The sequence below is a fragment of the Sarcophilus harrisii genome, chromosome 1 (assembly GCF_902635505.1).
Source record: "Sarcophilus harrisii chromosome 1, mSarHar1.11, whole genome shotgun sequence".
In the NCBI taxonomy this organism is placed as follows: domain Eukaryota; kingdom Metazoa; phylum Chordata; class Mammalia; order Dasyuromorphia; family Dasyuridae; genus Sarcophilus; species Sarcophilus harrisii.
This window is the reverse complement of record NC_045426.1, coordinates 691,276,138-691,338,757: the sequence shown is the minus strand read 5'-3', so window position 1 is coordinate 691,338,757 and position 62,620 is coordinate 691,276,138. Positions and strand designations below refer to the sequence as shown.

Genomic DNA, 62,620 nt, shown 5'->3' with positions numbered 1-62,620 from the left:
CTCAAAATTTCTAAGTTCAAGAATTCCAATTAGTCTTAACCTCTCTAATAGCTGGGATTACCTATGTGTACCAACATACCCAACATATCACCATTTTTTTAGTTTGCAGATGCTGTTTAGCATCCCTTCTCTAAAGGTCAGTTTCCTCATTTGCAAAATAAGTAACTTGGATGAGATGATTTCTACAATCTTTTAGTGCTAAATATATCCTCAGTTGAACTTAATTTGTAATCCTATGAGAACACAAAATGATGAGAAATGAATTTCATGTCTTCTGAGAACCATAAAATCACAGATTTACAAGGGTTCTCGGGAATCATCTAGACCATCCCATTACTGAGCAGGATAACTTCTACAAAATAGCCAATGAATGATCATCATGTCTTTGTATGAAGATGTCCAGTAAAGACTTTCAGACTTCCAGCCCACTAGATCTCCAAGCAATGCTTTCTGTTTTGAAACAGCTTTGTTAGAAAATGTTTCTTTAACTTTAACTCCATCTCTCTATAATGTACAATCTTTGATAGCTTTACCTATGGGTGCTTTCCAAGAAAGATAAATTGTGATCACTGTAACCTCACAAGATATGTTGAGACTTATGGTATAGATTTTTTTCTTAAGAAATATACTTTAAAACCAAATCATATTGGTTCTTATTTATTGGTCAAAAATAGGTCCTAGCCCAAGTCATTGTTTAAACCCTGATGATTCAGAGTAAATGTAAATAATAATTCTTTCTGTTTCAGCCAGAAACTCTTAGTCTTCTCCTGCTAAATTAATTTTTAAGCTAGGTAAAAAGGACCAATTTTGCATCTTATGTAGCCTCAATCACTAACAGAGCTTTGTTTCCATCAAACTGAGATCTGGACCTAAGCTGAAAAAGGCCACGGTCTCCTACTATACTCAAGAGTCATCGCTGATCATCCTAATCTATATCTTGCCACTGGACTCAGATGGTTCTGGAGGAGAAAGTGGTGACATTGCACAACCTTCACTGACTTAAATCCAATTCACTTGAATGTCATGACATCATCTTCCAAATGTCATGGTCTTCTTTGAAAATGAAGGACAAACAACAGCCTTCATCTCTTGATTACCAAAGTATTACAAAAGCTCAACTTTAAAGGAATAACAAGCACAAAATCAAAGATTTAGAGCTGGAAAAAACTGTAGAAGCTACAAAATCATAGTTTTTCAGATTTGAAAGGGATCTCAGTAGTTATCTGTTCCAAACTCTTCCTAAACAAAAATCCTATCTCCAACTACTGTCATCTTGCCTCTGTCCAAAGACCTACAATGATAAAAAAAAAAAGTGTCTTATGAAGTTTCAATTATTCAAATAGTTTTCCTTATATTGAACCATCCCTGCATTCCTGGTACAAATTCCATTTGGTCATAGTGTGTTATCCTGATGATAAATTGCTGTAATCTTTGCTAATATTTTGTTAAAGTTTTTGCATTAGTATTCATTAGGGATTTTGGTCTATAATTTTCTTTCTCTGTTTTGGCTCTTCCCAGTTTAGATATCAACACCATATTTGTGTCGTACAAGAAATTTGGCATGAGTGCTTCTTTGACTCTTTTCCTAAATAGTTTATTTAGTATTGAAATTAATTGTTCTTTAAATATTTAGTAGAATCCACTTGTAAATCCATTTAATTCTGGAGTTTTTTCCTTGTGAAGTTCATTGATATCTTTTTTTCTAAAATCAGTTTAAGTATTTTATTTCTTCTTCTGTTAATCTGGGTAATTTCTGTAAATATTCAACCATTTCGATTAGATTATCAGATTTGTTGGCATACAGTTGGACAAAATAGCTCCTAATTATTGTTTTAATATTTTCTTCATTGATGTTGGTAATTTGGTTTTCTTTTCTTTTTCTAATCAAATTAACCAAAGGTTTATCTATTTTGTTATTTTTTTCATAAAACCAACCCTTAGTTTTATTTCTTAATTCATCATTTTCTTACATTCAATTTCATTAATCTCTTTTGATTTTCTAATTTGGTATTTAATTGGGAATTTTAAATTTGTTCTTTTTCTACCTTTTTTAATTGTATGCCAAATTCATTGAGCTCTTCTTTATTTTATTCATATAAGCTTTTAAAAATCTAAACTTTCTCCTAAGAACTGCTTCAGTTGCGTCCCACAAGTTTTGATATGTTGTCTCATTATTCCCATTCTTTTGGATGAAATTGATTGTATGATTTGTAATTTGACCCACTGATTATTTAGAATTAGACTATTTAATTGCTAATTAATTAATTTAAAAGTTTTTTTCCCTTGGCCCTTGATTGCATATAATTTTTATTGCATCATGATCTGAAAAGGATGCATTTACTATTTCTGCCTTTTCTGCATTTGATTGTAAGATTTTTATGCCCTAATACATGGTTAATTTTTGTGTAGGTCCCATGTACCACTGAGAAAAAGGTATATTCCTTTTTATCCTTATTCAGTTTTCTCTAGGGGTCTATCCGATTTAGGTTTTTTTTTTTTTTTTTTTTTTTTTTTTTTTAAAGATTCTATTAGCCTCCTTCACTTCTTTCTTGTTTATTTTGTGATCAGATTTATCTAATTCTGAAAGGAGGAGGTTGACGTCCCCCACTAGTACAGTTTTGTTGTATTTTTTATTTTTTGTTGTATTTTTTCCTGTAAATGACTAACTTCTTCTCTAAGAATATGATGCTGTACAAATTAAGTGCATATGTTTAATATTGATATTACTTCATCATCTATGCTACCTTTTAACAAAATGTAGCTTCCGTCCTTATATCTTTAAATTAAATTTCTTTTTGCTTTTGCTTCATCTGAGATCAGAATTGCTAGCCCAATTTTTTCCCCTTCAGCTGAAACATGATACTTTCTGTGTATTTCTGTTTCAAATGTGTTTCTTGTAAACAACATATTGTAGGATTCTGTCTTTTTAGTCCAATCTGCTATCTGTTTCCATTTCATCATATTCATATTCACAGTTACAATTACCAGCTGTGTATTTTTCTTCATACTATTTTCTCCCCTATACATACTTATAGTATGTAAGAACAATTGCTAACAAAAGCAGTTCCTCTTCTACCCCAAAACTGAACCAGGGATACACTCTCTTTTGGTGCACCCAACGTTGATGGGGAAAGTAGACTTAAAGTAAATAGAGAGCTATGAATGTAGAGAACACTTGTGGCAAAGGGGTAAATAATAGCTTCTAGTTACTAGGAGTCTTTTTCTTACTTTGTAGATACCTTATGAAGTTCCTCTTAGATGTAGCTCATTTGGACTCAGGAGCAGATACCTTTATAGAATCCATGGCCAAGCCTTCTCTTCCTTCTCCCTACCTTAAGGATAATTCCCTATCCGGGATCCATCACCAATGAATCACTTAACTGATTGCCCAAAAGTTGTCTGATTCCCTCAGAAACTATTTCCTGGGCGGCATCATCTGTCTTTAGCCAATGTAAAAAATATTTGTCTTTCTCAAATTGATTAAGAACTCTTTATGGTTTTGATTGATTGATTCAATCACACTTTCTGAGCCTCATGTGATTAACTGGGATCGGGATATCACCTCTCTCATAGAACAGAAAGATAGCATACTGATTGTTTAGTTGGTGGAGAAATTCAAATAGAAACAGGGACCACTAACCAAGAAATAAAAATCATTGTGGCTACATGTGATTTAGAAAATCACATATTATCATTATTTGTATTTTATTGTATTTGTATTTATTTTGCTAATTATTTTTACAATTACATTTTAATCTAGAATGGACTACATTCAGGAATGTTGCAGGCAGCCTGAGGGCACTGTTTGATAACTCTGATCTAGTACATAGCTCTATGCCTGATTTACTCTATGATCCTGTGCAAGTTCTTTCCAGTCTCTGGAACTCAGTTTCCTCATCTGTAAAATGGAAGGGTTGGATTCAATAAATTATGAGCTTCTTCCCAGCTCTGAATGAATCTTCCTATAATTTAAGTTCCCTTTAGCATGAAATCCCATTTTCTCTACCAATCTCTAGATTCTAATGCTGTGACTTCATTCACACTCAAATATGCCCCTTTGTTGAGAAGAACACCATAATAGGCTGACATAAGGTCTCTGTTCTCTACCTTTTTGTATTTGTTCTTCCTAACTTTAGCTGAAAGAGACTGGAGGTAACTGTGACCTTTCCATTTTTGAAAGGTTAGAAAGGTGAGCCATCAGAATCTGGCAGCTAATATCCATGCCAGGATTTGATGGAAGTCAAACACATGGTAATATTCTGTTACATTCATGTACCATGCTTAGCAATTCTCCAGTTGGATGAGCATCTACTTTGTTTTCAGTTCCATGCTACCACCAAAAACACTGCTGTGAATATTTTGAGAAAATTATAGAACCTTTATTTTTGGCTTTGACCTTCTGCATCTCTGGAACAAAGGGATGTCATCTTCAAAATACAACTTTAGAAACTTCTCAAAGTTTCAGCTATTACCACAAGTATAGGAATATTGAAGATGAAAGGGACCCAACTGTGATCTTCTGAGTCCTGAAGATGAACTGTGGTGAGAGAGCGACAAGAGGTCCAGAAAGAGGGGTCCATGCAGAGTTTAACAGCAGTGAACCCCCCCCCCCCCAATAAGGAGTAATTTGTGGACTTTTCTGTAGCCACTCCAGGTCAGTTTCCTCATCTGAAAATAGTCATAATAATAGGACCTAATTTCCAGAATCATCATGAAGATTGAATGAGAGAACATGTAAAATGTTTCAGAAACCTTAAAGCTTTAACAAATATTTGTCTTACAAGAACTGGAAGGGATCATTGGTGTCATCTAGTTTGAACGGTGAACATGACTCTAATCCTATCATTTTGGAAATATTACTTTAGGTGACCTTAACTTCTCTGTATCTTTTTCAACATCTGTACAATGAAGAATGTTGGGTTTCATTCCCCTCAAATCTATGACTTTATGGCATCAGAATTGTAAAAAGACACAGACAGGTGAAGGGATATGATTCAGTCATGCAGGTGATCAGTGCAGGTGACAATGTTGGGATTTGAACTCAAGTTCCTTAAATACAAAATGGAATACTCTTCTCACTGTATCACATTTCCCCTAGTCCTGAAAGAGGAGACTCACAAGGATAGACTTTCTACTTAGCAGAAACCTTCCTCTGATGCTGTATAACCCATTACCTACCTCAGTCTCCCTATCTGCCTGTTGGGACTAACAAAACCATCTCACTCAAGCTTAAGAGTTCTTAATATTTTTTGTTTCATGGACTCCTTTGGTGAAATTTACTGACCCCTTCCCAGAATAATGTTTTTGGATATATAAAATAAAATACATAGATCTACAATGGAGATGATATGAAAATGTAGTTATCAAAATGTTAAAAAAAAAAAAACAACAACTCATAAATTCCAAGTTCAGAATCTCTACCCCAGAGGGTTATTTGAAAGTCAATCGAGGTATAAAATGTATTTAATATCTAAAGAATCTGTGAATTCCAAGAATTGATCTTGATGATGATGGCAAACTGGACCCAGCAGCCACTGGGCTGAGAGTTTGGACTCCAGATCTGTACTAGGTGTCAAACAGCTGGCTGCAGGGATGGATAGACTCTAATCCCCTTTGTCCTATTGGAGACCCAAAAAGATGGTCAGAAAGGCCAGTCCCACAGAACTACATAAAACCCAAGTGGGAGTTAAGTCAGCCTCTTGAGTGACCAGGAGTAATTAGCGGCAGTCTCCACAGAGAGTAAAACTCAAATGTCAAACAATACTAGGGCCATTAAAACCATCTTCTTTTATTGCTGCTTCCTGGGTCACCAGTGAATGGATAGTCAACCTTCCCTGTGGCTACAGACCTGGGAACTTTCAGGATATTGTGTGAAAGGCACTGATGAAGGGCAAGGGGCTGTTGTGGCCTAGAGTAAGTGCCTCTGGCCTCAATTTACTCACCTGTAAAAGGAAAGGGGGTTTAGATCAGAGGCGGCAAACTTATTACCCATGCAGTCAGAAAAAACCCGAGATTGGAAAACGTTTAACAAAATGAATAAAAATACAAAGCAACATAGATAATGTTAACTTGTAGTTTTCTAAGTAGATATTTAGCTTTCTATTTGAGTTTGAAACTACTGGGCTTGATGATCTCTACTTTCTATGATAAACCTGGTCAAATCTCTAAAACTCAATTTCTTCATGTAAATGAAGAGATTGGATTAAATGATCACTAAGGTCCCTTTTAGATCTAAGCTCAATGATCTCTGACATAGTGACTTAGAGTCAATAGCTATGGGTTCAATTTAATTCAATAAACACTAACTGTCTATCACAAAATATATTCAGAAGAATTGCCCATATTTAATCAATATTGGATTACTTGCTATTTAGGGGAGAGGGAAGAAAGGAAGGGAAGGAGAAAATTTTGGAAAACAAGGTTTTGTAAGGGTGAATGTTGAAAACTATCTTTGCATGCATTTGAAAAAATTTAAAAAAACTTTTATAAAAAAATAAATAAATGTCTACCACATATGAAGCAAAGTGCTAGGAATGCAATGACTTTTTAAAAAGGCCCTGCCTTTAAGAAGTTTTCATTCTCCTGAGAGTAGCATGTACACAGATAAGTAGACACAGTACGTAAATGTAACCGCTACTTATGACTTGTGTGACTTTGAACAAATCACCTCTCTAGATACCCTCTTCACTTCCCAATTTCCTCACTTGTTGCTTGAGAATGTACGACTAGAAGACTTCCAGGGTTTCTTCTTACTTTAAATCTTATGCTCCCTATAGGCAAATATAAGCATTTTGAACATTTAGAAATTTGTGTTTTAAAGCTACCAAGATAGTAGGGCTACTTGTCAAATGATAAGCCGCAGAACCACTTTCCTGAAGTTTTCTACTGATGACTAGCAGTGCTGTTCCAGTGGGTCTAATTTCGAAGAGTATAGGTTTTTTTTTTAATTGTCAATGTTGAATTGGACTTTTGAACATGAAATATCAAGGCTAGAAGATATCTTTGAGCTTCCCTATCCCATCGTTAAACAGGGGCCATAGGATTTCTTCAAGACTAAATGTACCTGGAGATGGAGATATAAAAACAGGAAAAGTAGATTCAGTGTCAGTAAGAAGAGATCTCAGAATATTATTTGGATTCTTAGAATACAAAGGATCAAAACCTAGGGAGTTCTTAGAACAGATAATATCAGGGCTAGAAGAGGCTTTATTGATTCAATTTCATCATTTTGTAGATAAGACTAAGGAATCAGGGTTTAAAATGGGAAGAGGCATTAAGACTCATCATAATCTAGTCTCACTTTACAGATGAGGAAACTGAGGCCCACCCAAATAGATTAAATTATTTCCCCCCAGTCACACTGGGAATAACTAACAGATTCAGCATATAAATCCAGGTTCTAACTCTAATTAACTTACCCAAAGTCACCTAGATAGAGGGGTCTTTAGATGGATCAAGACTCACGCATCAATGAGATTTATTAAGTGACTACTGCATGCCAGGCCTTGTTCCAGGAGTAACAATGTTTACCCTCAAGGCCAAAGGGAAAGGAAAACAATATTGTTCTTCAGAAATAACAAAAGTAAAACAATCCTTTCCTTCAAGGACATTCTAGCAGAAGCTCTGTATGTCCTAGACCCTTTAGACAGTCTGGTGATATCTGTCTACCCCTTCTCAAAATAATGGTTTAAAATGCAAATAATAAAATGTATGGTGTTACAAAATAAATCAATTATCTTGAAAAGATTTTTAGAAATTTTTTTAAAAAACAGATAAGCCTATGCTCTAATGTCAGTAATACTGACAGAAGGAAGAAGACCTGGATCCTGATCTGATCTTTAGTTATAATCTCTTATATGTATGTGTGACCTTGAGCAAGTGACATAACATTTCTGACCCTTGGTTTCCTCCTCTGTACAATGAGGAGGAATAGACAAGATGGCCCCCAATATCCCTTTAAGCTCTGACATTCAGTGACCCACAATCACAGCATAAGAATTGGAAAGGGCATCAAAGGCTTTCCAGTCTTACCTGCTCATTCTGATAAGACCCAGAAGTCCAGAGAGAAATATATACACATATATGCATGTGTATGAATGTGTAGATGAAAAGATCAATCAAGCGATATATAGCTAGGTCAATCAATAGAAGGATCAATAGATACATAGTCATATTGTACTTTTAAAAGAAGATTTGTTAATTACTTGGATCCATGAACTTTGTTTATATTTCAGTCATTATTTCAATAAATCTGATATCTTTTGTAGTACCATGCATTTTATTTTATATATTTAAGAACATTATTCTGAGAAGAGGTCCAAAAGTATCACCAGACTCCCTAAAGGGCCCGGGACATTCATAGCAAAGGGTTAGAACTCCTGCTGGACTAGAAGCATTCTCAATATGATCAGAGGTGAAACAAGGATGCCTATTATTATCACTATTATTCAATATTGTACTAGAAATATTAGCTTTAGCAATAAGAGAAGAAAAAATAATTGAAAGAATTAGAGTAGGCAATGAGGAAACAAAACTATTACTTTGCTTATAGTATGATGGTATATTTAGAGAATCCTAGAGAATTGACTAAAAACTACTTGAAACAATTAACAACTTTATTAGTCACAGAATATAAAACAAACCACATAAATCATCAGTATTTCTGTTACCAACAAAGCCCAGCAGCAAGAGATAGAAAGAGAAATCTTTTTAACTGTAGACAATATAAAATATTTGGGAGTCCACCTTTCAAGACAAACACCAGAATTATATGAACACAATGACAATGCTTTTCACACAAATAAAATCAGATCCAAACTATCAGAAAAATATCAATAGCTCATGAGTAGGCTTGCTAATAAAATAAAAATTACAATTCTACCTAAATTTACTTATTCTGTGTCATACCAATCAAACTGCCAAAAAATTACTTTTTAAAATTAGACAAAAATGATAAAATTTATTTGAAAGAAAAAAGGTCAAGAATATCAAGAGAATTAATGAAAAATGCAAAAGAAGTTGGTCTAGCCATACCAAATCTAAATCTGTATTATAAAGCAGCTGTCATCAAAACCATTTGGTCCTGGCTAAGAAACAGGGTGGTGAATCAGTGGATTAGGTTAGGTACACAAGACACAATAGTCAATGACAACAGTAAACTTCTATTTGGTGAACCCAAAGACTACAGCTTCTGGGATATGAACTCAGTATTTAACAAAAATTGCTGGGGGAAATAGAAAATTGTATGGCAGAAACTAAGCACAGACCAACATGTCACACCATATACCAAGATAAGGTCAAAATGGGTTCATGATTTAGACATAATGAGTGATACTATAAGCAAATTAAAAGAATGAGAATAATACAGAAGTGATTGCAAGGGATAATGTTGTAAAAAAAAAATTACCCAGGCATGGATTCTGTCAATAAAAAGTTACTATAATAAAAAAAAAAGAATGAGAATAATCTACCTGTCAGAGCTTTGAAGAAGGGAAAAATTTATGACTAAAGAACAACTAGAGGATATTATGCAATGAATAATTTTGATTACATTAAATTTGAAAGTTTGTACACAAACAGAAAGGCAGACAAGATTAGAAGGGGAACAAAAATCTGGGAATTTTTTTTATAGTTAGTGTTTTTAATAAAGGCCTCATTTCTAAAATAAATAGAAAACTGAGTCAAATTTATGGGAATATAAATCATAATCCAATTGATAAATGGTCAAAATATATGAACAGACAATTTTCAAATAAAGTAAAAACATTTATACTCATATGAAAAAATGTTCTAAAATCACTGTTGATTAGAAAAATGCAAATTATGACAATTTTGAGATATCTCCTTATACCTATTAGATTGACTAATAGAATGTTGGAGGAGATGTGGGACAATTGGGACACTGCAGTATTGTTGGTGGAGTTGTGAAATGATTCAACCATTCTGGAGAGCAATTTGTAACTATTCCCAAAGGGATATAACACTGTGCATACTCTTTGATCCAGCTGTCTTACTAATGGGTTTGTATCCCAAAGTGATCATAAAATAGCAGAAAGGATCCATATATGCAAAAATGTTTGTAGCAGATCTTTTTGTGGTAGCAAAGGATTTGGAAACTGAATGAATTCCATTAATCAGGGAATGACTGAATAAGTTATGGTATGTGAATGTAATGGATTATTGTTGTATTAGAAGAAATGATGGGCAGGCTGATTTCAGAAAAGCCTGGAAAGCCTTACCTGAACTGATGCTATGTGAAGAGAACACTGTACACAGTAACAATAAGGTTATGTGATGATCAACTATGATGGAATTGACTCTTCTCAGCAGTGCAGTGGCCCGAGACAATCTCAATAGTCTTGGAAAAGAAAATGCCATCCACATGCAGAGAGAAGCCTATGGATAAAAGCATAGTATTTTTACCTTTTTTGCTTGATTTTTCTTTTTTCATGGTTTTTTCCCCTTTTGGTCTGATTTATCTTGCACAATGTGACAAAAATGGAAATATGTTTAAAGGAATTGCACATATTTAACATATCAGATTGCTTGATGTCTTGGGGAGGAGGGAGATAAAGGAGGGAGGGAGAAAATATTTGGAACTCAAAATCTTATGAAAATGAATGTTGAAAATTATCTTTGCTATTGAGATATTTTAAAAATTGAGATATTTAAAAAAAAAGAATGTCCTGGAGAGAAAAGATTGTTTCACTATCCCCATTATTGAGCACAGTAAACAGCAGGTACATAATAAATTCCTGTTGAATAATAGGTTGATTTGATCAAAATTGTTCAGACAGACCTAATTAATAGCTTAGGATTTGAACCCAGGTCCAATGAGTCTCTTTTCACTAAACTGTTCTGACTCCTCTCTACTTGGTGATAGAGGTCCAATGTCTTTTGAGCTGTCCAAAACAGGAATGGGCTACCTCTACAAGTTTTAGGTATTCCTTTAGAAGTCTTCAAACAGGGGTTGGATAACCATGTTTAGTATGTTATAGTGAATATTTCTTTTTAGATATGGGTTGGAGTGGCAATTGAGGTCCCTTCCAACTCTCAAGTTCTGTGATTCTGTGAATCCCACCAAGATGGGGGTAAGTCTTCCCAGTCTGATCTGAGACGTTAAATTTACCCCTTTGTATACTATGGCCAGGATTTCAAGCTTACTTTCTCCAAAATGTTTTTTTGAATTAAATTGAATTTTTTTCAAAATCCCCACCCTCAGTTCTGGGTACTGTCTTATACATTATTTGTGATCAGAAATGTCCTTGCCCATGTGTGCCAAGTATCTCTTCCAAAGTAAGGTGACCAGCCTTGGGCTTCTATTTCCACAGATACCCAGTCACCTGCACAGAGCCCTGTGATAGTCCAAGCCTGTTGCTATGGGAGTGATGTCACAGACAGACAACAAATCACTGGCCTTTTCACCTCTGCCCTATGGCTTTTTCCATCCAAAAAAGAACCCCACTCCTCTGCACAGGAGAGCAAGATGAGCCCCACTGATGGGGTCAAGGTAGGTAAAGTGCTGTCAGGTGTCCTTGGAATCCTTGAGGATGCAATTTTGGCCTCTCCTGCTGCTGCCAAAGGGGAGGTGAGGAAATATCGCAGATGGTAGGTGCCTGGCAGAAGGCGGTTGCTACATATCTTCAACTTGCCTGGATACTCTTATGTAGAGTTGGCAGGTTTCCTTGTATACTGAGTAGGAGCAGAGAGCTAACCTTGTCACTAATCTGCCTAGCTGGAGACCCTACTGTTCTACCCACCCTTTTTTCCCCTTTCCCCCATCTTTTATTTCTATTGATTTCTCCATTCTTCCTTCCTTGCTTCAAGTCCCTTGAAGTTTTGCTTCCATTTTCCCGATTTGAGTTTCTTTGTGAGCCAGACTGCCTATGGGGGTAGGAGTTGAGGAACTGATGAGGGAGAGATGAAGCACAAAGTATTTTTAGGCCACATGGAGAGTCCTCAAGGCCAAGGGTTTCAACTTGAAGCTTTCCTTTGAAGGACAGAAGAGTCAGCCAGAATCAATTTGCAAATTGAAAGCTCAGAGAATTGTAGAATTTCAGAAAAAAGAGGGAAACTTAGAAGTCATCTCAAGTCTGGCCTCATTTGACACACAAGAGGAAACTGAGGCCCAGAAAGAGGGAAAGACTTGCCTAAGATTAAACAGCAGATCAGGCCTAGAGGCCAAACCTTATCTTCCCCACTTCCCTCTTTGTCTCTGTTTCTCTTTTTCTGACTCTGTCCCATATCTCTGTCTATGTATCTATTTCTTTCTGTGTCTTCAGTCTCTGTCTCTCTGGCTCTGTCTGTCTCTTCCTGTCTCTGTCTTTCTCTGTCTCTCTGTCTCTTCCTTTGTTTCTCTCTCTTTACCTCCCTCTCTCCACTCCCTTTCTCTCTCTCTTTCTCTCTCTCTTCCTCTGTCCTTTTCTCTTTGTTTCTGAAAACATTTAGTAATTTCTTTTTAGTCAGTCAGCAAGCATTTTGTTAAAGCATTTACCATGTCTCAAGCTCTGTGCTAAACTCTAGGGAAATAGCAAAAGGTGAAAAACACAATCCCTTCACTCTATTATAAGTAGGAAGTCAATATGTAAACAACAATGTATGTAAAATGTACATAATTTTTAAATTTAACTATATATGCATGTATACATACATACATACAGAAAGGTTGTATATCCATGCTTTAATGATAGCCTTCTTAGAGAGGAAAGGAGAAGGGGGTAAGGATAAAGTAAAGTGCCCAACAGAGAACAAAGGGAATCAAAGAAAAGATGGGCAGCTCTGAACACAATGTAGTATTTATTGTATAGGCTTACTTGAAATGGAAATTTATTGCTTTATATTTTTAATCCTCTCTTATATTCTGCTGTATATATGACAATAGGTTTTCCTATTTTGTATTTAAGTACAAAAATAGTAAAAAAAATTTACATCATTTCTAGAAATACCAATTCCAGAATTGAACAAAAAATGTCTGATCTGACCCCCATGCACATTTGGACCTAATCAGCCCTTATTTCACTTCCAAGGGGAGAATTGTTCATTTCATTACCTGTTTTTAACTGTCATTACTGACTCTTCAATTATGCAGGCAAGAAACCAGGTCTCCACACTCTTATTGTCATAGGTGATAGGAATATATAAGATGATAGCTGGAGGGAATCTCAGTAGACTGTTAGTTCTAGCCTCTCATTTTACAAATGAGGAAATTAAGGCCAGGATTATAATTTTTCTGAGGTCACCTAACTAGGAAGTATCAGAAGTAAGATTTGAATTCAGATCCAAAATTCTTTCTGTTGTAAGGTTCCTTATTCAGTTCAACTCACTCACTGCCTAAAACTGGCCTGGTACTGTCCTAGGTGCTGAAGCTACAGAGAGATTGACAAAATGAAACAAAATTACAAGAAGAAAGAAAATGCTAGATAATTGTAATGACTAGACTATGGAGAAGAAATGAGAAAATGCTCCTGTCTGTCTTCTTTGAAGAGGTGGTGAATTATATGTGTGGGGCACTGAATATATGATCAGACTCATTTGATGAGTTGGTTATTTTTTTCCTGAATGCTCATGAGTGGGGAGAGAGGAAAGAGACATTCAGAAATTAAGGTAAAAACAAAATCTACAAGTTAAAACATTTTTAATATTAAGGCTAGAAAATACCTCTCTGTCCTTATAACAAAACCTTCCTGCTTGCATTGAAAGAGTCAGTAGGTGAAATAGGCAAATGCTAAAAAGCATACATGTCTCTCTTAAACAATAATGATATTAATAACATTTATATAGAATTTTAACATTTGGCAAAGCATTTTACAAAGTGCTTATTTTGATATCACAATAAACTCTGTGGGGTAGGTGCTGCTATTATCCCTATTTTCCAGATGAGGAGACCAAGGGGACTTGTCCAGGTTCATACCACTAATAAATGTCCTATGTTTGATTTAATTGAAGGCCTTCTGACTCCAAGTCCAGCCTCATAGCCTGCCTAGCTGCCACTAAGCTAAGAAAACTAAGAAAAACCTAATAGTCTGCATGGGTTAAAATTGTCATTCTAAATTTGTATTCCAGCAGGCATTCATCCACACGCCTTGCCAAGGGGGCTCAGCACTTAGCAGAAAATAAACTAACTTGGAGGTAAGAGAAAACTGTTTTTTGAATCCCACCCTTGAGACTTACTAGCTGTGTGACCACAGGCAAGTCACATAACCTCTCTGAGACCTAGTTTCTTCATCTGTAATACAGAGATAATACCTATGATACTTACTTCACATTGAGGGTTTTGCTGGGAAATGGGACTCAAATAAGATAATTCATATCTTTAAGCACTTTGTGAACCAGAACAAAATGGGCTACATAAATGCCAGTTGTTGTTGTGATTATGATAAGAATATGCTCAAACCCAGAGAGAGGAAGAGCTCTGGTCCTAGAGGCCCAAGGGGATCACTGATGTTGAACATCAAGACACTTGATTCTACTCTTTAGAGAAAATTAGTTCTCAAATTTAAGCAGTTATCACATCTGAAGGGGAAGCCTTTGAATACTTACAGTGCTACCTTTCAAAGCAAAGTATCAGAGGAACTTTAAAACATCCCAAATGGGGCAGGACAACTTCCCAGGAGAGGACTATTTAAAACCCTAGGGCTCTTAGTTGTCAGAAAGGTAGGGAGCATGGTGAGTGGATAGTGGAACTTGGGGTTAGGAAGAGGTAAACCTAAACATCCTGCCTCAGACATTTACGAACTGTGGGATCCTGATCTAATCTTTGGACCTCTCAGAAAGTTAATTCCCTTTTCTGTAAAATGAAGATAATAACATCTACCTAAAAGGGTTTTTGTGAAAATCAAAAGAGCTAACACATGTAAAGCACTTTGTAAGCCATTAATCACCATATAAATGCTAATTATTTGTTATTATTATTACTATTATTCCAAGACTTTCAGTGCTCTTTTAGTACCCTTCTGTAGTAGGTCTACATTCCCTGTAGAAGATAACAATAGTCCCTTTTATAGAAACTGGAATTTCATCTGGAAAAATAGTAAAAGGGACTGAAGAAGGGGATTCATTAGTACAAGGATGTCCAAGTGACAAAACTACAAGAGCAGGTAGATGTCTTCTCTGCAACTTTTGATGTTAGACATTTATCAGGTACTGAGAAATTGAGTTTTCTAGGGTCACATAGATAATAATTATGTAGGGTTAGATTTGAACTCAGATCTTCTTGATTCCGGCTCAGGGTTCTTTCCACTGTGCAATCTAGCTACCATTGTGACTTGTTCTCTAAGGGTCACTGCTAATAAATTTTAAGCATATTATGTTGTGGTAATGTATACATGTCTATATGGATTGTATCAACATGTAGCTCATGAGAAAGTCTGGATAGAAATGCCCTACACCCTGGACTAAGTCTGAGGAGAGAATGAGAACCAGCATGGTACCTGGGAGTATCTGGCAAGCCTTAGAGCAAAGCAAGGCTGGGTGGTTACCATCTTTTCTCTAGCTTCTCAGTAGAATACCAGACTAGAAATAAGTCCTGTCTTATCCTATTTCTGGTCTAGATTGAAACAAAAAATATGGTTCCCAAATCACTCTTAAAGGGATAGAGTTACCCCCTTAAAGGGTTACCCTCACAGGCTCAATTTCTCCTCATCAAGTTCTAGTTAACCAACAAATGATCACAGGTAACAAATAGTAAGTCATTTAATCCTAGCAAATAGCAAAAAGAAATCAGGAAATTAGACTAAAATTAACCAGAAGATACATAGGGTGAATGAGCTTTTTTGATGAGAATGAGGAGAAATTTCAGCTCATCCAAGAGAGAGACTAAAATCTCATGCAAAGACAAATTCCCCATAGTTTCTAGGGAGGGAAGCTGGAAATCAGTTGACAAATCAGTCTCTCCTGTACATCTGCTGCTTTCAGCTTCTTTCTTTTTCTGTGCGTCTCTATCACTATTTGTCTCTATCTTTGTTTCTCTGTGTTTGTGTCACACTCTGTCCCTGTTCCTCTGTCTATATCTCTGTCTCTGTCTACCTATCTGTGTGACTCTTTCTGCTTCTCGCTTTCCTTCTTCCTCGGTCTCACTCTCTTGCTCTTTCTGTATCTCTATGTCTTGAGTCAACACCCAAGAGAATCTGGGAACATATTTAGGACCATTCCAAAATAATTGTTTTTTCAAAGCTTTTACAACAATTCCAACTCTCACACAGGAATGTAATGCTGAGCCAGGATTCTTTTCACCAGTTAGGAGGATGTTAAGCAAAGTATACTAGACTTGATTGAAAACCCAGGTTGTATAAGTTTCTGAGGTAATATATGACACCCCGTGTGGCCTGGTGGGATCAGGGGATTCTAAATGATGGATCTTAAAGCTAAAATGGTATTGTGTGTATTAGCACTGAGATAAGCACTGAGGAAGTGGATATTCAAAAACCTCTAGAATTTGGTGCCTCCCATTTCTACAATCTTATTTCATATTGCTAGATCTTCAAAGTTCTCTATTCTCTATCCAAAGCAGGTGACCCCACTGTTCTTGTATTCTTTGCCTTTCCTTATGTTGTTTGGTACCTCTTTGTGGAATGTCCTTATTTGTTTTATTCCTATGCACTCTTTTTTTCCAATCAATAACATTTTATTTTCCAAACGCATGTAAAGATAATTTTCCACATTCATCTTTGTAAGACTTTGTGTTCTAATTTTTCCCTCCCTCACTTATCTTTCCTCTTTCCAAGACATCAAGTAATCTGATATAAGTTAAACATGTATATATTTCCATATTTGCCATGTTGTATAAGAAAAATCAGACCAAACAAGAAAAAAACACAAGAAAAAGCAAGCAAACAAACAAAAATGTGAAAATACTATGCTTTAATGCACATTCTGTTTCCATAATTGTCTCTGTGGATGTGGATAGAACTTTTCATCCCAAATCTTTTGGAATTGTCTTAGATCACCACACTGCAGAGAAGAGTCAAATTCATCACAGTTGATCAGACCAAAAGAGAAAAAGATCACAAGAAAGAAAAAGCAAGAAAACAAACAAAAGGTGAAAAGACTATGTTTCAATCCACATCGAGTCTCCATAATTTTCTCTGTGGATGTGGATGGCATTTTCCATCCCAAGTCTATTGGAACTATCTTACATCACTACATTGCTGAGAAGCCAAGTCCATCACAGTTCATCATCACATAATCTTCTTGTTACTTTATGCAATGTTCTGGTTCTGCTCACTTTACTCAGCTTCAGTTCATGTAAGTCCAGGTTTTTCTTAAATCAGCCTGCTCATCATTTCTTCTAAATAATGTTCCATTCCATTCATATACCATAACTTATTCAGCCATTCCCCAATTGATGGGGCATCCATTCAATTTCCAGTTTCTTGACACTACAAAAAGAACTACTACAAACACTTTTGCATGTGTGGATCTTTTTTCCTCTTTTATAATCTTTTTGGGGTACAAACCCAGTAGTGACATTGCTCAGTCAAAAGCTATACACAGTTTTATAGCTCTTTGGGCATATCCAGAATGGTTGGATCATTTCACAACTCTACCAACAATAAATTATCTAGCCACTCATTAAAACCCAATTCAAATTGCACCTCCTTTAAGAGACCTTCTATAACTCTTCACTCACTAATAACACTCTCCCTAGATCTCACATAATGTTTTGTTGTATCACTCTCAAATGTGCTTCTCATTTAATATTATGTACTATTTTAATGGAAGTTGCTATTGTTCCCCCTACTATATTGCAGGGTACATGATTTATCTAAAGGTTGCATTTCACCTAATACTTTGCACTGCTAACTATAAGCACTGAATAAAGTTTGTGATCACATAAAGAGGTCATTTGGCATCAGCCTCAACTCAAAAATGTACTTTGTTAACTTCCATTGATGGTTCATCAAAACAATGAGAAAAAAAATTTATTAAAGAATACATTTAATTGAATTCACAATGAGAAAAAGACCAAAAACAATCTTCCCCAACATCATGCACATGAAGCACTTTCTCCTATTGATTCACTTACTTCTGCTGGAGAACAATGAGAGAGGGCACATATGTAGGGAACACATGTGACCAGGGCATATGCACAGAGTTGAAAATCAAGAGGGGAGGAAGAGTATCCATAATCAGTTATGTTTAGATCTTTGTTTTAGTTAGAATCCCTTTCTGCCTCTACTTCAACTCCTGGGCAGAACTGCTACTATTACCTGCCACAGGGTCCTGCACTGGGCTACTTTTTCTACTATTGCACTGCCATCTGCTGGTACTTTATCACTCCGATGCTTTTTGCCACAATGTGGTCTTTAGTTGTTGTGTTGCCTGTTTTTCTGTATGGGAAAGGCCTATCAGCTCTTTTAGCTCATAGTCCCAGGAGCTATCCTAGCTCTCTTGTAATTCAGCTCTAAATTATAACCAGCTAGGGAAGTCATCAGGCATTAATTCTATCTTTTGAACCTCATCAAATCTGCCTGAGTTACTGCTATGTGAACTCACTTGATAATTTATATTTATTTTATTAGCATGCAAAAATTCCTTTCAATTCATTTCCATTTTCATCACAACTATCCTGATTCATGCACATAATTCCATAAAAACAAAGCTAAAATGACATTGATTGGTGCTGATGACCATTGACCTACTTCCCTCCCAATAATAAAATTCCTGCCCTCCATACATGACCTCTTAAGGTCCCTTCCAGGCTTAAAGTCTGTGAATTCTAGCTTTGGATAATGATCATATTGATTAATATTATAAAAAGCTACTGGAACATATGTGGTAAAGAGGTAGTAGCACAGTTAGCTGGCCAATTCTGTCTGACTTTATATAGAACAATTGAATTAGGGGCAAGATTAAATCAGATGATTTCAAAGTGTTAAAAGAATGCTGGATTTAGAATCAGGAGAGGTGAGTATAAATCCTGCCTCTGATAATTTATTAGCTGGATAACCATGGGCCAGTTACTTAATATCTGTCAGACTCAGTTTCTTTCCCAAATAGAATCTTTTAAAAATAGAGTCCTTCTCTAAAATAGAATTTTTCTAAAATAGAAAACAATAATAGAATTGTTTTAAGAATCAATTGGGACAATTCTCAGATGAAGAAATTGAAACTATTTCTAGTCATATGAAAAGATGCTCCAAGTCATTGTTAATCAGAGAAATGCAAATTAAGACAACTCTAAGATACCAATACACACCTGTCAGATTGGCTAAAATGACAGGAAAAAATAATGATGATTGTTGGAGGGGATGCAGGAAAACTGGGACATTGATGCATTATTGGTGGAGTTGTGAACGAATCCAACCATTTTGGAGAGTAGTTTGGAACTATGCTCAAAAAGTTATCAAACTGTGCATACCCTTTGATCCAGCAGTGTTACTACTGGGATTATATCCCAAAGAGATTATAAAGAAGGGAAAGGGACCTGTATGTGCACGAATGTTTGTGGCAGCCCTTTTTGTAGTGGCTAAAAACTGGAAACTGAATGGATGTCCATCAGTTGGAGAATGGCTGAATAAATTGTGGGTATATGAATATTATGGAATATTACTGTTCTGTAAGAAATGACCAACAGGATGATTTCAGAAAGGCCTGGAGAGACTTACACGAACTGATGCTGAGTGAAATGAGCAGGACCAGGAGATCATTATATACTTCAACAACAATACTATATGATGACCAGTTCTGATGGACCAGGCCATCCTCAGCAACGAGATCAACCAAATCATTTCTAATGGAGCAGTAATGAACTGAACTAGCTATGCCCAGAAAAAGAACTCTGGGAGATGACTAAAAACCATTACATTGAATTCCCAATCCCTATATTTATGCACACCTGCATTTTTGATTTCCTTCACAAGCTAATTGTACAATATTTCAGAGTCTGATTCTTTTTGTACAGCAAAATAACGTTTTGGTCATGTATACTTATTGTGTATCTAATTTATATTTTAATATATTACATCTACTGGTCATCCTGCCATCTAGGGGAGGGGGTGGGGGGGTAAGAGGTGAAAAATTGGAACAAGAGGTTTGGCAATTGTTAATGCTGTAAAGTTACCCATGTATATATCATGTAAATAAAAGGCTATTAAATTTAAAAAAAAGAGAGAATAACATAAAAAAAAAGAATCAATTGGAATCATTTTGAAGATCAAGTTTAAAAAAAGGAAGGGGAAGGAAATAAGCATGGGGCAAGGTACTGGACTAAGTGCTTTACAAATATTTTCATTATCCCCACATCCTTATGAGTTATGTGCTATTCTGATTCCCATTTTTATAGTTGAGGAAACTGAGGTAGCAGAGGTTAAAAGACTTTTCTAGAGTTCTACACATTGCATTTTCAAACCTTAAAGCATCATATAATTGAGATCTACCACTTTTATTATTATATTAACCTTATATTGTTATTACTCTGACCTCTGCTTTATGTGACACTGATTAATTCATCTATGCCCAAGCTTCAATTTCAGGTGGAGAAACCTAGCAGCCAAATTATAAGATTATGGGCTTTGGAACTGAAATGGACTTTAAAAAGCATCTGGTCCAATCATTTTACAGATGGGGAAACTGAAGCCCAAAGAGGGGTGATAAGGGACACTTTAAATGTTGAGTGTGAGCATGGGTTACCCTCCATCAACATAAATGTCAATTCTTCCATGCCTCGCTATATGACTTTAAGTTTCTATAAGCCAAAATAAAAAATCATCCCTCCTCTGTCTCAACCCTCTCTCATTTTAACATGGCTGGTCTTCAAGTGACAGAGACAAAATCTTTCATCAGGCCTGAACTCCGAACCTTTGCAGCTTGGCCAGATTAGCAGGAGCTTCCATTTGGCTGACATCTCCTCTGAGATCTCTGGCTTCCCCACAACAGAGTTCTATGGAGGACAAAGAAAATGCCCACCCCGACAGCCCTGGCACTCCTTAACCTCCATCAGCCAATCCAAAAGAGGTAACAGGGTGAGATTGCCAAGCCTAGCCCTTTTGTTCCCTTCCACTTAAAACCAGCCCCCGCTCTCTGAAAGGATAGCCCCTGGACCCTGGGCATCTTCCAGTAAGGGCTGGGGGCCAAGAGGTAACTGTTGGTAAGGAGAGAGAGTGTGTCAGGAGCGAAAGGCCGTGTCAAATCAATCATATTTAAACAAAAGCCTCTCCAGCCCAAGGGCCCTTTTAAAAGCTGCTTATTTAATTAAAAGTCCCATTTTCCATATTTATGGCCCTTATTCAGTTAAATATTAACCGCCAGGGCCAGGGCTGGTTTGTTCTTTGAAGAGAGGCGTGTTGGGAGGTTCATTTCTACTGCCTGGATTTATCAGATAGTGAGCTTGGAGACAGACGATCAATGAGGAACTCACTCTCTACAAACAGGCTAACATTGTGGGTGGGGATGAGTTGGGGGATGGGGAGGGCAGGAAATGCTTTGACTGTGTGATTTTCCCTGAGCTGCCTGATCTTGCAGCCGTGTCCCCCACCCTCAGCCCCACCACTCCATAACCCAAATGAATTCAAGACAATTGAGTCTGACTCTCATATCTGTTATACATTATAAATGTAGGCAAATTCATTCACCCCAGTGAGCCTCAGTTTTCTCAGCTATAAAATGGGAACAATAGTACTTAGAATCATCAGTTTAGGGATGAAAGGGAATTTACAGATTGTCTCTTATTTTGCAGATGAAGAGACAGGCCCAGAAAAGTCACACAGGTGTCACAAGCATAGTTAGATTTGGACCAAGGGCTAATCCAATGCCTTTTTAACGTATCCCATTGCCCTTTAAAACTTGTTTGAGCCAATTTTGAGTAGCCAATGGAGAGTTTTGGTCTTGGATCAGAAATAATAATAATGGTGATGATGATGATGATGATGATGATGATGATAATGATGACCACGGTGGTGGTTTATTTATTTATGTGCTTATGAAACACTTTACAAAGACACCCTCATAATAAAACTGTGAGATAGATGTTACTAGTAACCCTTTAATATAAGTGGAGAACTAAAGATTAAAGAGGTTGGGTGACTTGACTATGATCACAGGCAGAATCCAGGTCTTTCTGATTCAAGATCTGACATTCTATTCACCATGCCAGATATCTCTACTGCTTCTGATGTAAAACCAGGAAAACCCTAGGTTCAAATACCATTTCTGATACTATTAGTTATGTCTCCCTGGGCATGGTGTGTCCCCATCAGAGAAGATGCTGTGCTCTCTGAACAAAGCAGATTTGAATTAGCAGAAACACAAGATGTGCAAAGTTAGAGAAGCCATCCTTTGTGTCTGACCTGTGGCGGAGCATTCTAAGCTCATATTGGTCTGATCTGCCACAGTCGAACACCCTGAAACTCAACTCCAACATACTGATGTCATTTTGGTCTTCTTTGAGTGTGAAAAACACTTATCCAAAAAACCTTGAACCAGTAAACTTCAATTCTCTGAGACTTAGTTTCTTTTTCTGTAAAATAAAGGAATCAGATTCCTTTTAGTTCTAACCTTAATTTCTTAGATCCCCAGTTGGTGAACATGTATGTATCTGCTAAGTTAAAGATCTTTAACATGACAGTCATACCAGCTAGTTCATAATGTATACTTGCTGGGCTGTTCTTCCATTGTGGAGTAGGGATGGAATATTACTGTGTTGTAAGAAACAACAAATGTCAGATTCAGAGAAATAAGGGAAGTCTTGCATGAACTGAAGCAAAATTAAGTGAGCAGAATCAGGAAAATGTATATGACTACCACCATATAAATGGAAAGGGGAGAAAAAGCCCCTACCGAATGAAATACTGCATTTTTGTAGTTACCAAACTTGGCCCTGAAAATGAATTTATAGGACCATAGATTCAAAGCTAGAAGAGAATTCGAGGTCATGGAGTCCAGATCCTTCTCCATTTTTCTTCATTTGCACATAAGAAAACTGAGTCACAGTAAAGTTAAATGACTTTCCCAAGGTCAAAGAATGAATAACTCTCGTAGGTCTCCAAGTCCTCCTGATTCTCAATCCAACATTCTATTCTTTATGCCATGTTCTTTTTAAAAGAAAGATATACCTTCCTTTAAAAAAACAGTAGCAGGAGATTTGGGATGTAGAATATTACCTGACTTGTCAAACAAACACCATTGGTGGGTGGGTTACATTTGTTGAGGTGCATTTTTCTTTCCTTTTTAATCTTTATCACAAAGGATGGTTTTAATACAGAGGGGAGTAGGAAAGGAACAGGAACCACATGGAAATGAAGACAATATTAGCAATACAAAGATATCCACAAAAATAAGATTTTTAAAATAGTAGCAGAAGGATCAATGTACCCAGATTCAAGAGATAAGAGGAAGATCAGGGCCAGGAAAGGTTACAGAGAAATATTTAAAAAGTAGTCAGGATTGAGGGAGAGGAGATGCTTTTTTACTGGTACTCAGCTGCCCTTAAATTCACCCTAAAGGGATGCCCATTTTGACTCTCTGGGTCATTCTTTTCAGTCTTCCTCCTACTCCTTGAGTCTAGGTACATTAAACTTTCTGCTACTGTTTGTTGTTTGTGTTGTCAATAGCATCTTCATTTCCATGTGGTTCCTTCCCTACTTCAAAACAAAAAAATTAATGAGAAAAGTGTCACTGCTTTGCATCTTTTTTTGGGAATCTCTTTAATATCTGTCTTAAGAGGAGATACTGAAATTTTCATATCTGTTTCTGTTTCTGAACTCTATGTGTTGCATTATGTGGTTCTGGTTGAAATATATGAAGAAAATCTGGCCTCACACAGACACATAGTTGGAAAAGGGAAGAGGATTTTAATAGGCAAGTAATGTCTTAGTATTATCACGAAAATGGTTTTGACTTCACAGATGCCCAAAGGGTCCAAGGACCACATTTTGAGAAACATTGCTCTAGATGGATAGGTATTTAAATAGATAGAATGGTAGAAATTTTAAGAGTGCTTTCATAAATGAAGGAACCTTTTGGAATCTCTCATTATCTTCCACACAATAGTGAGTGTGATGAATAGAATAGACTAATAAACACTGATTATATTTCATGAAAGTTACTAACATATTTATTCTGCCTAGAATGTTAGAGCTCTGGACTTGGAATCATCAGTCTGGCTTAGAAAAAGTTACCTATCTCACATGGTTTCTGTGAGGTTCAAATGATCTAAGGTATGTAAAATGTTTAAAACTTTATAAAATGTCATCTTGGGAGTCAGACAACCTGGGTTCAAATCCACTTCTGATGCTTGCTACCAATGGTACCTTATGGAATTAGCTAAATCTCTTTTGACCTCTCAGTTTCCTCAACTTTAAAAAAAAAGGGGGGGGGAAATAATCCTAAGAGTATAATCCCATAAGGACAGCAATGGGCACTAATATTGAAAATGTAGCTTGGGTCCAATTATGGTAGACCTGAATATCATGCTTTGAAATTTGGACTTCATTGTTATTTGGCAAGTGAATGATGGTAATTGACACATATGGTACTTCGAGATTGGCAAAGCATTTACATATCTCATTATATCCCCATTTTATACATGAGGAAACTGATTACTAGAGGCAGAGTTTAAACCCAGTTGCCTCTCGACTCTTTAAGTCCATTATACTTGACCTTGTCTCTATTCTAATCAGAGGAGTCTACTGCTCCAAAGACTTCCATGATTACCTACCTTTAGGTAGGAACATTGTCGTGCTATTTTCCTGGGGCATTAGAAATAGCTAAAAGGCCTTTAAAAACACTAGCAGTGGCAAAACCCCTTGAGTTGGAGGCAAAGAATGGGGGTTTAAATCATAACTATGAGCTTTGTGACCTTGGGAAGTCAATTAACTGGTCTTGTCCTTATTTTTACGATTCGAAAAATAAGGAATAACACTGGGTGATCTTTAAGATCTTTCCATTTTGAAAAGCCTAATCTTCTGTAACTTAAAATGATATTCAAAGTTTACAGTTAAATGTTAAAGTGGATAGATCTGAATTCAAATCTAACTTCAGATACTTAATAGCTAAACTCTGGAAAAGTCATTTCCCTCTGTCTGCCTCAATTTCCTCAATCATAAAGTGGGCATAATAGCAGGATCTACCTCTGAGCATTGTTGGGAGCATCTGATGAGATATTTGTAAAAGACTTAGCACAGTGTGTAGCACATAGTAGGTGTGATTATATAAATATTTATTATCTTTCTCTCTTTCCCTTTTCTTAGCAGAAGGAAAATCTTTGAGATTTTGTGTGTGTGTGTGTGTGTCTGTGTGTGTCTGTGTAGCTCCCACCTACAATTGACCTTGATCACTGTGACCCTCCTAAGCCAGTAGTCTTGACTTTGGTTGATGCTTTAATAACTCAGTATCTCCTGCTTCCTTGCATCTGGTTTTTTACTAGCTAATTGGTTCTTACTCAAATTGTAACTAAACTGATTCACAGAATACCCAGAATGTTAGGACTGAATATAGAATGTCTAGGAAGGCCTTGGAACAGAGACTATCAGAGCTAATGTATATTAACCTTTCTGGGATTGATAGTCTTTTTTGTAAGTTCTTTTTTTCTAAATTATCAATAAAATTGGCTATTAGACCTGAGAGGAGCCTTAGAACAGGGGATTTCAGAACTGGGAGGGACCATAAAACAGGGGTTGTCAGAGATAGCATGGATGACAAAAGCCATCAAATCCTAGTTCTACCTTTTACAGACAAAGAAACTGAGACCAAGAGAGTAACTATGAATTAACCAAGGTGACAAGAGATAGTATCAGAGCCAGCATTTTCAAACCTCTTCTGCCCTAAACAAATGCAGATTTCTTTTGCTTTTTGTTGCTTCCAACCATCCTATCCTGTTCTCGTATCACTGGATTAGAAGCTGGGATGGAGACCATCCCAATAACCTGGCTTTCTTTTCAGTGAAGTATGACAATTCCCTCATGGGTCCGTGATCCTTCTATATTAGCCTTCTATTGCACATCAAGAGCCAGTCTGTTGTTAACCTCTATCGGGTTAAGGATAAGATGCAACTTGGGCCCCTCCTCCACGTGGTATAATGGAAAGGACATTAGCTCTGGAGGATCTGGGTTCAAATCCTACCCTGATGTTTATTTCTTGTGTGACCTGGGCCAAATTATTTAATATCTCTATTTCTCATATTCCTCATCTGTAAAATTAGATTTGACTGGTCTCTGAGATCTCTTCCGGTTCTATAATTAGAAGCCTGTGAGCAAAACTCCTGCCTCTGACATATTCCCCATGTGACCTTGAATAAGTACCATAACCTCTCTGAATCTCAGTTTCCCCCTATATAAAAATGAGAAAGTCAGACTAGATGACTTCTGAGGTTCCTTCCATTTATGACCCTCCAAATGACAAGGTCATAATTAATTTACGATCCCTCTGTCTCTTTGTTCCTCAGTCCCTCACGGGTCTCCATCATTTGATGAAAGGTTAGAGATCCAGGCCTGCCTGGAGCTGTCCTTGGTACAAGATTACTCCTTCCTTTTCAGGTAAACCCAAATTTACCTCACTCCCTATTCCCTTTCCCCAGAAGCTCCCTGCATCAGCCTCCAAGCCCACTGTTCTCCCCAGCTCTCCTCCCCTATCCCGGCTTTTTCTGGGATGTCATGGTCCATGGTTCTAGCTCAGACACTATCACAATTCTTCCCCTTCTCCCCCTCCATATACACACCCTAACATGACCTGGGCTCCTGCCCCCTCCATCCTGAAAAGACAGACTGAACCTTCCCTTTACATCTCAGGGGAAAATCTATGTCTCATTTTCATATCTAGCAAAACAAAATGACATCAGAACTCTCCACCAAACCCCTAGAGGGGATGTGCGTGCTCAAAGTGGCAGAGGAGAAAAGAGGGGGTGGGGAGAGAGAAGACACCTTTTCCAAAAAGGGAAATGGTGGTATGGGGGAGGAACAGGCACCAGAATCATGGAATGGGGGTTCATGGCCCATGCTGGGGTGGGGAGAAGTCAATAAATGAAACTGAGCTGACCATTTTCTCATAGGGGTTGGGATCAGAGGTTGGGGAGGGTAGCATTGGGGGGGGCATTGGTGAGATGGGGGGGGGGGGTGGGGGGGGGGGGGGGGGGGGGGGAGAAGAGAGTGAAATAAAATGCTTGAATGTTGGTGTGAGAGAGGGAGAGGGAGAGAGACACCAGGTTATCAGAGAAGTGTGAAGACAATAATACAATCTGACATTTCTGAAACAAGACCCCCTGGTTGCCATGACGACACCTCATGTGGGAGCAGCTCCCAGGAGACAGCTCCGAGATGTACTATAAATGATGTTTGATTAGAATTTAAATCATTTAGGCGGAGAGAAGATAGGCCTTTTGTCAGCAAGGGGACCTGGGGGGGGTCAGTCAAAGAGCGGGTGGGCTCCAGTGTATTAGCCCAGGCCCATGTAACGCTGGGGAGGGGGCCAGAGGTCAGTCAGGGGGTTGATTACTTCTGCCCTTGCCTCCGTTCCAGTTTACAGTAACCTTTTCAGGCAGGCTGAGGGGGAGCTGGAGGGCAGAGAAAATAGCCTACATGGGGGTGGGGGAGCAGTGAAGGGGGTTCTAGCCATAAATGGGGGAAGGGTTTATAGGGGGGCACCAGGCTGGGGAAAAGAGCCTTTCCTTTACATGCCACCCCTACCCTCAAGCTCTATGTGGCAGGGAAAAGGATGCAAAAATTATTGGCACTTGGGATGGGGCTAGGAAAGAAATATTTCATTACCTTCCTCCCCCAATCTCTCCAGTAGATCCTAGAGGGGATTGGACTACAAGGTCTCAAAGGCCCTCCCAGGCCTTGACATTCAGTGTGTCAAGAGCCCTTTGAGGTAGGATGCTCCCTGGTCCAAAAGCCCTTCCAAGTCCGATATTCTCTGTTCTAAGATTCTATCTACCCTGGATATTCTAAGTTGTAAGGTTCCCCTCAGTTCTGACTTTCTGTGTTATGAGATTTTTTTTTATAACTTTGATATTCTATGTTACAAGATTGTATTTTTAAGGACCCTACAAGCCTTTATATTTAAATGATCTTCCCAACTACTCCTTATAGCCCTTGACATGTCTTTGTCTTTGACATCCTAGGAATGAATTTGGGTCGATTTAATTCTTGTATTTGTCAAGAGACTTCAAATTAAATTTCAAGTTCCAACATTTGTCAATTGTATGACCAAGGGCAAGCCATTTTCCCCTTTAGGATGTTGTACTAAATCAGGGAACAAAAAACTGTGGCCTTGAGGGTCATATTGTCCAGCTTAAACAAGATACCTTCCACTTTCAAATCCTAAGATCCTGTGATCTCTAAGGTGGTCTTTAGCTTTAACATTCTAAATTTATTAAATTAGAAGGCAACTAAATGGTACCATGGACAGAACCCAGTCAGGAAGGTCTGATAAATTTATTAAATTAGAAGGCAACTAAATGGTACCATGGACAGAACCCAGTCGGGAAGGTCTGAATTTGAATCCTGCCTCAGAGGCTTATTAGCTCTGTCACCCCAGGCAAGGAATTTAATCTTTCTGTGTCTTGGTTTGCTCATCTTTAAAAGGGGAGTAATAGCATCTCTTCCTAGGATTGTTATAAGGATCAAATCTATGTAAAGAACTTTTAAGCCTTTGAGTGCTTATATAAATGCTATAATTTATAATTAGAGATGAGGACATTTTTGTTTTTCTTCTATTTTTTTTAAATCAAGAATCAAGTTCAACTCTTAGATTCAACTGAGCTGAAAGAGTATATTAGATGACCTTGAAATGGTTCTTTGAAAATAAATAATGAAGGTCATTGCCTTCTTCCTTTATGACTTTCTAATTCTTTCTGCTTTCTTGAGAAGCAAAACTGCAACCATCCAGTCTGTAGATTAAGCAACAATCTCATCTCTACCTTGCTCCAGGTTTAGTTTTCTTCATGTTAGTGCACACACTCCCATCCCAGCAATAGATCTCCTCTCTTCTCCAAGCCCTGACAAGTAAGCATTAATTTAACTTGCCCTTCCCAAAATTGGAATCCCAGGATTATGGGTCTCTTGGAAAGGAGTTTTGTATCAATCAACACACATGTATTAAGCACCTAGTATATTCCAGGTTACTAGTCTAGGAACTAGAGATATAAAGACAAAAGTGAAAACAGTTCTTGTCCTCAAGGAGTTTACTCCTCAGCTCCTATTTCAGGAGACAAGTATTCTAATAAAATTATGTACAGAATACACACACACACACACACACACACACACACACACAGATGTATACCAAACACATATATCGAAAGTACAGAGTAGCCCTGGAAGGAGAGAGAGCAAGCATTTCTTAATGCTTGTGTGCCAGACATAATGCTAAGCACTTTGAAAATATTATTTCATCTGATCCTCACAACCACCTGGGAGTTAGATGCAATTATCCTCATTTTACAGATAAGGAAACTGAGGCAGACAGAAGTGAAGTTCTTTTCTAGGACTGCCACAGCTAACAAATGTCTGAGGCTGGATTTGAACTCAAATATTTTTGAATCAGGTCTCTATCCACTGTGCTACCTGGCTGACCTAGAGGAAATTTTACTATTTACTAACAGCTGGTAGGTACCAAGGAAGATCTCCTTCAGGAAGAGGTACTTGCATCTTGAAAGAAACCAAGCATTCTAAGGGGGCAGAAGGGAGGGAGAAACAGCATTCCGTGCTTAGGGTACAGCCAAGTGCCAAGCCATACAAATGACAAGTGGCAAGTAGGCCATGATAGATGATGAAGCATCATAAAGTATATGGAAGAATTGTAAGGTACAAAAAAACCAGAAAAGTCAGAAGGGGAAAGGGCTGGATGGTGAAGAGTTTTAAATCCCAGCCAGAGAAATTAATAGTTGATCATACAGGTAATAATAGGTAGCCACTGAGATATGTTGAGTTTTAGGAGAATCCCTTTGTCAGGAGGTTGTGGGATGGATTAGAGTGGGAAGAGACCATAAGCAAAGAGCCCAATTAGAAGTCTGTAGCAGTCAACTAATCAAGAACTGATAAGGACCTGAACTAAGGTGGTGAATGTGAGCGAAGAGGACAGAGGGGAGAATGGAAAACTATCTCAGAAATCATACCTAACTAGCTAACCAAAACAATTTTTAGGACATGGTCCACCATTTCCTGATTTAGAATTGAGGAAATTGCAATTTCAATGACCATCCATACAGATCTGGAAAAAAAGGAAATAGATTTTCAATTTGTAAAGAGGTATGAGGAGCAATTGGGAAAATGTGAGTGCATTGGCAGCCTGAGATGTAAACAGAATGAGTAAGAATTCTGCTTCATACTGCTTATGGAACCTTGAACAAATCCTTTCTCCCCCTCTGGGAATATATTCCCACAAATGTATACAGTCTATATCCCAGAGACCCTCTCCACCCCCAAGATTATGGTGTCAGATATACAGGGTCCAATCTTGGGGTTAAGCCAACCCAAGGCAGTCAGTGGCTCTCTTGTATGGATATGGAGGGGATAACTTATCCAACGAAGATCCATCCCCCACAAGTCCTAGCATTGAGGGTGTCTTTCTGAAAACCAATCAGGAACTATCCTCTTATTCATATCCATGGGGAGATGCCTAATAGCTTCTCCAAGGACTCAAGGCTCACTGCCCTATAAGCTCTTCAAGTTAAGTGGGGAAGGTCATAAAATTGATCAAGGAATGCCCCTGATCAAATCCCTTTATATGCAAAATGAGGGGATCAGACTAGATGATTTCTGAGGTCCCATTCAGTTCTGGATTCCATTATCTTTTAAATCAGGTGTTCTTAACCTCTTTTTGTTACATAGAACCCTTTGGCAGTATGGTGGTGAGGTCAGTAGATCCCTTTAAAGAATAATTTTTACTACTTAACATTTATATCTGATGGAAATACTAAACTTTGCTTAGAGTTAGTAAAAATCAAGATGTAATTTTTTCGAGCCAAGTTTATGGACTCCTTGAAATCTTTCCAGAACTCCCCTGCATGTATCACAGATTAAGAAGCAGAGAGTAGAGGAGGAAACAAGCATTCAGTGTCTATTATAGTTCTGGCACTGTGCTTACATATTTTACAAATATTATTTAATTTGATCCTCACAACAGCTGTGAGGTGTAGGTACTGTTATTATCCCCATTTTATAATTGATAAAACTGAGACAAACAGAAGCTGTGGTTTTTTCAGATTGATGTATTAAGTATCTGTGGTTAGATTTGAATTCAAGTCTTCCGGACTCAAAACTAAGTACTTTATGCAGTATTCCACCTAGCTGTTCCAAATTGCTTTAAATTAAATTCACAACTCTTTATTAATAAAAGGCAAAAGAGGTATAGGAAATCCAAAATGGTAACTGTTTTCCCTCGGAAGTTGGAGCTGTATGTCAAATATAAAAATGTATGTAGGTAGATATATTAGATTCATTCTTCAGACAAAAAGACTAGAAACACTAGATAGGAATTGCAGAAGATGATTTCAACCCTACATTGTAAGAAAAACAACCAAAAACCCAGTTCTTAACAATGAGAGATGTCTCAGAGTCTTCAAGCTAGAGGCTGGATCACCAGTTGCAAATGATATTGGCAAGGGGATTGTTGTAAAGTTTTAGTTTCTGAGGTCCATTCTGATTCTGAGATCCTGGCTTGACTACCTAGAACTCTAAAAAAGAGCTGTCCAGTATGTTTTCCTCCTGACTTTGTCTCTAATTTTCTGGACTTCAAAATCATGCTTTCTCTACCACCAACTCATCCTCAAATTGCTCTCATGCTTAGGGCCTCCTGATTCTAGACTAACCTACAGTCCCTTTTATTTGCTCACCCTGAATTATTCCTCAAAAAGACCTGTCCCACTTTTCCCATTGTAAATTCTTCCTAGAATCTCCATTTTGAGAAAGGGCTCCCTAGGAATGGTCCAAGTCTTTATTCTCTTCCTTCTCTTCCTTGAACTATTCCAGAGTTTCTACACTTCATAATCATGCTCCCATAACCCATTTAAGAGAAGACATGAATATACAGTGGGATAAAAGAACAGGATTCCAGTATCACAGCTCTAAAACTGGATGAGATTTCAGAGACCATCTAGTCCAAAACCCTGATTTTATAGATGAGGAAACTGAGAGCCAGGGAAATTAAGTGATTCACCCAAAGTCACATAAAATACTGGTTTTTAAATCTAAAGGCTCTCTGACTTCATGCTCAGAACTTTTTAGGCATACTAGCTTTCTATATTCTCTAATTTGGTCCAATCTTAGCTTTCTCAACTATAAAATGGGGCTAATCACATCATCTATCCCCTAGAGTTGTTGTGCAGATCAAGTAATATATTGTAAAGCCCTTAGCACATGATAGTCGATGAATTCTTGTTCCCTTCCCCTTTGCCTTCCTGTCTCTAAGAATGGCGCTCTCTACAGGTTACTGGTATGTGGTCCCACTTCTGACATCATGAATGGGCAAATCACTCTGCCTCCAAGAAATTCTCTGAGATTATAAATCTCATAGTTAAACTACATTAGTAGAGGGAGTTTTTTCATCCACTCTCCTATATCAGTGGATCAAATGCAAACTCCCTGATCCAAATGAAATGTCATTTATTTGAGTCCATAGTAAAGTCAGGAAGTATGGTGGATGTGAACGAGAAACTAAGCAGTCAATCAACAAACATTTATTGGGGAAACCAAGACTTAAAGGTCAAAGGTAACTTGTTATCTCTTTTTTATCGAGGATGAAGATATGGAGGTATAGTGATATTAATAAGTGATCTGACCAGGACAATGAAGTGATCCTACTGGACATAGGATTATGGATTTACAGTTAGAAAACATGAGGTCAAATCCAGTTTCATACATTTGTTTAACTGTGTGAGACTGGCTGGGCAAATCATTTAACTTTTCTGAGATTCAGTTTCTTTATCTATAAAATGGAAAAAATAATAGAACCTACCTCACTGGATGGCTATGAGGATAAAATGATATATATTTTTTTACTTTATACATTTTTATGTATCCATGTATACATATACATAGATACTTTATACATCTTAAAGCACAATATAAATGGTAGCTATTATTACAAATCCATGATTTATGAAAAATACCCCTATGAATAGCATAGGCATTGTATATAGTAGGGGCTCAATAAGTATGTGTTGAATGAATTTGATGAGGTTTGGGTTTTGAGGTTCCCTTTGGTCAGGGAACCAAAATATGATGAGGTCTAGATTTAGGGTTGTCAGGGAACCAAATGATATTAGATTCAGGGAACCAAAATGAGATTAGGTTTCCTGATGGTCAGGGAGTTAAATGATGAGGTCTAATGGCAGGTTTGGGGTTCAGGGAACCAAATGGAGAGGTCTGGCTTCTCCAGACCCCTTTGGGATTCGGTGCATGGGTAGGGAGTTTTGGGAAACCCCCTTCTGGCAGCACAGAGATCCTTTGTAAAGGAATTTACAAATCCAAAAAAGCTAGAATGCTAAAAAGAGGTTTATTATTGGCATTGGGCAGTCAGCCTTTGCTTTGCATAAATAGAAAGGCTGAATTCCTTAGTGGCAAAGTCCCGGCAGGGAAGTAAAGTTTATAGTAGAGAAATCCTGACAGAGATATAAAGTCTCATTAGGGAAATAGGTGAGGGAGATAAAGAGAGGGTAGCACTGGAAGAGAATATTCCAGCAGACAGAGTTTGCTATGCCAGGAAGAAAGAGTTTCCCTGGCATTTTAGCTCCTCTGCAAAGAGAAGGTTTAAGATTGGCTCTTTTTATAAGCCTTGGCTACAAGCTGGGGGTTGCTCTTGATGGGGCCGGGTACAGCTTGAGCTGAATTGAATAGATCTTCAATTGAATAGGATTGGAATTCTTCAGCTCAGGACTCAACCAGCCCCATCTAGATAACAGATTGAAGTTCTTTATCTTGTTTCCCTTGGGCAGAGTCCCACAGACGCAGGGTCCAAAGGGAATCTCTCCTTCAGGGAGTTTCAAGTGCTTTACCTCATGGCTCATTCCCAAAGTCAGAGAGAAAGAAAGAGAAAAAGTTTTGGGGCTCCCCTCTTCAAATTGACAATTGGGAAAATGGCATAGAGCACCACAAGGTCTGTTCCTGTGAAAAAGCCCTCTAATGATGTGCTACTCTTATTCAGAACAAAGTCAGAACTCACTGGAACTGGCTTCTTGGAAACCTCTGTCACTGATCATCTACTGAACATGTCAGGGTTCTTCTCTCCACTCACCTTTTAGAAGACATATAGCTAGCTGGTTTGGTGAATAGATTGAACATTGGAGTTGGAGTCAGAAAGAACTGAATTCAACTTCTGCCTCAGAAATTTATTATGCCCCCTATGAACAAGTCACTTCATTGCCTACCTCAGTTTCCTCATTTGTAAAGTGGGAAAAACATCTACCATTCGGGATTGTGATGAGATATTTGTATTTGTGAAAACTTCAAATATTAAATATGTCAGCTATAATTGCCACCATTATATCTTCTTATCTCAAGGATCCCCATAGCTATATTACTAGAAGAAAACTATCTTATGAGAACTTGGTGGAGATATCAATCATAGGAAAGGTTCTTTGTCAGTAATACCAGTTAGCCACCTGCAATAGGATACAAACCAGTCCAGGGAAAGCCACTCAGCATCAAGGCCTTGATTGACACCTGTGTCAGATTGTCAGAGATGTTTCATACTTTACCCAAGGTTGTATGATATATTTAAGATTTGAATTCATAATGATAGATTTATATCTAGAGGGAGGTGGGGTTAGAGCACAACCTCAGAGCTCAAGGAGCTCAAGGAACCTTATAGCTCATGGAGTACAACTTCAAAGATCATGGAGTACAACTTTAGAGATCATGGAGTACAACTTTAGAGATCATGGAGTACAAGCTAGGAGCTCATGGAGTACAGCCTCAGAGTTCATGGAATCTAGCCTGAGAGGTCATGGAATACAACCTTAGAGTTCAAGGAGTACAGCCTCATAGCTCATGGAATATAACCTCAGAGCTCAATCAGTACAACCCCAGAGCTCATAGAGCACAATCTTAGAGCTCATGGAGTACAACATTAGAGCTCATGGACCACAACCCATGAGAAATCATGGAGCACAACCTCAGAGCTCATGAAACACAACCTTAGAGCTCATGAAACACAAATTTAGAACTCATGGAGTACCTCAGAGCTCATGGAGCACAATCTAAGAGCTCGTGGAGTACATCCACAGAGCTCATGGAGTACAACCTTAGATTTCATGGAGCACCACCTTAGAGCTCTTGGAGTACAACCTTAGAGCTCATGGAGCACAGTCTCAGAGCTAATGAGCTCTGGGAGTACAACTCCAGAGCTCATGGAGTACAACCCCAGAGCTCATGGAGCACAACTTCAGAGCTCATGGAGATCATGGAGTAAATTCCAGTGCTCATGGAGCATAATGTTATAGCTCATGGAGCACACCTTCAGAGCTCAAGGAATAGAACACATGAGCTCGTGGAGCACAATTTTATAGCTCATGTAGTAGAACCTCAGAACTCTAGTACAATCTCACAGCTCATGGAGTACAACCCCAGCACTCATGGAGAACAACCTTGTAACTCATGGAGCACAACTTCAGAACTCAAGGAGTACAACCCAAGAGTTCATGGAGCACAACTTCAGAGCTCTAGGAATACAACCCCAGAGCTCATGGAGCACAACTTCAGAGCTCAAAGAGTAAAACCCCAGAGTTCATTTAGTATAAACTTACAGCTCATGTAGTACAACCTCAGAATTCAAGGAGTACAACCTCAGAGCTCAAGGAGTACAACATCACAGTTCATGGTTTACAATCTTAGAGCTCATGGAGCACAATTTTAGAGCTTGTGGAGCAAAACCTTAGAGCTCTTGGAGTACAATCTTAGAGTTCATAAATCACAATCTCAGAACTCAGAGTACAACCTAAGTGCTCAAGAAATACAGCCTCAGAGTTCAAGGAGTACAACCCCAGAGCTCATGGAGCATGACCTTAGAGCTCTTAGAGTACAACCTTAGAGCTCACGGAGTATAACCTAAGGGCTCACGAAGTATAACCTCATAGTTCAAGCAGTACAAACCCAGAGCTCATGGATCACAACCTTACAGCCTCATGTAGTACAACCTCTGAACTCAGGGAATACAACTCCAGATCTCATGGAGTAGAATTTAGAGCTCATGGAGCACAATCTTAGCGATCTTGGAGTACAACCTTAGAACTCATGGAACACATTGAGCACAAACTTTCAGCTCATGGAATACAATCCCAGATCTCATGGAGTACAACCTCAGAGCTCAGTCAGTAAACCTCAGAGTTCAAAGAGTACTATGCAAGAGCTCATGGAGCATAACCTTAGAGCTCATGGAGCACAATCTCAGAGTTCATGGAACACAACCTCGGAGCTCATGGAACACAACCCCAGAGCTCAAGCAGAACAATCCCAGAGCTCAAGCAGAACAACCCCAGAGATCAAGCAGAACAACTCCAGAGCTCATGGAGCACAACATTACAGCTCATGTAATACAACCTCAGAGATCACGGAGTACAATCTTACAACTCATGGAGTATAAACCCAGAACTCCAGGAGGACAGCCTCGGAGCTCAAGGAATACAATCCCAGAGCTCATGGAGCATGACCTTAGAGCTCATGGAGCACAATCTCAGACCTTATGAAGCACAACCTCAGAGCTCATGGAATACAATCCCTGAGCTCATGTAGCACAACCTCAGAGATCATGGAGCACAATCTGAGAGATCATGGAATATAAGTTCAGAGCTCATGGAAAACAACCCCAGACCTAATGGATCACAACCTTAGAGCTCATGCAGTTCAATCTCAGAGCTCATGGAGTATAATTTGGAACTCATGGAGCACAATATTATATATCTTGGAGTACTACCTTAGAGCTCATGGAGCACAACCTCAGAGATCATGGAGCACAACCTTTTAGCTCATAGAATACAATCCCAGATCTCATGGAGTACAACCTCGGAGTTCAGAACAACCTCACAGCTCATGCAGCACAAAGCCAGAGCTTAATTAGTATATCCTCAGGGCCCAAGGAGTACTAACTCAGAGCTCAAGGAATACAATCTCAGAGCTCATGGAGTGCAAATCCAGAACTCATGGAGCACAGTCTCAGAACTCATGGAGTACAACCTCAGGTGGTATGGAGCATGACTTCAAAGATCATGGAGCACAACTTTAGTTATCATGGAGTACAACCTTAGAGCTCATGAAACACAACTTTAAAACTCATGGACAGCTGGAGGGCTCAAGGAGTACCTTAGAGCTCAATGAAGCACAATCTCAGAGATCATGGAGTACAAACACAGAGCTAATGGAGTACATCCTTTAGAGCTCATGGAGAATAGCCTCAGAGCTCATGGAGTACAACTTTATTCATGGAGCACAACCTTAAAATTCTCGGAGTACAACCCCAGAGCTCATGGAGCATAACCTCAGAAATCATGGAGCATAACCTCAGAGCTCAAGCAGTACAAACCCAGAGTTCATACAGCACAACATTACAGCTCATGTAATACAACCTCAGAAAGCAAAGAGTACAACCCCAGGGCTCATGGAGAACAATCTCAGAATTCATGGAGTATAATCCCAGAGCTCATGGAGAACAATCTCAGAACTCATGGAGTATAATCCTAGAGCTCATGAAACATAACCTTGGAGCTCATAGAGTACATTCTGAGATCTCATGGAGCACAACTTTAGAGTTCATGGAGCACCTCAGTGCTCATGGAGCATGGAGCACAGTCTCGGAGGTCATGGAGTACAAACAGAGCTCATGGAGTACATTGAGAGCTCATGGAAAATAGCCTCAGAGCTCATGGAGTACAACCTCAGAGTTCAAGGAGTACATCACCAGAATTCATGGAACAAACCCCAGAGTTCAAGGAGTACAAACTCAGAACTCATGGAACACAACCTTAGAGCTCTTGGAGCACAACCTTAGGGCTCTTGGAGTACAACCTGAGAGCTCATGGAGAACAATCTCAGAACTCATGAAGTACAACCTCAGTGCTCAAGGAGTACAACCTCAGAGTTCAAGGAGTACAACAACAGAATTCATGGAATTCTGTTCCCAGAGTTCAAGGAGTACAAACTCAGAACTCATGGAACACAACCTTAGAGCTCATTTAACATAACCTCAGGGATCATAGAGTACAGCCTCAGAGATCATGGAATACAACCTTAGAGATCATGAAACACAACTTTAGAGCTCATGGAGTAAAGCCTGAGAACTCATGGAGTACAACTTTAGAGCTCATGGAGTACTTCAGAGCTCATTGAACATAATTTCAGAGATCATGGAGTACAAATGCAGAGCTCAGAGTATAACTTCAGAGCTCATGGAGCACAGCCTTAGAGCTCTTGGAGTACAACCTCAGAGATCATGGAGTACAACCTTAGAACTCATGAAATTAATCTTAGAGCTCATAGGGTACAGCCTGAGAGCTCATGGAGTACAACCTTAGAGCTCATGGAGCACCTCAGAGATCATGGACTACAAACGCAGAGCTCATGGAGCACAATCTCAGAACTCATGGAGCACAATCTTAGAGTTCTTGGAGTACAACCCTAGAGCTCATGGAGCACACCCCCAGAGCTCATGGAGCATAACTTCAGAGCTCATGGAGCACAATCTCAGAGCTCATGAAATATAACCTTAGAGCTCATGGAGTACAGACTGGAAGCCCATGGAGTACCTCAGAGCTCATGGAGTATAACCTTAGTGCTCATGGAGAATAGTGTCAGAGCTCATGGAGTACAACCTCAGAGCTCAAAGAGTACAATCCTAGAGCTCAGGGAGCACAACCCCAGAGCTCACAGAGCACAACTTTAGAGCTCATAGAGTACAACCTTAGAGTTCATGTAGTACCTTAGAGCTCATGGAGCACAATCTCAGAGATCATGGAGTACAACTGCAGAGCTCAAGGACTACAACACCAGAATTCATGGAGCACAACCTTACAGCTCATGTAGAACCTCATAACTCAAGTAGTATAATCTCAGAGCTCAAGGAGCACAACCTCAGAGCTCATGGAATACAATCTCAGAGCTCATGCTCATGGAGCACAATTTCAGGACTCATGGAGTACAGTTTGAGAGATCATGAAATATAATTTCACTACTCATGGACTACAACCTCAGAGCTCAAGCAGTATAATCCCAGAGCTCATGGATTACATCCATAGAGCTCATGGAGTACAACCCCACTGTTCTTAGAGTACAACCTCAGAGCTCATGAAGTACAACCTCAGAACTCATAGTATACAACCTTAGAGCTCATGGAGCACAATCTCAGGACTCATGAAATACAATCTGAGAGATCATGGAGCACAATTTCACAAGTCATGGACTACAATCTCAGAGCTCAAGCAGTACAACTGCAGAGTTCATGGAGCACAACCTTACAGCTCATATAATGCAACCTCAACTCAAGGACTACACCCTCAGAGCTCAAGGAGTACAACCTCAGAGTTCATGGAGCATAACCTTACAGCTCATGTAGTGCAACCTCAGAACTCAAGGTGTACAACCTCACAATTCATTGTATACAACCTCAGAACTCTTGGAGTACAATCTCAGAGCTCATGAAGCATAACCTCAGAGATCATGGAGTACATCATAGAGCTCATGGAGTACAGCTTCAGAGATCATGGAGTACAACCTCAAAGCTCAAGGAGTATGACGTCAGAGCTCAATCTGAGTACATGGAGCTCATGGAGTACAACCTCAGAGATCATGGAGTACAACCTTAGAGCTCATGTGTACAACCTCTTTACTCCACAGTACTCATGGGTCCTGATGTAGAACTTCTCAGCATCAAATACTATTCATGAGTCTAGCTGAATCCAATAGCTTCTTTCCTCTTCCAACATTTCTATTTCTCCCACAGTCCTGGCAACCTCTGCAACAACTTCAATCATGTCCAATCTTTACTGCCAGAATCCCTGGCCGGGTTCTGGAACATATCCATATCTACCTGGCAACCTCTGTTCACACTCCTGCCAGCTCCACACTTCCTTCATTGTTGTCAGAGAATTCATCTTCCCTTCTCTGCATCAAATCCAACCTGAAAATCCCTTCTCAGAGCTTCCGTGTGACTTATTCTTTGGCCACTATAACATGTACCAAGAGGAGAATATGGAAGGTCCATGAAAATACAAGTACAGAGCCATTTGCTTTTTGGACAACTCAAACTGGATGGCCCTCCAACAACTCAAACTTAAGCACTCCAAAATTGAACTCATTATCTTTTCCCCAAAACTAACTTTCCTTTCACTGTCCAGGTGCCTACATCTCCCTAGTCACCAGATTTAGAACCTGAATGCTGTATTCAACTCCCCACTCTCCACTCCACATATCCTATCCATTGGTAAATCTTGCTATTTCTCCTTTTGTCTTTTCTTCGCTTTTTCATCTATTTCATTTCTACTTTTTATCTCTTGAATATTTCCCCTTCTCTCCACTCAGATTTTCATAATTCACCAATGAGGAAATTGACTCCGAGTTTAAGGCGTTTCCATGTTGCATCAGAGACAGGATTTGAACTGTCGTCACTAGACTCTAGCATCAGACTCTTTCCACTTCATTCATACTTCACCAATGAGGAAATTGACCCTGAGAGTTTAAAGCATTTCTATGTTGCATCAGAGACAGGATTTGAACTGTGGTCACTAGACTCTAGCATCAGTCTCTTTCCACTTCACAACTGTCCATTAAATAAACATCTTTTTTTTTCCTTCACTCTCAATATTCTTGTGATCTCATTGGCTCCCATGGAATCAGCTATCATCTCTATGCAGATGCTTCCCAAATCTATATTTCCAGCCCCAGTCTCTCTGCTGAGCTCAAATACTGCATCACCAGCTGCCTGCTGGACATCTCTGCCTGAAAATCCCATTGGCATCTCCAATTCAATATGGCCAAAATGGAGCTCATTATCTTTTACCCTAATCCCATCTTTCCCTCCATACTTCCCCATTTTGGAAAAAGGGCCCCATCATTCTTTCAGCTCCTCAGGATCACAATCTCAGAATCATCCTCAGCCCATCTCCCACTCCCCATATCCAACCAGTTGCCAAATCTTGTCAATTCCACGTCTATAATATTCATCCCCTTCTATCTAGTTGTAACACAACCAGCCTGGTTCAGACCCTTTATCATCCTTTACCTGAATGACTATAATAGCTTCGCAGTCAGTCTCCCTGAATCTTGTCTTTCCAATCCATCCTCTGCACAGCTGCCAAATTAATGTCCCCACAGTGAGGTCTGACCGTGTGAGTCTCTGAACTCAAGAAGTTTCAATGTCTCTTCCTTGCCTCAAAGACAAAATGCATAGTACTTTTGGGGGGATTTAAAGCCCTTTCAAATCTGACTCCAGATTACCTTTTAAAAACAATTACTATTAATCTTGCCCCACTTACACACACACACACACACACACACACATATATATACTTCTGTCAAATTGACCTTGTTTTTTTCCTATATACGACCTTCCATCTCCCCTCCATGCTTTTGTGCATGCTGTCCCCTATATTTAAAATGGTTTTTTTCTCTTTACAATTTTTTTATTAAAGCTTTTTTATTTTTCAAAACATAATTCTTCAACATTAGCCCTTGTAAAACCCTGTATTCCAATTTTTCCCCTTCCCCCATGCCCTCCCTAGATGGCAAGTAGTCCAAAATATGTTAAACATGATAGAAATATATTTTACAGCTACTTCTTGAAATTCCTAGTTCCCTTTAAGATTCAGCCCCTGTTCAAGAGACCATTAAAACTGTTAGTGCCCTAAATCATTTTGCATTTGTTTTGTATATAGCTTGCTGTAGTAAGAATCTCTCTGGCTTCACCCTCCACAAGAAAACTAGCTATATTACCCCAATTAAGTGCCCCCTGGGTAGGTAGAATGTGTCTAATGTTATTGGCTTGAACCCCAACTAGTTGTGTTTCTCCCACTGTTATTTACCAATGACTTATGTCCCAATTCTGTTTAGCCATTTAACATCAATTGCCCCCATCATTGTAAGGATATGTTTCCCCTCATGGTGAGTTTCTGGGATTAGTGGGGACACTTGAGTACAGTTTCTATGTAGACTTGGTTCTATTACATTTGTGTCCAAATACGATATTGCTGTCAGATGTAACTGGACTGACTTCTCTAAGAATTTTGATTTTGGGGGCAGTGATGTTGGGCTGGCTGCAAAACTCAGCATGAATTCTGGGATTTCAGATTTCTAGGATAAAATTTATAATCCTTATGAAACTCACAAATTAGGGCCTCTAGATTAGCCTTCACTTAAAATGAAAGAACAAATGGCATATCAAAGTCTATTTTCTCATGTCATACTTGGAGGGCTGAGGTCTCAAGTGAGAAGCTCATAGTATTGCCTCTGGATACTGCCAAAAGAGGGATCCGAAAAAGAACAGAAACGGACCAATCAGATCAAAGCAGAATGGTCTAGGCTCTGGTAAGCTAATGTCTTTTGGAGGCACTCTCTGTTTAGTTATACATTCAAATGAGAATGTATTTGTTTTCATGGACCTCCCATATCCTCTTTGTACAGGCTATAGTGGTCTAAGAATAGGTCACACGGAAGTTCGACCAGAACCAGATATGAAAGTCTACACATGCTCCAAAGTATGACTCCCCTAACTTTTCCACCTTCAGTCACAGAATCACCTTTCTATAGTTAGAGTTCAAAGGTCACGTGGTCCAATCCCCTCACTTCACAGAGGAAGAAATAAACCCTGAGAGTTTAAGGCATTTGTCCAAGATTTCAATAGAGACAGGATTTGAACCCAGGTCACTGCACTCTAGTTTCAGATTCTCCACTACAACACAACTGTCCCATTAATAACATTTCCCCTCTCAATATTTTCTTTCTTGTAATCTTATAGGTTCCCATGGAGTAAGTTATTATCTCTATGCAGTTCCCCAAATCTATATTTCCAATAGCCTCTTCACTCTGGAAGTGCTTCTCTCCCTTTAGTCCCCTACTCTGATGGGTTAGTTCCTGCTCAGGACCAATATTTAAGCAACTACCCAAACCATCCACAACCACTTCAGGTTCTTGACTCTGGACTTTTCATGCGTACCCTCTCCTCCATTCTGCTCTCCTTGCTTCCCATGCTCCTGTGGTCTTTCATTAAAATGTAAGCTGGGACTATCTTATTTTGTTCATATTCTCTGTTTAGTAATAGTAATTGATAATTGTAATAATAGTAATTGATCATCTACCTGTCATCTCTCTCTCTCTCTTTTTCACTCTCTCACTCTCGCTTTCTCTTTCTTACTCTCACTCTCACTCTTTCTCTCTCATACTCTCACTCTCACTCTTTCTCTCTCACACTCTTTATCACTTGCTCTCTCTCACTCTCACTATCTTTCTCTTTCTCTCTCACTCTCTCTCTATATAAACTCTCCAATCCTATTTATCTTCTCTTTCTATGTCAATCCATCTATTATCTCCCTATTTCTCTATCACTTCTCCATATCTATATATCTATTACCTCCATATCTACCTTCTCTCTCCATATGTATGCAGATATGTATTGTGTATATGTGTGTACATGTCCACCTAAGACATTACGTTACTTGTCATTCCTGCTTTCCCAGAAACAACCACCTAGCTGCCTCCATGTGAGAACGAGTATCAAAGGCAGTCTCTGCATATTAACATGTCCAGTTATACTGTATTTACTTCTCAGAACACATCTGTACCATGCCCCCATTAGAATGTAGGCTCCTTGAGGGCAAGAACCATCTATCACTTACACTTGAACCTCCAGTCCTAGCACACAGTAGGTACAGAATGAAGGCACATTTGAACCTCCAGTCCCTAGCACACAGGTACATAATGAAGGCTTGTGAGTTGACTGATTGCCTTCAAAGACTTCCTCTAAAACTCCCTGTCCCCTGATAGCGGGCAAGTATCTTCACCTGTCTTAAGCTTTAGTTCACCCTCTCTTTGGACTGGAGGAAGTTTAACTCTTGCAGGCACAAAGGGGAAGCAGGCTATGTACGCTCTGGGTCTAGGTCTCCCGTCCAGCTGTTTACAAGGTGCAGGGGCTGTGTGGACATCTGGGACAAAGGGAGTGGCTCTAGAGTGATGGAAGAGGTGGAAGCTGGGCAAGCTGCTCAGGGGTGGGCTCCGCAGTCTGGAGGAGGCTCTTGAGCTGGGACCCATCTGCTCTGAGCTGCACTGTTGATGGTCTGAGTGCTGGTTAATTGGGCACTTGATAAAAGTGTAAACCTGTTACAGAAATGAGCTTGCTGTGCCCTAGGCACCCCTGTGGAGTCATTGGAGGCAGGCCTCGGGTAAATCACCCAGCCCCAGATTTCCCAACATGCGGTGCATTAGAGGCAATATTGAGCCTCTAATCACACTCAGTCCTGCTTAGCCACCTGAGGAAATAGTCTGTGTATGTCCCTTCTCTCCCAATAAACTCTGCCATCTGTCTATGGCCAGAGAGCCTGCTCACGACTGCCTGAATCCAGGGGCTCTTAATCGCCTGATACAAAATAGATCATTCCCATTTCACAGATGAGAAAAACCAAGGCCTGAATTCCCTTACAAAGTCAGCTGCTCCTGACCAGGCATCCTTTTTTTCTTTGGATTGAAAGCAGGCTTAGTGAGTTCATTCTAGTAAAAGGTAAATGCTGTGAAAATAATTCAACAATCCAACACATATTAATTAAGTACCTTTGTGCCAGATACTGTGTTGGGCTTTGGGATATACCAAAACAAAAAGTGAATAACCCTAGCCTTCCAGGAGCTCACATTTTATTGTGTGAGAGAATATGTAAACAGAAAATTAAATATGAAAAAAAATCCAAAGTCATTCCCTGGGGAAGAGCACTGGTCAAATATAAAGGGAATTTTATTAAGAAGAGCATGGAGGTCCCTTCCCAATGGAAGGATGTGATCAGAAAATGAGGGCAGGGGATCACTTTATCTCTGTCCCCAATACCAAGCACCACAACAGGCATTTCGTAAATACCTATTGGTTGCTTTTTTTTGACTCCTAGTGCATACTGGAAAATAGTAAGTCTTTAACACTATTTGTTGAGTTGAATTGACACTAAACAAGGAGGCAACCATCCATGTCACCATTCCTAAGGTACAAGAATCTCTGAGTCCATGTGGTCCAATCTCCTTATTTTACTGATAAGAAAATGGAGCCAAAGAGGTCATGATTTGAACTCAAACTCCCTGATTTCATAGCTACTTTCCCCTGAACCCTGTTGCCTTCATTTTAGATTTGTCTCTTCAAAATAGTTTTGATTTGTGTCAGTCACAAAATATCAGTCCACAGAGAGAAATATAATATAGAAGACCTAGATTTGAATTCCAGTGCTATCATTTATCTGTGGCTTTGGACCACCACTGATTCTTAGTTTCATCATCTGTGAAATGGGTACAATAACATTTGAGCTCCCTAATCCCAGGAACATTGAAGGGAAATGCTTTGGAAAATTTAAAGAACTGTAGGTCAATCAGTCAAACAGCATTTATCAAGCACCTACTATGTGTCAGGTGTTGTGAAATACTGGGGATAGAAAGAAAAGTAAAAACAAAAACCAGTCTTATAACTTACATTCTGATGAAGGAGTCACCATCCAAACCATTATGTATGTGATAAATTATAGGCACAGTATAAACTGAAGTTGGTCTCGGAAGGAAGACACTAAAATTAAAGAGGAGTGGGAAAGAATTCTTGCAGAGCTGCTTTATCTGAAACTTGGAGTCCAGGGAAACTAAAAGACAGAGATGAGGAAGAGGTTAGTTCTAAGTATGAGATAGAGCCTGTGAAAATTCTCAGTCAGTTTGACTCAGGGACAGTTTGTTTTGTTTGAGCAAACAAGGGAGCCGCTGCCATTGGAGAGACAGGAGGTATAAGGTGTAAGAAAGCTGGAAAAGCAGGAAAGGACCAGATTACAGTAGGCTTTATAAGTCAAGCAGAGAATTTTATATTTGATTTCAAAGACAATAAGGAACCACTGGAGTTGATTGAATCGGGAGGTGACATGGTCAAGCTGGGTTTTAAGAAGATCAGTTTGACAACTGAGTGGAGGATAGATTGGAGTGGACAGAGATTGAAGTGGGCAGACCTACCAGCAGGCTTTTGCCATAGTCCAGGGATGAGGTGATTACGGCTTGGACTAAGGTGATAGCAGTGTCAGAGATCAGAAGAGGTTGTATATGAGCGATGTTACTAAGATCAAAACAATAAGATTTGGGGATGATTGAATACAGGGTGAGGGGGGCAGTGGGAGAATGAGAAATCAAAAATGACACCTAAAGTTTTGAGTCTAGTTACTAAAGACTGGAAAGAAAGTAGATGTTCTTAATAGTGTTAGAAAGTACATTCCTTGAGAGTAGAGATTTTCATTTTTCATCTTTGTATTTTTAGCTCCTAGCTCAGCTTCTGACTTGTAGTGGGTATTTACTAAATTATTATTGATAAATTAATTGACTTCATAACAACTATACAAGTTGTGGCACATAAATGTCATGAAATAGAATTGCACAATAATAGAAATACAGATGAAGAATTCAGAGAAGCACGAGAAGACTTCTACGAACCGATTCAGAATAAAATAAGCAAATCTGGGTGGAAAACAATATTCATAATGGCTACAACAATGTAAATGAGAAGAATTTTTTTTAAAAATTAAGGTTATATCATGCTGAGCAACAGTCTTAAAGAAGAGGTGAGAAAATATACTTTTCTCTCTTTTTTGCAGAGGTGAAGGATGCTGGATACAGATCACTGCATAAAAATACTATCAGATTTAACAAATGTGTTAGTTTCCTTCATTACAAAATATGGTTCAATAGGTAGAAAGAGGGAGCACATTGAAACAAAGACAAAGTAAAAATAGAACATGGTAATAACAATGAAAAGGTTTTGTTTTTTGTTTTTGTTTTTTTGCTGAGGCAATTGGGGTTAAGTGACTTGTCCAGGGTCACACAACTAGGAAGTTTTAAGTATCTGAGACCAGATTTGAACTCAGATCCTCCTGACTTCAGGGCTGGTGCTCTATCCACTGTACCACCTAGTTGCCCCAATTAAAAGTTATTTTTAAAAAAGCAAAATTAAAGCAATATAGAAATAGTATTGTCTGTTTTCATCATTCCTCTGTGAGCAAAGGCAGGTGAGTAGGTCAGGGGAACTATTAAAAATAATTTGGGTCACCCAACTGCAGCACACAGTCCCATTTTCCATACTCTACTACCAAGGTTGTGGAAGGAGCCTTTAAAGTTCTTGAATAGAGGCATCTGAATGCATTTTCTCTCCCCTAGAGTCCTGTAATCCAATCAGTGCTGCTTTGGGCTTGGGAAGGGGCTCTGTCCCATGAGGAAAGTGATTCAGAAAATGTCAGGGGGTGAAGGGAATTTCCGGGGAAAGGGAGCAGTGTTGAAAATCTCCTCCCAGCTCAATGTACCCTTTCCTTTTCTCCCAAGGAAAAAGAATAAAACACCAATAATAACCCAACTGCTGGATTCCCAAGTGAGTGAGGGTTAATCATGTGCAACCTGTCCCCCAGCTGAACAGGGACCAAGTTAATCGTAATATTTTAATCACTACCATGTGCACTCCTGATCCTACTGACTCTCTCCTGAGAGGCCAGGGTTACAGGGGGGGTGGGTTCTCCCTCCATCCCTACCTCCTACCCAACCTCCACATGCTGAAATAAGCTTAGATTTCTTCACAAAATTACAGAATCTCAGCACTTACTTGAACAAGAGAATCCTCTCTACAACCACAGGAAAAGTGGCCCTCTGGCCTTTGCTTGGACAGCTCCAGTGAGGGAGAACCACACCCTCCTGAGGTAGCTCATTCCATTTTTTACAGCTTTCATTGTTAAGAAGTTTTCTCCTGAAGGGACCCACTTATGCAAAAATGTTTGTAGCAGCTCTTTTTGTGGTGGCAAAAATTGTGGTGAGATACCCGTCAGTTGGGGAATGACTAAATAAGTTATGGTATATGAATGTAATGGAATATTATTGTTTTATAATAGCAGGCTGCTTTCAGAAAAGCCTGTAAAGACTTATATGAACTGATGCTGAATGAAGTGAATAAAACCAGAAGAATATTGTACAAAGTAGCAGCAGGATTATGTGATGATCAACTATGATAAACTTGGCTTTTCTCAGTAATATGTTGATCCAAGACAATTCCACTAGACTTGGGATGGCAAATTCCCCAGAGAAAGAATTATGGAGACTGAAAGTGGATTGAAGCATATTGTTTTCACCTTTTTGTTTGGTTTTTATTTCTCATGGTGTTTCCCTTTTGTTCTGATTTTTCTTTCACAAAATGACTAATATGGAAATGCGTTTAAATGATTGTGCATGTGTAATCTATATCAGATTGCTTGTTTTGTTGGGGAGGGGGAAGATAAGAAAAGGAGGGAGAAAAAAATTGGAACTCAAAATCTTACAGAAACAAATGCTGAAAACTATCTTTACCTTGAATTGGGGAAACATGCTCTTGATTTTTAAAAGTTTTCCCCAAACCTGCATCTTTGCAGTTTCCACCCATTATTCTTGGTTCTACCCTCTGGGGTCAGGCAAAACAAGTCCAATCCTTGGACATCAGATACTCAAAGGCAGCTACCCCCTTTCCCACTCCTGATCTTTTCTTCTTCAGAAAAAACAAGTATGGCTTCTTCAGTCAATCCTCATATGCCACAACACCTCATATACCACCGTCAGCATCTTGATCACCCTTCCAAGGATGCCCTAAAGTTCATTAATACCCTTCCTAAAACATGGATCCTAGATTAAACATGACATCCCCAAGAGGCTCTGGTGAGAGTAAAATTCAGTAGACTATCACTTGTTTATTTCTGGAAGTAATGCTTCTCTTAATGCAACTCAAAAGTGTATATAGTTGGGTTTTTGTTTGTTTGGGGGAGGTATTTGGCTGCCATCTCACACTATTAACTCCATTCATGATTCACTAAAACCCTCAATTTTTTAAAAAGGAAAACCACCATCTCTTTACACTTCCCTGATCATGTGCTTGGAAAGTCTTTTTTTCTTTTTTCTGAGAGAGGCAGTTGGGGTTAAGTGACTTGAGAAAGGTCACACATCTAGGAAGGGTTAAGTGTATGAAACTGGATTTGAACTAGGTCCACCTGACTTTAGGGGCAATGGTCTATCCATTGTACCATCTAACTGCCCCGCCCAGGAAATTGTTATTCTTGAATATTAGTAGAAGAATTTACATTTATCCTATTAAATTTCATTTTACCAGATTCAACCAGATGCCGTAGCTCATTAAGATCTTTTTGGCTTCCACATCCACTGTATAACTTATTTTTCTTTGTGTCCTCTGTGTTATTTAAAATTTGATAAGGATGCTAGGATGTCTTTATACAGAGCATTGATACATGTTAAACATTATGGGAAAATGCACTGATCCCTGGAGCATTTCCACGGAGATGTCCTTTCCCAGTGATAAAAGATTGTTGACTGGCTATTTAAACATTCTGAAGCCTTGTCCTTTGATTATCATCTTCTCCATGTTCCAATGGTTCCTGGACTTCCATGCGAAGTGCCAACCATATTCTGTCTCTTTCATCAAACTTTCTCTCCTTCCTCATCCCCACAAGAGGAAGAAACTTCTGAGTTGAAAGCTTATCTTGTCTCTTGAGTCATCCGTTCTGTTGTCCTGGAACTTTGAATAAATATTGGAATAACCAGATAACTAATCAACAAGAAAGCTTCTTGAACTTCACTTCTCTGACCATACTCACCTTTCTCTAAATGGGTTCAGGTCATAGACCAATCAAAAAGTCACATAGTAAATTAGTGGTAGGGATAGGAATTTGAATCCAATCCAAACAAAGCCATCTTGTCCCATCATTAGAAGAATAAGACATGCAATATTAGCATTTCTCAACAGTGCTAAACTCTCAGAATAAACAAGAAAAAATAGAGTTATTTTTGTCTACAAGCATTTATTAAATGTTTTCTATGTGTTAGGCACTGTGCTAAGCACTGAGGATGCAAAGAAAGGTAAAAGTAGTCTCTGCACTCAACAAATGAGGAAGACAACATGTAAATAACTAGATACCTACAAGATGCAGACTAGGTAAAAGACTAGGTAGAAGATGATCTCAGTGGAAGGAACTGATATCTCTAAGGATACTGGGAGGAATGGCCTCTTACAAGTAGTGAAATTTGAACTGATCCCGAAGGAAGCCAGAGAAACTAAGGGTGAGGGGACAGAGCTCCCATTGACATGCTGTCCCCATGCTTATCAGTTGACATCATAGGGAGGATGTATTTACTAAGGGAGTAAGAACAATTAGTATAAAACACCCCCAAACATTTTTAAGTTTATCATACATTTTCCAAGAGAAAGTGGACTTGAATTTATCATGTACCTGTTACTAAAGAACAACTCAACTATTGATTGTTAAAATTACTTTTCTTCTTGGTGTTCTGATGAAGTTCCCCTTTAATATGGAGCAGTTTTTCCTGCTGGCCTCCTTCTAGATTTTTGAAGCTACCTTTTGACAATACATCTAATTTGTCCTTGGCTCTCAAATACTGCATTAACTATTCTAGGCCTGACGCTGAGGTGCTTCTCCCCACTTTCCCAAGGGATTCCTTCACTGGGGCTTGGCTGAAAAGCTTCTTCCCTAAACTGCCAGATGCTAGAATCTTTGAGTTCTAAAACTTGTCTGTGATTTGATGCAAAGTCACAAGATGTGACCGAGAGAGAAACAAAGAGAGAGGGAGACAGACAGACAGACAGAGTGAAAGAGGAGAGGAGAGGAGAGGAGAGGAGAGGAGAGGAGATAGGAGAGAGAGAGCATTGTGTATATAAAGAAAAGGGCAGGAAGAGTCCCTGTTTTCAAGGAGTTCACAATCTAGCAGGGATAGGGAGCATTGTTTTTCTGCCAAGGGCCATTTGGACATTTATAATCATTCCCAAGCCATATACATTATCAACTTATAGAACTCAAGCTGTGGGAGATTTTTGTATTTACCTTTCAGCTCATCATTACCTATAGTAGCCTTAGCAAATGATTTTGTGGACCTTATACAGCCCATAGGCTGGACATTCCCCATCCCTGAATGAAAGAGATAACATGTAAACGACTATGTACAAATAAGATGAAACAGGATAAATTGAAGATAATTACCAGAGGAAAGGCTCTAAGAAGGAGGAGGACTAGTTGGGGGAGGGCATTATTGGCATTCTGTCCCCTTCCCTGAAGTCTGTCCCCAAACTTCTTTTCTCAACTCATAGAATAACAGAGTTAGACATGAAAGAGACCATAGGTATCACTAAATCCAGCCCCTTGGTTTTATAGATGGGGAAACTGAGGCTCAAAGACATTAAGTGACTTACTAAGTTCACACAGGTTGTAAGATGATACAACTGGACAATGATCAAGATCCCCTGCCTGCCAATGCAACCCTTTTTTTCTTACTCTCCAACCTAGTCTGGTCTGCCCATTGTCTTCTAGGTCTGCTATGATAAAATGTCACAAGGATAAATATAAAACCCTCTGCTTGGGTTGAAATTTAAACTTTAGATGCATAAATATGAGCGAGACAGGGCTTAAACAACAGCAATTTTTCCAAAAAAGTTTCAGTTTAGTTCAATAGACAATTATTTTAAAATTCTTGAATTAGATTAAATAGAAAAAGATTGGAGGTTTTAGTGGTCTACAAGTTTTATCAGTCTTTCTCAATTAATATAAATATTGATATATATGCATAAGTATGAAAAAGTCCTTAAGTAATATAGATATCCTTAAAATTAAAACATTATATATAGACACACAAATACACACACACACGTGTGTGTGTGTGTGTGTGTATGTGTGTGTGAACTGCACAGATTCTCAGTATTTCAGAATCTGAAGAGCCCTCTTTGGCAGCCATCTGGTCCAATCAATACTTGAAAAACATTCTCCATTGTAACACAATGGCCACGCAACATTTGCTTAAAACCTTCAAGGGGGAGGGGAGGCAGGGCTGATTGTCTAGAATAAGTCCATTCCATTCTGAAGAAACTCTAATGAGAAGAAAGGTATTTGTTCTCAAATGTCAAGCCTATGGAGTGGATAGGGTGCTGGGCCTGGAGTTAAGAAAATCAAATCTTCCTTCAGACACTTATTAGCTGTGTGACCCTGAACAAATCACTCAGCCTTTCTATCTTAGTACCCTCATATGTAAAATGGGAACAATAATAGCATCCACCACCTCCATTTTTCTGGTTCTGCCCTGTGGGGTTAAATAGAATCAATAAAATCCCTCTTCTAGTAGGACTTCTTACACTTTTTCTACCTGTGATCCCTTCTTGCTCAAAAAATGTTTATGTAATCCTGGTTATGTGGATATATAAGATAGATATACAAATCAAACATATTCTAGTAACAAATCATAACTTCACCACTCCCACATTCAGTTACAAGACCCTACATGGATTTGCACTGCACAGTTTAAGAAGCTGGAGTCTGGAGGATCATCTTCCAAACACCTGAAGAGAGCTCTCAAGCCCAGCTCCTTCCTCCCTTTCCCCACATCTTCCTTCTTCAGTCTACATATCCTCTGCTCCTTCAAGTAACCTTCACACAAAATGAACAATCAATTGTCCTCTATATGCTTACCGGGGTCAAGATGATATCACACAAATAAAACAGAGGCAGATAGAATAAATACAACATAGCACAGGCAATAGGGAGATAGTCTCAGAACCAGGAAGAACTGTATACAACAAGGTCCAACTTCGACCCAAATTGGTTACATGGCCCTTAACAAGTCACTCAATCTCTCAGTGCTCCAGGCAACTCTGTGAGTATAAGATACCTAATTTTTTGGGGAAAAGGAATTTACTTATCCAGTAGTTCCCTTCACTGAGGAAATCACAGATCCAGTCCTGATCCCATATAATATATATAACATACAATATATGATATGATATATAATGCAAAACAAAAAAAAATAAATGACATAACAACATATATGTTATATAACATCCCATCATCAAAAGTAATGTTGTATGTACATATCATAGTAGGTTATATTGTCATGTTCTATGATAAATCACATCGTATTACATTGTGTTAAATTATCTTATTGTTCATGATGGGATGTTATATTACATTATATTATGTTATAGATTGTGATGTGAACATTGAAGGATTCCAGTGAAGGGAGTCAGAAATTTGGGCTGTTTTACATTTTTATATGAATAAATGACATGCCCAACAAGTTGATAGATGACGCCAAGTTGGGATAGCCAATATGTTGAGTTGATAGAATTGAGATCCAAAAGGATCTTGTCTGGCTAGAATGTTGGTCCAAACCAAAGAAATGACAGAGGAAAGGAGCTGGACCTTTGATGAAATTAATTTAGGGTCTTCCCAGCTTAAGAAACTCCCTCTTCAAATTAAGTGGTACTTGCTATGCAACTTTCAGTCTCAGAGAGCTGTCTAGAACCTAGCTTCTTAAACCCAAGTGGAGTCTTGTAAATGAATATTGGGGGGGCATGAAATTATGATTTACTATCAGTAAATGTTTGATTTATATACCTATTTTCTATACCTGTATACCCAAAGTCATGTAAAAAAAATTCTTGGGCAAAAAACCAATTCTAAGTGGAAAAAGTTTAAAAAGCCCTAGTCTAGAACAAGAGTATGTAGAATACAGAGACAAAACTCTCAACACATCAGGGAAAATTTATTTCACGTCTTTTTAAATATAGTTTTTTTTATTATATATGCTTTCTCAAAATGGAAATTTATTGTTACATATTTTGAATCTTCTCATGTTCTGGTGTGCACATGCCATTTATTTTCCTCTTTCTGCCTTTTTTCTTTAGTTTTTCTTTTGTATTTAAGTTTTAAAAAGAGAAAAAAAATCAAGTCTGTCACTCTTAAAAAAAATTATTTGTTGTTTTGTTTTCTTTTCCCCTTAGATCAAACCTAAATTTGTCTCTTTGCCATTTTCACCCATCGTTCATGGTTCAGGTCTTTGGACTCAAATAGAAAAGAAAATCTAATCTTTTCTCCATAAGGCATTCCTTCAAATACATGGAGGGATATTTTTTTTCCTTTTGTCTTCTCTGGTTTAAAAATGTCCAATTCCTTCAACAGAATATCATATGATATAAATTCAAGTGTCTTCCCCATCTTTGATGTCCTATTCTATACACTTCAACTTAACAATGTACTTGTTTAACTGTTGTGTCTATAACTAAGCACAACATTCCAGTAAAATTGGATAAAGACAGAGGATAGTTGTACTATTCTCTTTTCCTAGGAGTTACATAGTGCATTGGATATGCTACTGGGCCTTGAGTCAAAAAAAATCTTAGTTCAAATCTGACCTCAGACCCTAGCTATGTGAACTTGGGCAAGTCACTGAACTTTTATTTGCTTCAGTTCTTCATTTACAAATGAGGACACATTGGAAAAGGAAGCAGCAGACACTTAGGTATCTTTGTCAAAAAAAAAAAACTTCATGGACAAAGTTTATGGGCCAAGAAGCATTGAACATGACTATATAACTGAACAACAGCAACAATAACATACATAGGTCTATGTATACAACATATGGCTATATATTCCTGCTTACTCACTCAAACTTTATTATTAAAGGAGGGAGAATAATCTAACAACTACAGGTATCAAGAAAGTGTTCTTGGAGGTGAAACAAAATTTAAACCTTTCCAGAAAGCTTGATTTTTCTTTCTCTGTTGTGACTTTTCTTTATTTAGGCATCAGTGCCATATTAAGGAAAAGATTAAAATGTTACTGGAAAATGTTTGACAAAGCATATACAAATACAACATATAAATTTTTGAGTTTTGAGTCAACTAGCATGAATCTATGTATATCTATTTAAGTTTGACTGTATTAAACTAGAGTATTGAATGCTTAGCTACTCAGGATCACATAACCAACATACATCAAAGGCAGGACTTGAACCCAGGTCTTCCCAAGCTAAAAATGAAAATTCCATTTCCATGAAATGCCTGATATACTCAGGCCCACAAATTTCTGCCCCAACCCCAGGCAATAGTAAGCCCAGAGTAACTCCTCAGTGCTCGCACACTCACACAGGTATATCCTGGTGAGGGTGTATATAGGCTTGGGGGTAGGGGTGAGGGAAGAGTTACAGAAGCCTGTAGCTAATTTATTTGTCATACTGCTGCCTCTGGAGAGATATGACACAACATGTCAAATGGATCGGTCTCACCTTCCTTTTCTCCCTTGCCTTGGGAATATTATGGTTGCTTCGTTAGGTGGTTCAGTGGCTAAAGTACAAGAATTTGAATCAGAAAGATCTGAATTCAGTTCTAGCCTCAGACACGTACTCTTTGTGTGATCCTGGACAAATCACTTTTCTTCTGTTTGCCTCAGTTTCCTCAATTATAAAATCGGGATAAAAATGTTACTTACCTCCCCTGGTTCTTGTGACAATCCAGTGAGATCATATTTGTGAAGCACTAACTTAGCACAGTGCCTGGCACATAATAGACAATAAATACCCGCTTCCTCCCTTCCCTATGGAAGGAAGGTCAACATGGGTATATCCTTCTCCAGGATACTACATGATAAGATAGGAACAGCTGCAGTAAAAAGGCACTTAGTGTGATTTGAGGGGCAATAGAAAGAGCAGTCAGTCAACAAGCATTTATTAAGTGTTTCCTATACATCAGGTGCTCTACTAAGTACTGGGGATACAAAGAAACACAAAAAAAAATGGTCTTTGCCCTCAAAGATTTCACAGTCCAATGGGGGAGATGGCATGGAACAACTATATACACAGAGATTATATACACTGTAAATAGGAATTGCCTTCACGGCTGCCCTTTTAGAGCCTTCACAGAAGAATCCGGGATTTGGAGTTAAAATCTTGGTTCTCCTAATCATTATTGCCTTCAGACTTCAGATAATTCACTTTATTTCTTTGGGTCTCAGTTTCCTCATCTGTTAAATGAGAAAGTTGGGAAAGATAGTTTCTGAGTCCCATTTTATCTCATCCATGATGACATAACATAATGTAAATTCACTGGCTATCATGTGATGGCAAAAAACAAAATGAAACAACCCTGGATTTCGAGTCTTAAGAAAACTTACTACTGCTGTGACCTAAGTTAAATCATGTCATTTCTGAACCTCAGTTTCCTCACCTGTAAAATTATATTAAAAAAATCAATTAACAAACATTTATTAAGTACAAGCCAAGAATTTAGCATTCTGCTAAAAATTCAAACATAAGATTAAGTCAGTTGCTACCCTCAAAGAGTTTATATTCTATTGAGAGAGGTTAACAAATGACATCTGTTAAATACAAAATCATCCTTTTGATCTTACTGGACCTCAGTTTCCTCCTTTGTCAAATAGGAGAATTGGACTAGATGACTTTTGAGTTACTCTCAGCTCGAAATTTTATATCTCTAAATTCTAAGAGGGCCTTGAAGGCAAGATGATATGAACCTGGGATTCTCCCTGTAGAAAGATAGAATATATAATATGTGTCAGTGAGTCATCACATATGACCTCATACCATCCCTAGAGACAACATGGAAAGAACTTTGGAGTCAAAGGATGACAGTTTGAATCCTAGCTTTGCCCCTTGGCAGCAGAGTGACTTTGGGCAAGTCAACCCTCTGTGGCTCAGTTTCCTTATGAATAAAATATTCATTTTATGAATGAATATTCATTCCCACCCCAAAGTATCCCAAGCCAGATGCCCTCTCTACCTTTTATGTTGGATTCAAAGATGATAGATGGATGAAAGTGGGTGACAACTGGAAATATATATTTCTGACAGACCAATAGGAGTTGGATGACTCTTTAAGATCTCTGACATTTCTATCATCCCCTTAAGGTAAGCATAGCAGGAATTCTTATCTACATTTGACAGCTGGGGAAATCAAGGTACAGAGAGAAAAAGGCAATTGCCCATAATGACCCACATTCAGTAGAATAAAATCTAGACTGAACCAGAGCATTACAGGCTAAGTTGCATGCTTACCCACCGAGAGCCGCAGGAATTTCCCTTTTAGTTTTGGCCATTTGGAAAGATCAGCCAGGGGATGTGACCTGTCCAAACCTACACGGTCTGGTGCTTAAGCCCAAGGCCTCTGGGGCAGGGCAGGGGAGGCCCCTGGGGAATCCAGCCTATAAAGGTTAGTGAAGCTGTCTTCCTAAATTTATACCGAGGCTCCCCACCAAGGGAAAAGAAAGGAGGGGAAGCCGACGGGGACCATTACAGTACCGGCTTGATGGTCTTATATATCACGCTGTATAAATGGATCCACTCGGGGAAGTATCGAACGGTGTTTGTAAGGAGACAGTTCAAGCTGTATCAGCCCTGACTCGTTCATCAATGCCCTAGAAAGCTCTGGCCAGAGACCTAGAGTCTCCAGTATGGCCAAAAGGCCTCTCCAGACTGAAGTCCAGCTTCCAAGCTATTCCTTCATGGTTGGGATGAAACTAGTAACAGCCTGAACTGGCTTCCTTACTTGTCTAATATGCCATTTCAGCTATTCCCACACCATCCCAAACCAGCTGCCTTGGGCAGCTCTTTCTACCTCCAGTCCTGGAGCTGCAGATGGTGGATGGATAGAAGTTGGTGACAGGAGGACATATATATATTTCTGATGGGCCGATAGGGATCGGACAGGCAGGTGGGCTGAAGTGGGCAGAGTCAGAAAGAAGGCACAGAGCAGTCAATTATGCTTAAGGCTTATAGGATCTGGAGAGGCCCAAGACTGATAGCCCTCGAGCCAGCGAGACAGACAAACAGACAGACTCTGTTCGAGAGAGAGCTCTGATCTATGGTGGGGGAGATAGGCCACCTGCTTTGACAGATGAATGGCATTCTGGACAGCCATTGGTCCCACTCTTAGCTTTTCCCAGTCTCCATCAGCACCACTGCCCTCCCCAACACTCAAACTCAAACCCTTGGGATCATCTCTTCTCTTTATTCTTTCTCCTTCCTCCCCTTCTGCCCCTCAGACAATCAATGGCAGCTTGGGGCAAACAGAAAGCTTCTAGATCTTGACACAAAAGCCCCAGCTTCAAATCCTGCCTCTGACACTTAATGCTTAGGGGAGCTTGAGTAAGTCACTTCTACCTGTGTTTCTGTTTCTTCATTTGTAAAGTGAAAGGGTTAAGCAGAAGGACTCAAATGAGGGAATTGGTTTGAATGACCTCTAAGATGCCTTCCAGGTTTAAATCTAGACTCCCATTGGTATTGTCTCAGCAATGCTAATAATAACAAATGGCATTTATATAATGCTCCAAGTTTTGCAAAGCATTTTCCATGCATCATCTCATAGGATCTTAGGCATAAGCTGAAAAGGGACCTTAGAGGGTGTTTAATGCAGCCCTATTGGTTTTAGTGGGACAGGTAAATGGTGCAGAGGATAGAGAACCAGGCTTGGAGTTAGGAAAACTTATCTTCCTGAGTGTAAATCTGATCTCAGAGTTACTAACCGTGAGATCTTGGGCAAGCCACTTAACCCTTTTAGCTTAAGTTTTCTCTGTAAAATGAACTGGAGAAGGAAGTGACAAACCATTGCAGTCTCAGCCAAGAAAACCCCAAATGGAATCAAAATAAAGAATGATCATCATAAACAACAGCAAAATAAGGTCTCTGAAGGTTAGACTACTTCCAAGAACTCACAGAGCAGCAGTCGCTCAACTTGAACTCACTTCCCCTAATGCTGAGTTCATCAGAAAAATCCCCTTGTCTTTTCACTGCATCACATTCTATTCTCCACTCACAATAACAGTGGGATGTTAACGCCATCATGATCCCTGCTTTATAGATGAGTCTCAGAGTCTTAGATGAGGTTAAGTGATACAAGGCAAGTGATACTGTTACTGGACAAGCCATTTTGTCTGTCTGAGACTCAGTTTCCTCAACTGTAAAATGAAAGAGTTGGATTCAATGATGTCTCGCTCTCTCCAACTCTAAATCTGTGATTTTATGATCCTGGGCTTTCCCAGGCTGATGGATCTAGCAGATGGGGTTCAAAATCAGATTATTCCTGACTTCAAGGCAAACCACATCATGACACTTATTTACCACCTATATTTCCCAAAGTATCTCTTCTTCCCCCTCTCCCAAAGACCCAACTAATATAACAAGTAAAAAGAGAAAAAAAAAACAATTCAATAAAACTAATCAAATTATTGACAAGTAAGTACATTGTGTGTTCTGTTCCACAGTGATGGTCCTTGATCTCTGCAATGAAGAGGGGAGGTGCCTTCAGGTCCTTTTTTCACCCATGACCATCACTCCAGTTCTGACTCTTTTTACATCTTATATGAATTACTGTAATAGTCTCCAAATTGTTCTTAATATCCCTCAGCCACAGTTTCCTCATCTGTAAAACAATGATAACACCCACCTTATAGAGAAAGACAGAGTATGAGTTCAAAGACAGAGGACCCACAAGCATCTCCAGTTCAACATATACCAAACAGAATTCACTATTCTTACTCCCCAAATTTCTTTCTTCTTAATGCCTCTATTTCTGTATAGGGCACAGCCATCATCCCAGTTACTTTGATATGAGGATTAAATGAGATTTTTGTAAGGCAAACAAATCTTAAAATACTATACCAATGCTAGTTATTATTATTATTATTAATTTCATGCCTTCAATCTCTCCCCTCTTCAATGTATTCTCCAGAGTGCCAAACTGATCTACTTAGGAATGCATTATTCTGATGAGGTTACTCATGTAATCAAAAACCTTTGGTGGCTCCCACTGCTTCTTGAAAAAAAAAATGCAAACTCCTCCACCTAACAATCAAGGTTCTCCACTATCTGCCTCCTCAGCCTCATGCCTGGATGGTTACTTCTTCATCCTCATCCTCCTCTTATTCCTTCTTCTCCCCCTTCTGTTCCTTCTCCATATCCTCCTCTGTCACATCTCTATCAACTGAAATCCTTCCATACATTCATGATGTACCTTTTCCAAGAAGCTTTCACTGATCCTCCAATGAGAATCTTTCCCATCCCTCTGTTTGCACCTCCTCTGTTTATTTCTATAGCAACTTATGTTTATCTTTATTTTTGTCTTATTTCTCCCTACTTTATTGTTCTCCTTGACCCCTTTGCAGGCTTTGACCACCCCTTCTCCTGAGTCTTTTCTCCTCCTTTGGTGATATTGCTCCCTCCTGGTTCTCCTCCTACTTGTCTTACCACTTCTGAATCTTTGTTGCTTCATTATCCATGTCCCATCCCCTAATATTCCCCCAAAGCTCTGTTCTTCCTTAATTCTATACTCTCTTTTAGTGGCCTTATCAGCTTTCACAGATTCAGTTATCTCTCTGAAGATGATTCCCATATCTATGTCAACCCAATCTCTTCTGAATTTGATTTTCACAGTACTGTCTATAAGACACTGGGCTAAAAATGCTGGCAAATCCTTTGACTACTCTCCCTTCTGTTTAGCCCCACAGCCATGACAGCATGGTGCCAATAGAAAGAGTGCTAGATAAGAGAGATGGAGACTATGGCTTCAAAGAGAGAGGCCCCACAAGCATCTCCAATTCAACACATACCAGAAAGAATTCACTACTCTTACCCCCCAAATCTCTTTTTTCTTAATGCCTTTTTTCAGTATAGGACACAGCCATCATCCCAGTTATTAAGTTTGCCACCTTGGATTCATCCTCAACTCATCCCTCGTTCTGCTCCTACTCCCACCCCACCTCCATATCCAATTAGTTGTCAAGTCTTGTCCATTCTGCCTCCACAACACCTGTCATATCTGTCCCCTTCTATTCATTTACACAGCTAAATGACAGGATAAGAAAAGATGAATAAATAGATGTGCTGCAAGAAAAGGAAAAAAAAGCATCCTCTCTCACTTGGACAATAGCAAAAGTTTCCTAATTGGATTTCCAGTTTCCAAATTCTCCCCTTCCTAAATCATCTTTCACACAGCTACCAAATTGATATTCCTAAAGGACAAGGATAATCATGTCACTCCCTTGTTCAAGAGTCTTCAGGGGCTACCTATTGCCTGTAAGAGAAATTGTGAAATACTCAGCCTTTCAGAATCTGGTGTTAGCCTATTTTTAGAGGTTTATTTCACATTATTCTCAGTATCATAGATCTATAAAGGACCTTCAAGATCCAACCCCTCATTTTAATAGATGAGGAAACTGAGGCTCAGAAAGGAAAAGTATCTCACCCAAGATCATAGTAATAGTAAATATCAGAAGTGGCATTTGAACCCATGTGTTCTAACTCCAAAGGTAGTACTCTTTTCATAGCATACCACTTTCCTTTTGTACACTATACTTCGATCAAAATCTTCTCACTGATGCCCAAATTCAGAATTCCATCTCTTGCCACTTCAGTCCAATGAGCAATGACTTGCCCAGGGTCACATAGAAACTAAGCAATTGAGGTCAGATTTGAACTCAATTCTTTCTGATTCCAAGTCCAGGACTCTATCCACTCCAATATCTAGTAGCCTCATCATCTCATACTTGGATTTTTTCAATAGTTTTCTAATTGGTTTGTCTGTCTCAAATCTCTCTTCATGCTAATCCATCCTACATTCAATTTACAAAATGATTTTCTTAAAACACAGGGCTAACCATATCATCCCCATTTAATAAACTCCAATGCCCTTCTACTGCTCCCAGGATAAAATGTAAAATCTTCTGGTTTTGGTAGCTGGAAGGTTTAACTTGGAAAAGAGAAGACTTAGCTATCTCCATTTTTTGAAATTCTATTCCATGGGAAAGAGATTATACCTTTTCTGCTTAGCTCTGGAAGGAAGAATTGGGAACAATGAAGCAAATTCTCAAGGACAAATTTTAACTTAAATTTAGGAGGAAAAAACCTGTAAGAATTAAAGCTATGCAAATCTTTTCTGGGGGCAAAAAAGTTGAAAACTGAGAGAATATCCATTAATTGGGGAATGGCTGAATAAACTTTGGTATGTAATTGTGATGGAATGCTGTTGTGCTATGGTAAATAAGGAGCAGGATGCTCTCAGAAAAACCTGAAAGACCTCCATGAGCTGATGCAAAGTAAAATATACTCTGTACAAAATAACAGCAATATTGTAAGATGATCAGCTATGAATGACATAACTATCCTTGGCATTGCAGTAATCCAAGACAATTCTGAAGGGCTTATGATAAAAACTGTTATCCATCCTCAGAGAAAGAACTGATGGTGTTTGAATGCAGATTGAAGCATACTAAATATTTTTTTTAATGAGATGGACTGCTTTGTGAAGGAGTGGACTCTTCTTCCCTAGAAGTCACTAAGCAGGAACTAGAGGACAGCTTTTACAAGACATTGGCTAGAATATTCCCAATGAGGTCTGGGTTGAATTTGAGGTCCTCTGAATTCCCTTCTAATTCTGAGAAACCAAAATTTTGGCCCAATTTATGAGCTGAGGATTCTTTCTAATATATATCTAGAGCTCTCCAAATAGTTTTTCTATAAGAGAGAATTCCTGCTTGGACTGCAGCTTGAATTCAATGGTCACTGATGTCTCTCTCAACCCTTAGATCATGTATTTCATTCTTCCAACCAAGGCTATTTTGTTACCAAAAATATTGTACTATTTGTTTATATGTATAATTTCTTAGTATTTTTCTCTTTCTCAGAGGCAGAGA

At 38.7% G+C, this 62,620-nt stretch overlaps 1 long non-coding RNA gene across 4 annotated transcripts; it reads left to right on the top strand.

Moving 5' to 3' along the window:
• Positions 1 to 11,336: 11,336 nt before the first annotated feature.
• On the top strand, positions 11,337 to 41,410 carry LOC116420833. Of its 4 annotated transcripts, none has more exons than XR_004231291.1 (6): positions 11,337 to 11,509; positions 14,062 to 14,127; positions 24,063 to 24,152; positions 26,378 to 26,468; positions 39,859 to 40,338; positions 40,437 to 41,410. It is a non-coding gene; the product is annotated as an uncharacterized LOC116420833 (long non-coding RNA). The 4 variants fall into 4 exon arrangements; XR_004231292.1 differs by having other exon boundaries at positions 40,253 to 40,338; positions 40,437 to 41,409; XR_004231293.1 differs by lacking the exon at positions 14,062 to 14,127.
• Positions 41,411 to 62,620: the final 21,210 nt, after the last annotated feature.